This window comes from Leucopleurus acutus (genome assembly GCF_964270905.1).
Source record: "Leucopleurus acutus genome assembly, chromosome: 3".
In the NCBI taxonomy this organism is placed as follows: Eukaryota; Metazoa; Chordata; class Mammalia; order Artiodactyla; family Delphinidae; genus Leucopleurus; species Leucopleurus acutus.
In genome coordinates this window covers 57,767,067-57,837,310 of record NC_139145.1, presented here as the reverse complement: position 1 = coordinate 57,837,310, position 70,244 = coordinate 57,767,067, and the positions used below count along the sequence as shown (strand labels likewise).

The 70,244-nt window shown below is 55.3% G+C and overlaps 1 protein-coding gene across 1 annotated transcript; it reads right to left on the bottom strand.

Moving 5' to 3' along the window:
* Positions 1 to 46,604: 46,604 nt before the first annotated feature.
* On the bottom strand, positions 46,605 to 69,187 carry PCDH1 (protocadherin 1). The gene is made up of 5 exons (XM_082835479.1): positions 69,009 to 69,187; positions 60,061 to 60,923; positions 54,918 to 57,113; positions 49,595 to 49,814; positions 46,605 to 47,399 (listed from the first exon to the last, which is right to left on the bottom strand). Exons 1-5 carry the CDS (start codon positions 69,046 to 69,048, stop codon positions 47,005 to 47,007), a joined length of 3,714 nt encoding a protein of 1,237 aa, XP_082691605.1. The 5' UTR covers positions 69,049 to 69,187; the 3' UTR covers positions 46,605 to 47,004.
* Between the last annotated feature and the right edge of the window lie 1,057 nt (positions 69,188 to 70,244).

Genomic DNA, 70,244 nt, shown 5'->3' with positions numbered 1-70,244 from the left:
CAGGGGTCCCCAATCCCCGGGCCACAGACGGTTACCAGTCCGTGGCCTGTTAGGAACCAAGCTGCACGGCAGGAGGTGAGCGGGGGACAAGGCAGTGAGGCTTCACCTGCCACTCCCCATCGCTCCCCATCGCTGGCATTACCACCTGAACCATCCTCCCCCCGCGCCCCCGTCTGTGGAAAAATTGTCTTCCACAGAACTGGTCCCTGGTGCCAAAAAGACTGGGGACTGCTGCCCTAGATTACCATTTTTTAAATAAAATGATATAACTGAGGAATAACCAGATGAAGAGATGCATGGGGAGAAAGTGTGGAGTGTCCATGCTCTCTACAAGCAAGCCACTCTCCCCAAATCTCCCTGAGTTCTCCAACCCAGAAAGCTCTCTGTACGGTTCCTTTTGGGTTTAAATGGAGGTTTCATAACATAGGCATGATTGATTAAATCATGCCTAGGTACTGTTGGTGATTGAACTCAATTTCCAGCCCCTCTCTCCTCCCTGGAAGTCATGTGGCAGGGTTGGGAGGGCAGTGTTAGTGGGGTGGGACTAAAAGTTCCAACCTTCTAATCACATGTTTAGGTCCCCTGGCAACCAGCCCCATCCTTAGGTGACCTAGAGGTTTTCCAAAAGTCACCTCATTAACGTAACAAAAATATCTTTATGGTTGCCACCAAGGGTTCTAGGAGCTCTGTGCCAGAAACAAGACAAAGACCAAATATATGGTTCTTATTATCAATCACGCTATCACACCATGTCACCAGCATCTGTATTGCCTCCTCGTCATCTTCAAGGCTGACAATGCCAGGCACTTTACACACACACAGTATAGCAGTTATGTCATTGGTCCAAGGTCACCACGTTGTCTGATCTCAGATCCCAGCTCTTAACCACAGCACTATGCTGGATTATAGCCTCGAACCGTCTCACCAATTCCTAATCCCAAAAGGACAGCCTCCTATAAGGTGGGGTCTGCACACCTTCTCCAGAAAATAATGGTGAAACAATTGGGCACTTCCATCGTTTTGATAGTAGATTTCCCTTCCTGCTTAGTGAAGGTGCTACAATTACTGGGGCCACTGGCAAGAGGAAATCTAAAGGAAGACAGAATGATAGGATGTCAGGCTGGCAAAGACCTAATGGCAGCACACCTTTCAGCTCCCAGGTGAAACATAAAAAGAGGTCCGCAGAGGCTTCCCACACCCACCTGAAAGCAGACATCTAAATTTGCGGTTTGGGGTCTTGATCTTTTTGCCCATGTTCTCATGCCGGAGCTGCGTCTTTTGCAACCGGCCTAGTTGCTGCTTTGGTAGATTTCCATTTTGAATTTCAGCTCTCTTACCCGCAAGCCCCTGGGAGCCTTCTCTCCCCTGCCTTCTCTCATTTCTTGTGTCTTTAAAGAAAACTCTCCTTGCCTGGGCTCCTCCCATTGGATTTTGTCCTTTGGAGCTGGGTCTGTCTCCCTCCTTCTCTTCCTTCCCCTCTCCCTTCTCCCACCCAGACATATTCCTCTTCCTTATTCAACAGGGGGAGCAGGACCATTGAAGGCCCTTGGCCCCAAGTGCCCTCAACCCAGCAGTGGCCACACGCTCACCCTCCCTGGTCGCAGGGTCGAGGGATGTGGGATTCTCTGGCTGTACTGCAGTGCCTCTAGCTGCAGCTTCTCCCCCTCTCTCAAGGTTGCTGGAAGATTATTAGATAATTTTTAAATTTGTAAAGCACCTTAAGCTTCTCAGAAGAAAGGTGGTATACGAGTGTAATAACAGTAACAATCCTATCTGTCAAAGCCATTGAGAAAATGAATCTTGTTATCCTCAGGAACCAGCGGTAGGAACCTCAGCAAAAAACAAGAAAATAAAGTGTGGGGCGAGGTCTCCTGACCAATCAGAGGAGGGGAAGTGCCACCCAGGGGCCGGGTGGCATTCGAGACCCCCCCCCCTCCCCGTAGCTCAGCGCTGGCGGGAAGGGGCTCTCAGAAAGTTACCCAAATTGCCTCTGATGCTTCACCAATTAAAATGACTTTAGGACACGTTGAAATCAACTTAGGGAGCAAAGCGTTCTGATTTCTGAAACTCTCTGAAGGCAGTGGGGAAGATAAGTGTCTGAGCAGGTTGTCACTCACTCAGGAGTAATGATGGGAAAATCCATCCTGGTAACGTGATTGAGTTTGGTGAATTAGTGAGGATGTTTACACTGCATGCTGGAAGCTGGAGTGGGGCTGTCCGGGCGGTTGGGTTTTTGACGTGTGTGGCAGCTTCGCTGCTAATGAGGTTCTCGGGCTCATCACTCTCCCTGGCTGGACTCACTGTCGCTGACTTCGAGTCAGTCTGTTTCACTCTTCGAGCAAGTGGCTAAAGGCAGAATGGGCTCTGGAGTCAGACAGGACGGGGTTTAACTCCTGGCTCCGACACCGCCAGCCCTGTGACCTTGGGCAGAGTACTGCACTGCTCTGAGCCTCAGTTTTCCCATGTGTAAAATCTGCCTGCTGGTAGCACCCAATTCATGATGCTGTAAAGGGAAATGAGATGAGCTACCTTTTTAGTTTTTTATCCACCTCCCCAAGCCCAGCATGGTCATGGAAAGAAAAGAAAATAGAAAGTTTCTGTCCTCTTACCTGGAGTATTCATTCCCCTTAGAACCAAGAGGAAACAAGGCAGATAGAGTCACGTGGGCACTTACAATGTGCCGTTCAAGTCCTGACGCAGCATTTTGACGGCTGTGTGGTCTCCACCAAGTCACTTAACCTCTCTGAGCCTTGGTTTTCTCGTCTGTAAAATAGGATCTACAATGTAACCTCTCTGTGGGTTTCTGAACAGCCTTTCTAAAAGTTCTGAGCAGACACTTGTCAATAAGCAAATGGAGTCAAAGTCTAGTGGGGGAGGACAAGAACACGTTGCCTCTCCCGGTCACCATGGCCACCTGATGGAGGAAGGGGATGCAGAGGACCACCAGGGGATATAGTGAGCCTGGAATGGGGAGGCACATGTAGGAAGGGCCCCTGGAATTCATGGGCCAGGCTTGCTGGGAACTCACCAGAGGAAATTACACAGGGCTGCAACATGAAGGACTGAAGCCAGACTGTAAACAGACTTCCAGACAGTCGGACAACAACAAGCCTATTCCTTCCTGGGGTCTTTGGCTCTGCCTGAGCAAAACCTCCCCCGAGAGGAAAGGCCCAGCCTGACCGTGCTGGAAGGAAAGCAGAAGGATGGACAGGGTGACCCTGGAGATGCTCCCGCCGAGCCAGAGAAGGAGGTCACGGTGGTCCAGCGTGGTGGTCCAGCCAGCCCTCCCCCAGGCTCTCTTTGAGCCGAATCCTCTGGAGGGCTGCCTGTGGGAACCTCCCGTGACCTGGAAGGGAAGTCGCTGGGCCTGCTCCAGAGCAGGGGCCATGTCTTCACAGACATGCCCAGGTCAGCTCCAGGCCACAACTCTATTATTTAAAGGTTTCATAAAAGAGTGAACCTCCGGGCCTGGAAGAATGGCCGGGATCCTGACTCTTCCTGCACAGGAAATGCGGCAGCTGTGCCTGAGCCCTGGCTCAGCCTGCTGAGGACTCAAAGCCCCTGCAGACGTTTCCCAGCCTGAGGGGACCCCCGCTGTGGCGGAGCTGGTGACACCTGGGCCCAGACTGGGTCTCTCCTCTCCAGCCTGAGCTGAGACCCACCCACCACCAGGCCGAGGGCTTGTGGACTCTGCAGTGATTTTATTGTAATTTCCTCGTTGTCGCAGTTAATAGCATTAGTTTGTTAATTACTGTATATTTTAAAAGTAAGAGGAAAGGGAATTCCCACTGGAGACTTGTACTTGGCTGAAACGCTGTGATGTGAGGGTAGGGAGCGTGCGCATGGGGTCATGAGCTTGCTATGCCGCTTTCTGCTCCTCCTGACAGGGCCCGGGGCCAGAGATGGGGCTGCCTGGCTGAAGCAAGGCCCCCCCCTCCTCTGCGGCCCTACTTGTCAGCCCCCAAACCTCTGCCTGAGCCCCCTTCCCCTCAGGAGAGTGAGGCGCCAGGCCCAAGGAGGGGAGGGCGGGCAGTGGGTACTGCACAGAGGGCCCTGGGGCTGAGGGAACCAGACCAGAGTGAAATAAGACACTGAGGAAACCACCGGTGACAGGGGCAATTGATTGAGTAGGATGGAGTTTTTCATTAGGAAACAGAGCTGGAATCTGGGGAGAGGCTCTCGCGTTTGAATTCAGAAGGAGGCTACAGCCCTAGAGGGAGAATGCAGGTGTGGGCAGCACAGGTCTAGGGAGAGGCAGGGTTGCTCACAGAGGCCTGGCTGAGGGGGTGAGCAGGGCCTGACACTCGATCCTCACTCTGCTGGCCAAGCCAGGGACCTGGCAGGGCCACATCAGCTCAGAGGAAGGGTGCCTTTTGGTAATTCATCGACAGCGGGGCCCTGCGTGTTCAGGATCCCCCCCATTCTTCCTAGTCCGAGTCATCGGGGACTGAAGCTGGGACCAGCCTGAGGGACCCAGGAGGAGTTAGGGGCAGAAGACGGAGAGCAGATAAGGAGGGAGACGGGGAGGGAGAGAGGGAGACGTAAAGACGGAGAAGGATGGGGGACGGAGCAAGAACTTCGTACCATCTAGGGGAGCAGATTAAAATCCTAGAAGAAAATGTGATGGAAAGACTTTCTGTCTTCCTATTGAGACATTTAACCTAAAAGAAATGAGTTAAATAATTTATACAGAGAACGAGTGAAATTTGCTTTGATCAAATTTAAAAATATGACTCTGGAAATAAAGTGTCCGCCGCGTCCTTTCCAGGCAGCAGAAAGAGCTGCTGAGAAACAAAATGACAAGGACATAAAATAACTAACCCTAACCCTGCGAATATTAGTGCCATATTTTGGGGGGAGATTACACGGCATCACGGTGGGCCACGCGGAGAAATCCTCTCTAAGCACCAACAGGAGAGGTTTTGCTCATTGAGGAAGCCCCATAAAAACCAGAAAATGGATAAAATTTTCCTTTGCAAAAGCCATCTGACTTCACTCAGGGGTTGGCCCAGAAGCCACAAGGGATCAAGTTAAATTTCCCATTCATGCATTTAGAAAAAAGAAGAAAGCTAGCTGCTCACCTCCCCTCTCCAACTCTGTGTTTCCTGAAGCCGACCCCCTGTTCCCCTCCCATTTACCCTTCGCACACACTCACACCCTAAAAAAGCATCACACTCAAGCTCCAAGACTCCTGAACAAGGGGGTAAGCATGGTTCCCTTTAAACTTAACCTCTCTGAGCCTCAGTTTGCCACTCTTAAAATGGGCCTAATACCCCCTGCACAGAGTTGTAGTGGGGAATAAGGGAGATGATAGAGCCCAGCATATAGGGGCAGTCAGTAAGTGCAAGGGACCATCATCTCTTCCTCCTCGACCTGATGAAATGTCCAACAAGTACAGATAGAGCCACCGGAGCCCCCCACCTGATCTACACCTCCAGCAGGCTAGCCCACGCCAGACACGGTTAGTCCAATCCTGGAGAGACAGTTCAGCTTCAGGGACACCAGTCCCTCTGTATTTGGGGGCCCAGGGGACCAAGAAGACACTTTTAGTTCCAAATATCTGGGGAGAAGATCTGAGGTTAGCCTTCTAGGGCTGCAGTCTCCTGCTGAATTTAAATGCTTCAGAGTCAGACAGTACCGGGTTCAAATTCTGACATCACCACTTGCTTAGCTGTGTGACCATGGCCAGGTTAACCCAATCCCCTCCAAGTCTGTCTTTTCATCTGCAAAATGGAAATGATTTTAGAGTGGATCTCATAGGATTGAATGAGATAAAGGATATAGAAGGCATGCTTAGTATGTAGTAAAAGTTCAATAAACGATGACAGATATTATTTTTCACAATGACCTTGGGAGAGATGTTCAAGGTCAGAGTGAATTTTCTTCCCAAGCTCTCAGTTACAGTCTCTGCTCCCCAGACGGGAAGAGGGTCTAGCTGACCTGTTCTGGCCACACCATAGGAAGGGCTGTGGTCAGCTTTAGGGCCACTGTTAATAGTTCTCTGACCCACCCTGGTGGTACAGAGCAGGGGAATCAGGATGAAGAGCGAACTCAACCCACTGACACAGGAGGCCTGGAGGAATGTTCGGCTGGTGAGACTAGAAGCATCAGGGGGCTGGAATGGCGGCCTTCAGATTCCTGAAGGCCTGTAACTTGCCAGAGGGGTGTCTGAAAGTGAATATGGGCTCCTACTAGCTCTTGAATAATAGGAGTTTTGCAGCAGTAGTGATTTCCCGGTCTCTGAGTGGGGATGTGACAGAGCCTGGGGGTAGCACAGAAGGGCACTGAGCATCCCCCAGGGCAGCACTGGACAGTCCCTGTGCAGCTCTCAGAGGATGTCAAGCAGATTCAAGGTCAGAACCCACCCAACCTGTGGGCGGGGTCTCAGGGTTTTCTGTGCTCCTCCTTTTCCTTCTCTAAGGAGTTCTCTTCCCTTCTCCCATCCCAGCCCACAGAGAACCCCTGAGAAAAGCAAATACCATATGGGAATAGAGTCTGTGCATATTGTAGGGCTGTTTGGTTAAATGGTGTGAAGGTAAATGAGGGAGAAGCAGGCGATATATGTGTGTGTGTGTGTGTGTATGAGAAAGGGAGAGAGAGAATGGGAGAGAGGGAGAAGGAGGGATGGGAGAAGACAGAGGAAGAAGCAGAGACAGACAGAGAAAACAAGGAGAGAGAAATATACAAGGAGAGGGAGAAACAAGATAGGAAAGAACGATACACAGAAAAAGAGAAAAGTGCTGAGAGGGAGGAACAAAGTGAGAGACAGGAGATTGAGCCAGAGGCCAGCCGGAGAGTGGAGGCAGCAGCGCTCCTGTCTCCTGTCCATGGCGGGGGGGGGGGGGGGGGGGGGGGGGGGGGGCGGGTCCAGGGCACACGCGTGTGCACACACAGGCCCGGCCACAGAGCCACCGTGTCAGGGCAAGCATGTCAGCACCGGGATGGGGATGAGCCAGCTTTTATCTCCTCCGGCGCAGGATTTACAAGCTTTTGAAATGCAGGATTAATAAGAAGAGGCTGGTGTTTTAATCTATAATGGAACAGAAAGTATCATTATTGTTAAATAATGCACAGCCTGTCGTTTATTAAGAATTAATGGTTTATCGAGTGCTCAGGTTGCTGCGGCCTCCACTGCCCTCCCAGGCCTGGGCTCCTAGCCGCTGGCCTGGCCACCCGACCGTGCCTCCCAGAGCTCGACTAGCCACAGGCAGGCTGGAGGGGCCGCAGCCCATCGGCGTGGGCCTGGAAGGCTCTGTGCTCTTGCGCCCAGGCTCTCTGTGGCCTTCCCAGCGATGCTGAGGGTGGGAGCAGGGCTTTAGAGTAAGGGGAGGTGTGATGGGGAGGAATCCCCCTCATGCCTTCATCCTGGATCCACTTACCTCTTCTGGGGAGACACAAACACATCATTACTGGGGCTTACCGCTCCCCCACCCCCACCCCGGTCCATCCTCTTTTTCCAGGCCCATGAAATTCAATTTCCACCTCTCACACTGAATCCTCTGAGAGTGGTGATGATAGAGACACTGGGATGCAGGAGGTCCCTTCCCCCTTTCTCTCCTCTGGGACCTGGAGGAACGGATCACACATTTCCCAGGAAAAACCTGAGGAGGCAACTTGGCCCCGGGAGCAGGGAACAGCATTTACTGAGAGCTCCCTCTGTGCCAGTCATTTCCCAGACGTCATCTCCTTGTATCTACCTCACCACCCTAGGAGGTATCATTTCTCCTGTTTATAGATGGGAAATATGAGGCTTGGGGAAGTGAAGTCATATGTCCAAGGCCACACCACATATTCTATTTTCTTTCTTTTTTTTTTTTTCTGCGGTACGCGGGCCTCTCACTGTTGTGGCGTCTCCCATTGCGGAGCACAGGCTCCGGACGCGCAGGCTTAGCGGCCATGGCTCACGGGCCCAGCCGCTCCACGGCATGTGGGATCTTCCCGGACCAGGGCACGAACCCGTGTCCACTGCATCGGCAGGCGGACTCTCAACCACTGCGCCACCAGGGAAGCCCCATATATTCTATTTTATTCCAAAGCCATTTCTACTCCAGAGCTGGGCCATCAGTACTGGCCTCCCCTCTCATCTGAAAATGGGTGACCTCAGGGGTCACACTGCAAGAACTGCTATAGGGTCTTTCACAAGGAGGGAGCTGTGACTACAATGCTGCCCCAAGCAACAGCAAAGCCCACAGGAAAAGTGACTCATGGAGCCAGTGAGTGGCTGAGTCAGGGATGGCAACCCAGGAGCCTGACACCCAGCTCAGCATCACAGCCAGACACCATCCTTGAGCCCCTGTGACACAGACTCCCTGTCTTTCCCTGCTACCAATCTGTGTGGATTGGGTCTCTGGCCAGAAGTACCCATGTCCAGACACAGAAGCTGACCATGTGTCCACCACATCTGAGGCTGGGATTAGAGCTTTGTGACGTTGGGCAAGTTACTCAACCTCTCTGAACTTCTGTCAAATGGTAATAGCGCCTGCCTCAAAGGATTATTGAAAGTACTAAATGAGAAGCACTCAATGTTGATACTGGATGGTAAGAGAGGCATTGGTGTCACTGTCATTGATTCCAGCACAAGCATGCTCCCAGCATACACAGCCCACCAGTTTCCACTGCATTCATTCATTCCACAAACACGTGTTGAGCACCACCTATGTGACAAGCGTATACTTACTGAGCACCTACTCTTGCCAGGCTGTGTGCCGGGGATAAGCGGTGAATAAATTGGAGGCCGTGCCTATCCCCAGACGACAGTCCCCATTTCACCCTTCACTCTCCGCTCCATCTCCTCCCCCTGAATTCTTTTCTTTTCTTTTCTTTTCTTTTTGTGGTACGAGGGCCTCTCACTGTGGTGGCCTCTCCCGTTGCGGAGCACAGGCTCCGGACGCGCAGGCTCAGCGGCCATGGTTTACGGGCCCAGCCGCTCCGCGGCATGTGGGATCCTCCCGGACCGGGGCACGAACCCGTGTCCCCTGCATCGGCAGGCGGACTCTCAACCACTGCGCCACCAGGGAAGCCCCCTCCATCCTCTTCCATCTTGCTCAGTCTCAGCTCCCATCCCAGTCTCTCATCTCCACCTGCTACCTTCAACCCCATCCCATCTCCACCTGGCACCCTGCACCAGCTCCCACTCTATCCCCAACCTGGCCTCACCTCTTTCCCCAGTATCTACCATAGTCCACCCTCCATTTCTTCCAATTCATTCCTTCTTCCCCTTAGCCTGGTCCCTAGCTCCATCCTCATTCTCTTCATGTTTTTCTCCATCCCCAACCTTGACTCCCCTCCCACCTCATCCTCATCTCACCCCAATTTCCTTCCTGATTCCCATTCCAATCTTTCACTGCCATTTCTCTCCTTTACACCATCTCCACCTCTCTCCTTTCCCACCCCCAGCCCCAGGACTCCTCCCATTCGAGTTTCAGGGGCCGGTGGTCCTGATGGCGGAGAGGATATGCCTCCAGAGGCCACTGTACAAAGGTGCACACCAGGGGCTGAACTCCCAAGTCCCCAGGGCTAGGACAGCCCCAGAACATGCTGTGGGTAGAGTCCTCTCAATTTGCTGGAGTGTGAAGGGTGCTGACTGGGCAGCAAGCCAGTTCCTTACTCCCCACCCCCATCCTTCCCTCCCTCCTCTGGGCGGGCCACCACGCTGGGACCTCGGCCCACAGCCTGGCTCCTCACACGGCTCCTGTTTTATTAACCTGCCTGTCGCTGCTCTCGCCACTGAATAGGGCCTGTGGAGGGGGCGGGCAAGGGGGGCCTCGGGTTTTGCTGGGGATCACCATGGAAACAGCAGCCTCGGCCAATCAGTGGGCCAGCAGCACCAAGTGCGGCAGGCAGCCCGGTCTCCGAAGCCTCGTGCAGCCTGCAGGCTGACTCCTGCCTGACAGGCCCTTGTGGCACCGGCCGAGGGAGAGGAGGAAAAAAGGGGGGGCACGACCCTGGGGGAAGGAGCATAGGCCAGGGAGTGGTGGGAGTGTGAAGCCAGAGGATGCTGAGGGGATAAGAAGAAGAGAGATGGGGCGAGGGGATCGGAGCCTCCTGGATCGGGATTTGGAGGTGGGACGTCAGAAGCCTGGGGCAGAGGCTGAGTTTCTCCCCAACTGCAGTTCTTGGTCTAAGCCCAGGTTCTCGGCCTCAGCACTATTGACATTTGGGACCAGGTACCTCTTTGTCGTGGGCACTGTCCCGTGCATTCTAAGGTATTTAGCAGTATCCCTGGCCTCTACCCACCAGAAGTTAGTAGCATCCCCTCACCACCCAGTTCTGACAACCAAAGATGCCTCCAGACACTACCAAATGTCCTGGGGGCGGGAGGCGGGCTGGGTATGGCCGCCCTTGGTTGAGAACCACTGGCCTAAGCCTTCACAGGGCAGTGGTCACCGTTTGTGCAACTTGCTCTCTCTGAGCTGACTTCCCAGAGGGGAAGAAGGAAGGAGGAGGAAGAGGAAAGAGTGGGAATGAGAGTGAAAGGAAGAGGACGAGGGGCAGGAGGAGGGAGCCCCGGGGTAGGGTTCCTAGTGGGTGGGAGAGCCTCGGGGAAATAGGGATGTAGGCGAGAGAGATGCCTCGCCTCAGGCTGTCCATTTACATTACAGGGATTAAATAAAGTAAGAGCTCTAAATGCCTTTCCTCATTGAAGTTCCTTCTGCTGGTACACCCTCTCTGTCCTTCCCCCGCCAGAAATCCTATCCTTCCTTCAGGCTCATATTAGGTACTACATCCAGGAAGTCCTCCCTGAGGAGGGCTCTCAGCAGATAGATTTTTCTTTTCTCCAAGACTCCTTGCCACATTGCTTCTACCTCCGTGTTACCGTTCCGCATGGTTCACCCTAATAACAAGAGTTACCTTTACTGAGGGCTTCCTACGTGCCAGACGCTGCGCTAAAGGCTGAAGCGCATTTTCTCCCCACAGCTCCACGGGCTGGGTACTGTTATCACCACTTTACAGACGCAGAAACTGAGGCTCAAGTGAAGTAACTCGCCTAAGGTCACCCAATTAGTAGAAGCGCAGTGAGGACTCAAACCCAGGTTTCCATGACTCCAGTGCCGGCAGTTCCCGCCGCTGGATGCTGGGCAAGCATCTGTCTCTCCTGTTACATTCGGACCCGCTTGCGGTGCCCAGCACAGGGCTGGCGAGGGGTAGGTGCTTGAGAGCTGTTTAGATTGGTTGGTGGTCTCTGGAAAGGTCTGAGTAGGCAGCTGGGCATCAAGCCTGAGGAGGCTGGGGCAGAACTGGCGGCGACGGGGTGCCGGGTGCCTCCTAAAGGCCCTCAGGTCTCGCTGTGGCCTGAATTTGCTGGGTCATCCCCATGAAAGGCAAGTGCCCTGAGGCCGTATCCCAGCCACGCTGCCTCACTGGGCCACCTGACGTCTCGGAACTGACCTGTCCTGCAGTTCCCGGGGATGCTGCACCATGGCGCCCCCTAGCGGCCGGAGGGTCATGGTGGCAGGTGATGGGAGTGAGCGTGCAGTTGGAGGGCTCACAGCCAGCCCAGGCTTCTGCCTGGGCCCCATTCCTAGCCTCCAAGGCCACTCCCTCGGGGAATTGGAGCCAGAGGCCTCAGGTGACCATGTCGTTGTGGAACCTGACCCCTGACTCCAGCCTGGAGGACGAAGCAAATCCCCATTCCCCTCCCCCTCCCCCGCGGAGGAAGAGCCCCTCTCCCTCCTGGCCCATTTGAAGCGAAGAGGGTAGTGTTGACCGAGGACTTCCATCAGAGCCTCCCCCACAGTGCAGATTCCACCCCCGTGCCTGCCTTACACTCAGCAAGGGAGGGTTTGAGGCTGAGACGTGTCTGCCGGGAAGCATCGCGTGATGCTGCTTCACTCCCAGGTTAGGGTTTTGATCTGGGATCCAGGAGCTGCAGTCCCAGGGGACTCACATCAGAACTGCCCCCCACCCCACCCCAGACTTGCATCCGCCATCCGCCTGCCTCCCCCAGGAACCTGCAACACTCGCACCTCAGCTTTGAAGCCAGGGCTCCTGACAGGCTGCTGTTCCCATGGCAACCCCATCTCAGGCTGCCCTACCCAGTGCTTCTCTCCACCCGCCTCCCTCCACCCTGAACCCACATCATCTTCATTCACAGAATGAGAATTGCTTCCCATCGGCAGAGTGGACACTGTTCTGTCTCCCCCACTCCTCTCTTTCTCCTCTCATTCAACCGAGATCCATGAACCAGGGAGCTAAATGGCTGAATGAGGTGAGGGTGGGAGTGAGGCTGGACTCATGTGGGTGGAGGGGTAGGATAGGAATGGAAAGGAGCCATGGCTCAGCGCCCCACAACCTGTGGACCCCCAAGGCTTGGGCCTGTGCTCCTCCTGTTCCCAGCTCTGTCTCAGTTCATGGACCTGTGTCTGTCTCAGCTCTGGTTCCGTGAAGATCCAGGGCCCACACAGGCTCCCTGATGGCCCCAGAGCAACACAGGGCCAGTTCTCAGCCTCCAAGTTCAGGTTTTCTCTCCAGGACCAGCCAAACTGTCGCTCAGAGGCCAGATGCGATGGCTCAGCCCTGGAACTCAGCCCAGGAGCACCAAGGCTGCTCCTGACGGCGGCCCTGGCGCCTCCTCCTGTGTAAGACATTGCCTTGCAGAGGCTGTTGGGGGGTGGAGAGGTTCCAGTTTACAGTGGGATTATAGGAAGGACTAGAGGGGAGCCTCAGAGCCCAGCCCCGGTTAAACAACACGACTCTGGCTTTTGAGCTTTGGCAGGTGCTACTGGAAAGTCAGGCAAGGCCTGCTCAGAGCAGGCAGCAGTCCCACCACTGCAGGAGGCCCTGAGCACGGTCAGCAACTCAGCTTCAGAATCAACCAGCCTGGGTTTGAATTATAATGCCGTCGTTTATTCACTGTGTGACACTTGCCTCTCTGAGCCTTGATTTCCTTATCTAAAAAAGAGGTAGTAATTATATACAGGTATAGTCATCCCTCCGTATCCGTAGGGGATTGGTTCCTGGAACCCCTGTGGATACCAAAATCTGAGGTTGCTCCAGTTCCTTATATAAAATGGCATAGTACAACGAATACATTTGGCTCTCCGTGGGTTTTACTATCCACGGATGTGAAACCCATGGTAGGGAGGGCTGTCTGTACGTGGCAAACATCTATGAGCCCTACCTCCCTTTCAGACAGGGATGCCTTAGGTGCGTTGTCTCATTTAATTCTCATAAAAGCCCAGTGATGTAGATATCCTTATTGTCATGTGTCTTCTACAGAGGAGAAACCGAGGCTCAGAGAGGTGAAGGTGAATCAGCTAGCGAGAGAGCAGAGCTTTTCATCCAGGTAGCGTGAGATAATGGATGCAATAAAAGGGATAGTCTGATTAGTGAGGGTCTGTGACTGAAACTGGGGCTGCGTCTCTTCCTTCCTTCACTCTGAGGATGCACAGCCTCCTCCAGCAAACAAGATTGTGCACTGCTGGGCGAGACTCTGGGGATCGGGGAGGGGCCTAAGCTTTATGAGGCTGGGGATGTGATGGGTATAGGAGGGGAGACTAGCTTTGGTCCAAGGAACATCTGAACTGGCAGAGTTGTGAGACCATCTCTAGGCCAACCCCTCAACTGTGGAAACAGCAAGCATGTGGAGTCTCAAGGAGGAAGTGACTTGTCCAAGGTCACGTAGTAAATGAACGGCTCTACCACCCAACCTCGATCCTTTGTAGCCTTTGGTTAACATATTAAGGTCCAGGTTAGAAGCCTTGGAGGCTTAGAATCCCTTGGGAAGGGTGGGAAGGAGTTGGAAGGGAGCAATTTGTTCTCCTTGGGGAACTGCTCTGTAACTCAAACCCACCCAGCCAGACTTGCAGCTTCCCCACATCCCGCCCACCCCTAGCTCCTCCAGCTTCCATCCTCCCCTGAAAGGGTCCCCCATTCCTGAGCAGCCGCCCGGCCAAGAACCTCCGAAGGCCAGGGCTTAACCATCCCCCCCAGCGCCCCACCTTGAGTGAACGTGCTGAACAAACAGCATTGTTCCCCATACAATGGATACTAAGAACTTGGGAATTCACAGAATGGTCCTGAATTTCAGCTTCCTTCCCCTCCAAGCCCCAGAGAGACCCATTGTCTGTAAACTCCACTTTAAAATATGCGCCTTTGCTCCAGCTGGGGAGCCACTTAAGACGTTCGGAAGAGCCTCCCCCAGCCCCAGCCCCACCCCCTTCCCCTCCAAGGCAGGGAGGAGGGGAAGAGCAGCCACCAAGAAGGGAGCTGGAAACGACCCTGCTTCCGCACAGTACCCCGGGCGCCTGGGGCCCCCATTTCACAGCTGAAAGGACTGACTAGCAGCGGCGTTGAGGGACCTAACCCGCTGGTAGACCCCGATCACAGTACCCTGGCTTCAAGGGAGGCTTCAGGACCCCCTCTCTCTCTTCTCCTATCTGCTTACAATAAACCTCCAAGGACAGGGAACTCACTAGCTTATAAGGCACCTGTTCGACTCCTGAAATTTCTCATTATGATGAGACCTTCCTTAGAAGGAGCCCCACTTACCTCCTGGTTGCAGCCCAGTCCTCCCCTTCCTGGTTCCCATGTTAATGTGGCCTTCCTCTGGTGTGTGACAGGACTCCTGGAATTTGAAGGCTGCCATTGCAGCTCCCTAAGGTCTTCCTTCTGCTGGGCTGAACAACCCACTTTTCCCCCAGGCCCCATTAGTACACGGTTTTGAGTCTCTCCCCCAACCTATTACCGTCTGTGCTGCCCAGTGTGTCATTGAGGACTCCTGGTGGTGGGGCCCAGAGCTGACCCCAGCATCCATAAGTATTTATTCAACAAGTATTTATTAAGTGCCCTCCAGTTACCAGGCACTGTGCTAACAGCTGGGGAGACAGACATGATCCCAGCTCTCCTGGGGTTTGTAATTCTGGTGGGGAACTCAGATACTAATATCAGATAAGCACAAGAATTAATGCATAATTACTGAGATAAGGGATCTGACTAAAGGAACTTGATAATATGAAAGCATCTAACAAAGGAACCTGATTAATTGTGGAAGGAAAAAGGGTGGACCACCCTAGGCTTCCTGACATCCAAAGGAAATAGGCTTTAACTAGAGAAAGAGGTAGGGAAGAGTGTTCAAAGTGGTGGGGACAGATTGTGCAAAGGTCCTGTGGCAAGAGGGAGCTTCTCTTATTCAAGGAACTGAATAAGCTAGTGGGATTGGAGGGTGGGGGCAGGGGCGGGGGACGGGGTGGTGGTGGTTGTAGGCCTCAGTGAGGAGTTGGACTTGATTCTAAGAGCAGTGGAGAGACACAAATGTGTACGTGCAATGAGGGCTGACTGAAATTTGCCTCAGAAAGACACAAATACTTAGAGGGGCTGGTCCCAAAGCAGTGCTTCTGAGCTTTTGCACTTACTGTTCCCTCCGCTCGGGATGCTCTGTTCCCAGATTTTTCTGAGGTTTCAGAACTTGCCCAGCCCACCCAGCCTAAAGGAGCTCCCTCCATATGACCGGTCACGCTCTATCCCTTTAGCTTGTCTTATTTTTATATAGCACTTTCACAATCTGAAATTGAATTCTTTCCTTTTATGTTTACTCTTGCTCTCTCCTCTCACTAGAAAGTAAGCACTGTAGGGTCAGGAATTTTGCCTGTCTTGTCACTACCACATTATAGCATCTGACAGTGCCAGCACATAGTAGGCCCTCAAGAGATAATAAGTGAACAAATAAATGAATTACTGAATGTATTCCAAGATAAAAGGACCAGTGTTTACCCACAGATACACATATATAAATGTATAGGTATTTATGGGCAACTGCATATGGACCTGCCTGGACCGCCTCTCAAGGGGCCTCTTAGACAGTCCAGAGTCATGGCCTGAACAGTTCATTGTCCTGGTTCAGCTGATCAACACCCATCCCCTCTGGCTGGACAAGGACCTGTACAAGCACACGTGCCTCAGGTCAGCTGTTAGGTAATCAAAGATGAGGGTGGAATTTTAAGTGCCCTGTGGAAGGGTCTGGAAAGAGATGGATCCATGGGGCCTGGTTGCAGTAAAGCTCCTCACAGGCTCCATCTCTTTCCACCCCCACTTCCCATTGCTCCCCACGCCCTATTCTACCGGGAGGGACTGAACCAAGCATTGCATACGTGCTAGAACAGAGGAGTTAGAATTGAGTGGGATTTATAGGATGTAGGACTCATTGGGCAACATTTTAAACAAGCATTTATTGACTTACTGAGTACCCACTAAGGGCCAAGCATGGCTAGGGACTGCCACAAGCATAGGTAAAGCTGATACAGGGCAGATTGTGAAAAATTATTTAGGTGGAAATCTTAGAATTTGAAGGTTTTGAATTGAATTTTTAGAATTTGAAGCTTTTGAATTGAATTTTTAGAATTTGAAGCTTAGAATTTGAAGGCTCCCAGAGTACAGATGGGCTGGGGGTGGGGTTAGAGGGGCAGGCACAGTTAATTCCTGGTTGGGGAGCTCTGGGATAGCTTATTGGAGTATTATTTAAAATAATGACCACGTTGATTGAGCACTTACCACATATCGGGCTCTCTTTACGTGGATTTTCTCACTTAATCCTCACTATAAGTCCATGTTGCTGTGTGTGCGCGCGCGCACGTGTACGCAATTGCTATTATTACCCCAATTACAGATGGAGAGACTAAGGCTCAGGGGTTTAAGCAACTTGTCTGACTTTTTAACAGCTATTAGGTGGCAGAGTGGATTTTCAAGCTCAAGAGGAAGGTCTAGAGCTCCTGCTGTGAACCATAATGGTGGTCTTAGCTATGCCTGAAACAAAGGTAGAACATGGGTGGGCAGATAGGAGAAGTCCATTCTAGGAAGGGGACACAGCTTGAGCAAAAGCTGGTAGGCAATGCTGCCAGGTATGTCTGTTTTCTAAAACCTCTGGTGGCCTGAGATCCCAGGAGATTGAAAAAGAAATGAGCTATTCTGACTTGTTCCTCTTCCTGGCCTTTAGCATGTTAGCCCCAGAATGGATTCCTATCATAAGGTGTGCTTTTCTCTAGTCCCCAAACAATTTTGTGCAAGAGTGGACACAGAGGTTGGGGGGGGATGGTGCTACTGATGAACTGATGCTCTCCTACCCTGACTGGGGATGGGGGCCACTTGGGGATACTCTCTGGGCCAGGCTGGTCCTCTACTCATCTGCATCCCTGCCTCCTGACTCATTTCATTCCAACCAATAGATTCGTAGCATGCAAATTTAATGAATAGGCAAAGAAATGATTGGCTCATTTTTCCCCTGATGCAATAATGCCACTATTCAAGTCACTCCTATGTGCCCCACCCCCACCTCAATTCAGGGCATTTGATCATGTTTCTGGCAAGAATCCCCAACTCCTCTATTTCCCCTTTTCCCACTCTGAGTGAGCAAGTCACTTTAAAATGCCCGACTCATCTCCCAAGGGATGGGATGTGTGGAGGACCAGGAAGCCAGCACCCTTAGGCCCAAACCACCGTGGTCCTCCTGGGAGGCCCCATATGCCTCTGCTGGCTGTGAGTAGCATCGAATCCAGGATAACAGAGCCCATTTACTAAGAGATTTTGTGAGAATCCATGTCCAAAGGCTTCCTGAAACCAAACCCCAGCATATCGGCTGTTCCTTTCAGCCCCTAATTTAGTAATTCTATTGAGAAAAAGAGATTGTGGGGTTTTTTATTTTGTGTGATTTATTCTTTATCATATAAATAATAATAATTTACACAAAGCTCTTCCCCAAACAGAAGAGAATCTGTACATAAAAATAAACAAAAATTAAACTGAGCTGGGCCTGGTGCCCAGAAAACCAGCCAATTCCAAACACAACCAGGGGGAAAAACTCCTCTAGGTCCTGGGAGCTCTGGGGCTTTGGCTGGAATTCTGGATGGAGACTCTGGTCCGGGAAGTCACTGCCCTCCCTTCCCTTGATGCTGGGTAGGACTATGGCACCCCTGGCAGCCAACGCTCATGGAGAGCCAACCAGCAGGCTCTTTGGGCTGGGAGCTGGGTGGAATTTGGACCCAAAGGAATAATCAATTTTTAAAACTCCTGGGCAGTGTTGCTCGCTGCTGGCATCCAGGGGCTGTAAGAGCTACTGTGGCTGGGAAGATGGGATATTGGCCAACGCCAAAAGTGGGTGGAAACTGCTGCCTGTGCTTCCGTCTTTCCCTTGTAGCTCATTAGAGGCACGGGTTGGGCAGAATATTTTCTGATCTTCTGTTCCCTTGGAGCTCTGACACCCCGCTCCCTGGAGGCTTGTTATTTCTATAGATATTGAGAGATGACAAGCAATCTCCTTGGCCATTGATTAATTTCCCTCAACAGAAACTCTGGCTGTTTGCAACTTCTCTCCCCCACCTCTTATTTCCAGAAAAGTCTCTAAGAGGGAGACTGCTTTTCCACATTCCGGCTTTGTATCTTTAGTTGAAGGAGTATATATGGCTGGAGGAGACTGTAAGCTCTCTCCTCTTGTCCCATCTCATCTCAAGGCAGGAGTTAGATTCACATTGGTCTATAAGGACACAGTCCTTTGCAGTTATGGATTTTTACATGGCAAAGGTGATGCTGATGCTAATGTGATAATGTTGAAGATGATGTTGGCAAAGACGACAGGGAAGATCGAGGGAAAGGGGAGTGCGTTAGCGATGGGGAACCTGCCCTGTGTCTAGGGCGATTATCTGGCTTAGACTGAAATGAGAAATGAGAAAATGAGAACTGGGAAGGTGGCAGTAATGGCAACAATGATGGTGAAAGGAGGGAACAGGAAAAAGGGAAAGTGAGGGCAAATGTATTGATATGAAGCTCCGGGTGAGGAATGGCAGCATAGGGAAGGGGTGAGGAGCCCAGATCCCAGGGCCAGACATTCTGGTTTTAAATTCCAGCTAACACTTATAACACTGTAACTAACACTTAGAGCTTAGGTTAGTTATTCAACCTCACTGAGTCTCAGCTTCCTCATCTGTCAAATGGGAATCGTTAATAGTACCTGTCTTGGGGCTTCCCTTGTGGCGCAGTGGTTGAGAGTCCAGCTGCCGATGTAGGGAACATGGGTTCGTGCCCCGGTCCGGGAGGATCCCACATGCCGCGGAGCGGCTGGGCCCGTGAGCCGTGGCCACTGGGCCTGAGCATCCGGAGCCTGTGCTCCGCGATGGGAGAGGCCACAACAGTGAGAGGCCCGCGTACCGCAAAAAAAAAAAAAAAAAAAAAAATAGTACCTGTCTTGGAGGGTTGCTGGTACTACATGTAAAGTGGCAGCTCGCCGGTAAACACTGTGTAAGGGTGTGCAATGTAAGGGTAGAGAGGGGTTACAGCTACACCCATAGTCAGCGGCGCAGAGCACATCAGGCAGCCTGGGAAAGTTCCAGAGACCTTGGTCAGGCTCTACCACTTAGTCCATGTGACTCTCCCTGTCTAGGCCTTGGTTGCCTTGTGAGTGAAAGGAGAATTGCAGTGAATAATATTCAGACCTCAAAAGTCCCCTGGAGCAGTAAGACTTTCCGTGTGTGACCCACACATGGGAACATCCAGGCCCAGACAAGACCCTACAGGCTTGCAGGTCCAGGTGTAGACTCAGCAGGCATGCCTATCCATAAGGTCAAACAGAGGCAGATGTTGGGGCAGGTTGCACCAGCCTCCTTTCAGGGGGAAGTGAAAGGTGAGAGGTCAGGTCCTGCCTTGTGGAGGGGATGGCTCCAGCTGCCCCTCACTCCAAGGCAGCTTCGAGGCTCCAAAGTGCTGCTCTGATGCGGCCGTGCTGCAGATTTCAGTTATCCTGTGATGGACGTGAGGTTTCCCTAACAGAAGCAGCCTTTCCCAGTTCTGCCCCTGTTCATATTCTCCACCAGTCTCTTCCTCCCCCCTAGGGCTGGAGGACAGAAATGGGAAGCAAAGGTCACTCATGCACAGCGCCTAATGAAATCTTTACAGACTCCCCTTGTTGGGCCCGCCCTCAGAAGGTCAGAGCCCTCTAACGTCTCCAGAACCAACAGGTGGCTCAGAGACTGCAGGGGAGAATCAGCCGCAGGAAGTCCTCCCTCATTCCTGCCCCAGAGGGAACCCCTACCTCCGGCTCATGGGTCCCTGACAGTCAGGTCTAGGGGAGTGGGCTTGACCTTCCATGTCCAGGAGCCTTCGCCAGTCCCTCCCTCTCCCCACCGTCAGCCACTCACCGTCCTGCAGGAGGGAGAAGAGCCCTGCCATGTCCTGAGTTCCAGTCCTGGCACCGTCACTCATATCATGGTCTATGGTCCTGGCATGAGTTGCATCCAGGAGCCAGGCCTGCGTGGTGGGGACTGCCCTCCAGCCTACCCCTTGGCTCAGTGGCCTTCGGGATGTGTGTATGTCTGCATTGGGTTGGTGCTTAGCAGACAAAGTACAAATACTAATACGAATCCACCTATTGAGCTCCGACTATGCGCCGGGCTTTACACTAGATGTTCCTCATGCATCATCTCACTGACTCCTCACTTACAGATGAGAAAGCAGACTCAGAGAGGTTAGGTCACTTGCTCAAGGTCACACAGAAAGCATCAGAGTCTAGATTCACAGGACTCCTGACGCCAAAGTGTGCTCCTACCTGTAAGCTCTGCACCACCCGCCTGCACGGACATGAGGTCCCCCTCCTGACACTGAGTGAGCAGGGTGCACTGAGGACAGCGTGAAGAGCTGAGGGGTGGCCGCTCTTTGGCCTCAGATCCACCTGTCCACCCGTGATCATGTGCACCTGAGACTGTCCAGGGAGCCTCCCAGGAAAGCTGGAGCAGAGCCCAGGGCTGCCCAGACAGCTCACAGAGGCCACCAAGTCTCTGCTGAATCAGCAAACCCTCCTCAATAGACCCTCACCATGAGAACTCCCCCAGTACCTCTCCCCAACCCCTGCCCATCAAGGTGGCCCTCTGACCTGTCTTGTCCCTGCTCCTCCTCCTATCTCCAGAATGTTCCCTGCACTACCCCCAGGCTCCCTTCCTCCTGTAGCCACGGCCCCGCGTCTGGTTAGACCAGTCCAGCCTGCAAATCTGCCAGTTGGGCTTCTCTTCGGGGGTCACAGCTTCTGAGGCATCTCTGCATCTTGCCTGTCCTTCTATGAATCACACGAGGACCCGCGTCCCCTCGTTGCTTCCCACCCCCCAGCTCCTCCCTGCAACTTCTCCCCACTCCCCAGCTACACAATGCAGGCAGGGGAAGGGGGTGCACTGGCAGAAACCAGCTTGTTTCTGAGGCTGGAAAACAGAACTGTAGGAAATTAAGAGGCTGAGAAATGTCTGCTGGGCTCGCGTTTGTTTTGCACCCTCAGTCTTTCTGCAGCTCCCTCCTCCTGCCCCTGCCACCTCGATCTGGCTCCCCCACTCCCACCACTCAGTACGGGTGCCTGGGGCTTGGGGGTTATGCACCTGGGGCCCTGCAGGAAGGTACATCTTGGTGTGGGTGTGTGTGTTCCTGCATGTGTGTTTCTGTGTGTGTGTTTAGGGATGGCAGACCTGCCCCTCCTTCTCAGGCAGCTTAGCCAGAAACGCCCGCGGCAGAGACAATTGTGCGGGTAGGAATGCTGAGCGCAGACCGGCGGAGCCCGCGGGCAGGCAGAGAAGCACCACACAAGAAATTGATTCCATTAAAAAGTAATCTTAAATTTAATAAAAGTTATGATTTGATTACAGCCACAGAACCTACAGGCGAGAGGGAAGGGGGGTTGGATTCTAGTGATGGATAAACAGAAAGAAAAAACTAAGGAGGGGGGATGGGGAGGAGAGAGAGATGTTTAGGTTTGGATGGATGAGAGGATGGAAAGACCTGGGGGTGGGGAATGAGATGATTTTCTCTCCCTCAGACGGAAGAAAAAAGCCTATGGCTGGTTTCCAAAGAGGAAGCAGAGTGAGGAGTGAATGAAGAGATTCGAGGAGCTCTCAGGAGATGCAGGGGTTGGAGGAGGTTGGGGGCAGGGAGGCCAGGCCTGGGACAGGTGGGTATGCAAGAGGGAGGGCCCTGAGCCCTGGGAAGTAGGCGAGGCACACAGAGCACCAATTTAGCAGTCAGAAAGGCAGTTCTGGGTTTAGATCCCTTGTCAGCCTCTTCCTTGCAGCGTGACTTAACCTTCAGACCCTCAGTTTCCTCCTCTGCTAAATGGGGCCGCAGAGGGAGCACCTACCTCTCAAGGTGGTCATGAGGATGAATAAAATTTTGCAGGTGCAGTATCCAGCAGCTCTGAGGTGCCCAATGAAGGATAGTTCCCTTCCCATCCCTCCCGCACTGGGGGTCCTCACCCCAGCTCTGGCCCCTCCCATTTATTTGACAAGCAGTGTGGTCAACCCTATTCCTCTCTTTTACTGTTCTTGCAGTGGTGGGGACTGAGTGGGCTTCATCTCCCATCTCAATGAGGAGAGTGGGTTTTCCTGGGTGGAGTCTCATACTTTGTCCTTTGCCCATCTCTCTAGAGCACAAATAGGGTATGGGCACCGAGGAAAGCTACTCACTCGAGGATCCACTTCCGCACTGCACTAAGGGATCATCTGAGGACACATTTCCCTGCCTACCCTCACCCCCGACCCTGCCTTTCCACCTGCCCCAATTCAGCCCAGAATCATGCTTAGAGCCAAAAGCCTCCCAACCCCTGAGAAGTGCACCTTGGGTGAGACTGCTCAGGCGCAGCCCTCAGCGACCGTAATCAGTTCCTGTTATGCACAGCACTTGGCTCTCATGCAAGCCTCCTGTTAGTTCCTTCCAACAAGCTTGGGCCCTGTCTCTGGGCCAGGCGGAGGGAGCCAGGGACCTGCAGGGTCAGCACCAGCACTGGTGAGTGGGGCCTGGGCAGAAAGCCACATCATCACCGGGAGATGCTAAGTGAGGTGAGAGCCGGAGACCTCAGCTACCCGGGAATCCAGGAATTGGGAGCCAGGAAATAGACGCACGATCACAGGAGTCTCCAGGGGACACAAGAAATCATTCTGGGGATAAAGGGACCAGTTCTGCTCAGTCGTCTCCTCCCCTTCCAGGCTGTTTTTAGCAAAGTAGCTCCACTTGAATTCACTCTCACCCTTTGGCATAAAGACACCTGCTGGTCAGAGACACCGAGGGAGATAGGACTGATGGTATTAGCGTCTCCATTTTACTGATGAAGAAATTGAGGTCAGAAAGGGTAAGGTATTTCCCCCAGACCACACAGCTTGCAATAGATGGATCTGGGACTGGAAACCAAGTGCTCAGACTCCAGTTACAGAGCATTTCCTTACCAGGTCCCCACAGCCTCCCGGACCAAGCCATCACTCATTCTGGCTACAGCTATAGAGCCGTCATCACCATGGCTGCCACCACACTGCGCAGCTCTACCTCTTTTGGCTCAGTCGCCATCGTGATCCCCACCGCAGCAGCCTCTGGGCTCACACACTCATCCTCTTCCAGGAACGGCAGCCCAGTCTTGGATTCTCATGTCCCATGTGGTCTCCAGGAGGAAGAAACCATAGCCCTGAAAGTCAGGGGAGGGTGCACAGCAACCTGTAGCTGAGGGGCCCTGAGCATTGCCAGGGATCCGACTGGGCCTACAGACACAGTCTGTCTGGCCATTACCCTCAAAGAATGGCCACACCCGCCATCTTTCCGGACCCCTTCACAGGACCACCCTGCCCCTGAACCGTGGCGGACGGGCCAGCTCCTGGGCCGGGGTCTCCAGCAGGGCAGCCCTGCTGCTTTCCTCACCCACCACGCGTCGGCTCTCCAAGACAGAGATCTCACCCTGCTACCCAACCTTAGTCCTGTCTGCTGCACATGTTGTTGTTTCATTCTCTGTACCGAGAGCAATCCAGCCACTCCCTATGATAAAATCCAGCCGTCCCACTCTTTTTTTTTTTTGCGGTACGCAGGCCTCTCACTGTTGTGGCCTCTCCTGTTGCGGAGCACAGGCTCCGGACGCGCAGGCCCAGCGGCCATGGCTCACGGGCCCAGCTGCTCCGCGGCATGTGGGATCCTCCCGGACCGGGGCACGAACCCGTGTCCCCTGCATCGGCAAGCGGACCCTCAACCACTGCGCCACCAGGGAAGCCCCCGTCCCACTCTTTTCCTTCCATGAGAACATGGAGGGCAATGGGTGGGGTGAAGGGATCATTTACTGAAAGGTTCTCCAGGGGAGGGCCCCAGGCTGTGTTCTCCAAAGCAAATCCTTACGCTTTACTTGAAATCGTCCCTAGCTCCCAGAATTGCCTGGGTGATCTTTAGAAGGAGCCACTGTGGAGTCCTCACTCGGTCCTGACACTCCTAATAAATCACCTTCCCCAGCCTCTCCCCAGAGGTGGCCTCCCACGATGAATGCAGAAGGGGGTCCAGGCAGGAAAAAGGTACTAACCTCAGCCAACAGCCTACTCTGTGCCAGCCTCATGCTAGCGGCTTGGCCTATAGGAAGCCCGCTGATCCTTGCAACAGCCTGTGAGGCAGCACTTATGGTCCCCCACTTTGCAGTTAAGGAAGCAGAGCTCAGATAGGTTAAGTGACTTATCCAGGGTCACACAGGAAGAAGATGGGAGAGCCAGGATTTGAACCTGAACACAACAGACTTGAAAGCTCATGCTCTTTCCACCCCAGGTGGCTTTCATCTCTGGTTCAGCCCCAGGGATGGCTCCTTCACAGGAAAAAGGTCTCTGCTCCAACTTGGCAGTATCTTTCAGAATGAAAAATTCATACACACTTTGAGCCAGCAATCTCTCTTCTAGGAATGAAGCCTCAAGAAACGCTCATACGTGTGCCCAAAGTTTATTAGGTGTTCACTGCACAAAATGTATTAGATGTTCTTGTTTGCAACAGTAAAAAAAAAAAAAAAAAAAAAAATCAGATACAACCTCAATGTCGATCAGTAAGGGGGTGGATAAATAAACAGAATTACCATGCTGCTGTAAGAAATGATGGGGCGGACCTTAACTGCAAAGCATGGAAAGTTGTCTAAAACACAGAGTTAACAGGGGGAATGACAACTTCTTGAATATTGTATGTATTTTTATATATTGAATTTTATAGGTACACGTCTACTACATATATGTATTTTGTTTATGTCGTTTTTTTTTTTTTAAGAATTGATTGTTTCCCAGTGACGGGAAGTGGGAGAGGTGGGGAAGAGTAAAGAGAGAAATAACTCCCAGGCACCAGGCACCAGACCCTCCACCCTCTGTGTCTTTCTTTAGGGCCGTGTCCTCCCTCTCACCCCTGAGAGGCAGACATCGGTGTGTCTGGGACAAGGGAAGGGAGTTTCTTATCAGCGCGCCGCATGACTTCCTTCCACCATGCCCATCCCCACCTGGTACCTCCTGCAAGCAGCACAGAGGAGGCCCGAAGTTGGTGGTCCCCAGGAGGTCATCTCACTAGGTTATAATCAGTGGGGTTCCAGCACATTGTGCTGCTACAGCAAGGAAAGTTGTGATCACCTTCCCCAGGTTGCTGCATGTGTGACATGTCGAACTGAGCAACCTGGACTGTGGAGGAGTCAAGCTTGTGACTTAGTTCCTCCTTCAGTCTCTCTTGTTTATCACTAAGTTTAGTATCCTGTAAATCAGATAAAATCTGGGGACGTCTGATAAGGAATGGATTGGGGCGGTGGGTGGGTGGGGGGCAATGCTGAGCTCACGTGATAAGCAGGGATTTGTTGAATGTTTTCATTTGTCTTTAAAGATCTGTCTTGGAATGAGGCTTGCATCATAAGAGCTATTAGTAGGGACGTCCTGTCCATTGCAACTGGCTGTTGACTGTCAAGATAAACTCCAACCGACTATGCCTTCCTCCCCACCCTCTGTTGACCCACACCTTGTGCAGGCTGGGGGCTCGGGTGGACTTCGGTCAGTACACAGATAGACAGCTTATGTAGCAGGAAAAAAACTTTCACCCCACCTCAGATTAATCCACCTGCAGAATCATCTTTGGCTGTGTGTTCCCTCCAATAAATTCTGGTATTCTTGTTTCACTGTTGAATGTCAGTTCAGTGATCCTGATGGACCAGCCCTCCCACTCCCCCACTTTCCTATCAGACCTGGTCCTCATCCCTGCAATTGTCTCTGTCTCTGGGTGGTCTTTCTCTCCATCTGTTTCTCTAAGCTGCTTTAGAGTCCCTTGGATGCAAATCCAATGCAAACTGGCTTACGTCTTTTTTGCTCACATAACTGAAAAGTCTAAGGTTGGTCTTCAGGTATAGCTGGATCCAGGCACTCAGACAATGTCATCTGGCATCTGTCTCTCCTTTGTGTTGGCTTTACTCTCTGGTAGCCACTCCGTATGTGTTTTAAGCAGCTCCAGGCTTAAACCTACCAACGTGACAAACCCAATGGAAAAAAAGCACTCCTTTTCCAGTTGTTCCACAAAAGATCCAGTGCTGACCTTATGGGATCAACTGTTATCGAGACTTGTGATCCAGGGTTGGAAGGCACAGATGGGCCAGCTCCAGTCATATGCCACCCTGAGATCTTGGGTATGCTCAGGTTTATTCAGCACTTTCTAAACCACATGAACAGAGGTGGGGAAGGGGTTGTTCCCTAGGGAAAATATGGGAGTGCTAGCCGCAGAAGGGAGATGGAAAGTGGGATGCAAATCAGCGTGACACTGACTTGGGGGAGGTCTTCACTTCTCTGGGTGTTAGTTTCCTTTTGTGAAAAACTGGGTATGATGTTGGATCTGATTCTCTGCTCTTGGACTCCTTCATAGCCTGGGTTGTTTTCAGAGCCTTGGGAGGTGATCTGCATGAAAGCAGCTCCCTGATCGTTCAGTGTCACCACTATCCTCACCACTCCCTTCCCCATTTCTGCTCCTGGTGGAGACTCTGTTGTACAGAGCAGTACAGGGAAGAAAAAAAGAGAAAGGAAAAGATAGGCTGGGAAAGGAAGAGAAGGGAAAAGCAGCAGAGACAGGGAGGGAGGGAAGAAGTTCAACAGCAAACCTCTGAGGCTATGCTGATGCTGGGCGCCTCAGCCCACCTCCCTGCCCCTCCACGGCCCACATTCCCCAGCCTGGAAGTGGTACGTCATGGCTTAGCTGTGCCAGCACCTTGGCCAGGCTGGGCTCCAAGCCCCCACTGCTTTGTCAGGGTACCATTATCTCCATTCTGCAGCTCTTGTCACCTGGAGGTTCTTTCTTCTCCTCTGGCTCACATACCAAACCTGCACAGGTGCCTGTGTGCTTGCCTCCTAATTGCCATCTTCTCCAGGGCCCTCTCCACCGTGGCATAGTCAGTGCCTGTGCTCCTATGGGAGCCATCCCTGCCTCAAGACCATTTCCCCCTCCTTTTGCCTCCCTCTGACTGCGTTCTCTACTCTTTGTCTAGAGAGAGCCAAGGCCTCTGCTCCAGGGAGCCTCCTTGTCCTCCCTGGGTGGGAGGCCAGAGGTCAGAGGAGGTACAGCCAGGGTACTGGGCATGTCTGGTCAACTGATCACCTAGTGAGAACTGAGCACTCACCCAGTGTCTGGTCTATGATGCATCCACAGTCTTCTTCACAGCTTCAAGTTGCCTGCTCCTTTACTAGTTATTCCATACTGAGGACCCTCTTTCCCTGGGTCCCTTGTCTTTGGCTAGGATGTGTGTGCAACCTTCACTTGGGTTTTAGGAGACAGCAAGGGCCCTGAGATTTCCTCCAATCTATAAACCTTGGACAAGTCTCTTCCCCTCTGGGCTTCTCAGTTGCTCCAGAAAGAAGAGGTCGAAACTAGATCAGGGATGTAAATTCTGGCCCGCATGCTACCATGTCTAATTCAGTGCCCATGGCAGACATTGCTAATCAATAACGACACTTTCTTCTCAGGACACACTCCAGGCAGCTGCTATTCATCACTCAGCATTAGCTCATGACTTGAAACTCCTTTGCCACTCCTGGACTGGTTGATCTCTAAGGGCTTTTCCAACACTGACAGTCAAGGATTCTTTTGGCCTGGTTGAATCAATATCACTTCCCTCATTTCCCATTTCTCCCTCCAGCTCATTCTTTTGATCATCCCATCCCTCTCTCTCCCGTCTTGCTCATGCCTAAGTTCCTGCTGCTGAGGCCATGTACACCCTAGATGATGTCTGGGTCTCCAAGGTTCTGTTTACTGTCATTCAACTTCAGGCTTTTTGAAAGTTACATTTTCCAGGCAGTCACACTTACACATGTTGGGCGGTTCAGTGCCATTGGCTCGGGGGAGGGAGGCAATGATAGGGACACCACAGACAGTCAGAGGAGGAGCAGGAATGATGTGACCAGAGAAGTATTAAGAAAGAGATAACAGGGTGGGCAAATGGAGGGGCTAGAGTTAAACGCATGTCTTAAGGCCATACCGGTGGTAGGAGTGGGGAGGGGGAGTTTGCATGGAATGTATCCTGGACCCCCAGGATCACAGTAGGAGGGAGGATCAGGTAGGACCTAAAAGCGAAGGACAAACAGGACGTATAAATTAGCAGCTCAGCTGACAAACAGGAGAAGGGAAAGGGGATTCTTTGGTGGGGAGGAGCTATCAAGAATTACAATAATGAGGTGGTATTTTAGTGGGTGCTTTATGAGCATAAAAGCATCCCCTAGTTATTGATCAGAAGAGTTTGACACAGGAAGGTGAGTGCTGGCCAGCAGCCAACTAGAGGGTTAAAGCAAAGCCTGACCCAAGTCGCAGGACATTGCCGTTAGAACTGCTTGGAGCATTTTTGGAATTTCAGGAAACGCTGCCAACTTTACCCAAGGGGCCTGTGTACTTGTGGGACATGCATAAGGGCCAATCAGCCAGGAGCAGAGTGACTACAAGAAAGCCACTTATCTGTAGGCCTGGGTTCAAATCCCACCTCAAGCACTTACTATGAGATTTTCGCCTCAGTTTTCTCATCCGTAAGATGAGGAGGAGTAGCGTGTAACTTATAGGTCGTTGCAAATATTAAATGTCTGTGAAGTGCTCAGCACAGGGTCAGCCTTGCGACTGATAATAACTGGTAGCTGGTAATGCTAGCATTATTATTACCATGGGTGATGCATCTCAGGGGTTCCACGAGTGACCCCCTAATCTACTCACTGTACATATGCCGGGTGCTGGCCTAAGTGTTTACCTGTGTCACCAACTTTAATGGTGGGATTCTCCCAGGCACAGGCACACCATCGAGTTTCCATGTGACAGATACATTTTGTCTAAACCCAAAAGGCTGCAATTCAAAATGCCTGCTCTCGGGTGGGGATCGTGTGCTGTATAGGAAGAGCTGGACAGCTCCCTTTGGGCCTGAGAGGAGGGGCTGATTCTTTTTAGGATGCAAAAGCCAGATGTGGGGAAGAGCACCAAGGCCAGGCAACAGGCTGGGAAAGGGCCCCAAGATGCTGAGCAGAGAGGGCAGCTTCTCTAGTCAGTCTTTGTCTCTTTCACTGTGGCGCTGTGGGCGGGCCCTGCTGAGGCTGCCAGCCCCGCCCAGCCTCCCGCCGAAGGAGATGGTAAGGCCAGCGGGGCTTGTGAGGCTGCTGCAGGAGTCTGCCAGGCTGGGGTTAGCGAGGGTCAGTCGGCTGTCGGGATGCCATTTACTAGTGTGACCTGGGGCTAGGGTCAGCTCTGTGAGCAGTCCGTGCCTCAGTTTCCTCACCAATAAGTTAGGGGTGGGGAGTTCCCTTGTGGTCCGGTGGTTAAGAATCCGCACTTCGGGGCTTCCCTGGTGGCGCAGTGGTTGGGAGTCCGCCTGCCGATGCAGGGGACACGGGTTCGTGCCCCGGTCCGGGAAGATCCCACATGCCGCGGAGCGGCTGGGCCCGTGAGCCATGGCCGCTGAGCCTGCGCGTCCGGAGCCTGTGCTCCGCGACGGGAGAGGCCACAGCAGTGAGAGGCCCGCGTGCTGCAAAAAAAAAAAAAAAAAAAAAAAAAGAATCCGCACTTCTACTGCAGTGGACATGGGTTCCATCCTTGGTCTAAGATCCCACGTGCCACGTGGTGAGGCCGAAAATTTTTTAAAATTAAAAAAAATTAAAGTTGCAAAAAAATAAAAACTAAGCAAATTAGGGATGATAAAAATGGGCTCCTGAGAGGACTGAGAATGAAGCACGTGTAGTATTTGGCCCAAGTCCGATACACAGTACGTGCTTAAAAAAATGTTAGCTATCACTTTTCCAATTATTACTATCGTTCATGAGGTCCCCAAACGTACCAGGATTGGGCAGTTACACAAATTCCAGCCAGAAAGTCCATCAGGCCCAGTGCGGGAGTGAATCTTATCAAAGTCCAGCATGACTTGGCCCCAGTCCTTCTGCCACCCTGTGGAAGCAGCCTGGGTCAGCCACAGAGGGTCTGGAGTGTCCCTTCCGGCCAGTGAGGAGCCCCCTTTCCCATGGCCGTCTGATCACACGGCTGGGAAAGACAAGGGGATCTTAGATGGTGCCACTCCTGAACCTCTTTGGCCTCTGTCATGGCCAGGGTCCAGGAGGAGGCAGAGGGATGGGGAACAGATGTCTCTGAACAGCGCCGCCCAAAGTGGCCATCCTGCCCATTCCTGGGAAGCAGAGCAGGGGATAGGGCCCGAACCTGCTGGGATTTCCCTGGATTTCAGTCCTGACTCCGGATGTACAGGGCTGGCCATGGGGGAAAGGAGCCCCCCACCTCGCCCAGCAGTTGCTGAGGAAGTAGGAGAGGACATGACGTTCATGATGACAGACAGGGGAGGCCACAGGGGGACCCAGACCCTCTCTGTTAGGGACCTTAGCTCAAGAGCCCCGCCCAGGAGAGCGTTCTCCCTCTTCCTGTGCCCATCCTCCACTCCTGCCTTTTTTCTCATCAGGAACAGGCTGCGTTCCTGTGTTTACCTGGGAGGGTGGAGGCCGCTCTGTCTAGGTATTTCTCTGGACACGGTCCTTTCTTGTCCCCACCCGGCGGATGCCTGGGCTGGATTGTATATTTCCGGAGTTGCCTACTTGAAACACAGGCTTTTATTTTTAGAAGATTACAAATGCAGGGGGCTGGGAAGAAAGGCCTGGGGGCCCAGAGCTGGGGTGGGGGAGAAACTCAGGGGTCTGAATATGGTGACTGTGGAACGGGAGTGGAGGGAGGCACAAAGGGGAATAAGTGAGATGGTGGGAAAAGCGAGGTGAGGAAGTAGGGGGGATCCCACTCTCCCAGCACCCTGAGCAGGGATCAGAGTCTTTACCCAGTTAGGCTGGGGAGGGCGGGAGGGTGGAGGGGGAAGGGTCAAGGGTCACCTCTCTGGCATGTAGCTGAATCCCCAGGGAGGCTGAGGAGCCTGGGAAAGAGGCTGAGCAAGCTGCTCCCCTCCCCACTCCCCGAGGCCTTGGGGACTGGGAGAGCAGCTTCCTGCACAGACAGCTCCTCAGTCCCCTGGGGCTGGGGACGTCTTAACCCTTCTGGTGCCGGTATCAGGGGAGGCAGAGAGTAGCACAGACGTGCACCCATGTTCTCCTAGGCGTGGCTCAAATGCTGTGCCCCGCACTGGTGTGTGCTTTCCTCATGCTGTCCTTCTTAATACACATCCCCATCCCCGGGTCCCAACCCCAAAGCCCCAGATGGCCTGAAGTGGCAAGAATTCAGCTGATTCCCTCCTCCCAGAGCACAGAGAGGGAAATGGGGACACTTCCCCCCAAGGGATGGTTGGCACAGCATCTGTTCCTTCCCTGGTGGGTGTGAGGGGATGTCAGACAGGACTTAGAGCTCAGAAGGTTAGGAAGTCCCCATCCTGCTAGGAATGGGAGGCCCCGGCCTGAGGGGAAACTCACCGTAGAGTCAGGAGCCCTGGTTTGCATGCCCATATCTCTGTGACCTTGGGGAGTTACTTAACTCCCTGGGCTTCGGATGCAGCCTCCGAAAAACAGGATATCAGACCAAAGATGATCTGGTGCCCTAAGGGCAGACCCTTCTCTTGGCCCTTCATTCTTGGAGTCCCCTGGCCAATGCGGCCCCATGTCCCCGGACACTGAACCTCAGGGCTTTCCTCTCCACCTGCTCCATGGAGGCAGGAAAACATTCGCTTTCTCCCCCTGCCCCCAATAAGCGTGCCCAGCACAGTGCCTTTCGTAATCCTTCCAGCAAGCTTGTGACCCATAAGTAAATAGATGAACCACCCACCCTTCACTTAGGGATGGGATGTCTTTTTCTCTTTCCATTGTCTCCTCAAGAGCACAAGACTAGGGGCAGAAGGTCCTGGCCTGGGTTCAAGTTCTGACTGTTACACACCAGCTGAGGCTTCAGGCAAGTCACATTGCCCCTCCAAACCCCAATTTCTTTTCTCTGCAAAGTAGGGATTAGAAATAAAACATCTACCTTATGGGCTTGTCAGGATAAATCCAAAGAGCCTTTGTAAATTCTAAAGCAAAAGTATTACATACAGAAAAGCCAAGAAGTATGACTATCAGTTACATTATTATTAATCCTAGACCGGGTTCAGGGATAGTATTGTGTGGTGGTTTTAGCCTGAGGAGTCTTGATAGTCACGTGACTTGGGGCAAGTTTCTTAACCTCTCTGAGCCTTAGTTTTCTCATCTGCAAAATGGGGATTCTAATAGTACCTAGAGCAAAGGGTTGCTGTGGGCGTAAAAGAGAGAGTACACATACATGGTCTGCACAGTGCCTGGCGCATAGCAAACTCCACAAATAGCGACGGTTATTATTTTAACACCCCTCCCCAATAATTCCTCCAGCTGCTTCACCCCCGCCCTCCCACCTGGAGGAGGTGGTGGTCTCACCTCACCCCCACCTTCCTTCCCTGAGGCAGACATCCCAGCCTCATTTGGATGAAAATGTATCCCGAGGAAGCCCTCAGAGGAGGCAGGGCGGGAGCGAGTGCAGCTGAGGGGAGGTCGGAGGAGGAGGGCACTGTGAAGGGCTGTGTGGCAGTCGGGGGGTGGGGATCAGAGGCTGTCCCCGCACCCCAACCAGCCGCCCGGGATTGAGGCCACTCCGCCTGCCAGGCTGGGCCTCATCGATGCTGGGAGCTGCTGCTTATCAGGTTAGCGTGGAGCCGCTGTCTCTGCACATTACTCGACCCATCCGTCGCCGCTCTCCTGCGCTCTCTGCCTGCCCCCAGCTCTGCCTGTGCTAACTAGCTAATTGGATCTTGGCTAACCTGGTTATGGGCCAAGTCAGCCTAGCTCCTCTGCCTCCAGAAGCATGGGTGGGGGCAGGGCAGAGCGGCTGTGCATGTGTGTGAGCATGTTTGTCCTTGTGGAGGAGCCTGTCTCGAGCCCTTGTTCCAATCTTCCCGGGATCCCCTGGGCCCACGGAGACTGGACCTTGGCGCCCGAGTTGAGCCCAGAGTACCCCATCCGCCGTGAGTGGTTGAGGGCATGAGGGCATACCCCCATTCCAAAACTCAGCTCTGCCACCAGCATCATCTAGTTGACTTCGGGGAGGCAGAGCCTCAGCTTCCTCCTTTGTAAGTTGTATTATGGAATAATAAGATGTGTCACCTTGGGTGGCTGTGTAAATGGAAGACGCACTCCAGTGCCGGGCACTTAGTAGGCACTCTGGGAGTGATAACTGTGATCTGTGATCACGTCGTCGTCGTCGTCGTCGTCGTCGTCGTCATCATCATTAGGCATGCTGGGTTCCTGCCACGTCCCCCATCCTGTGGTTGGGGGTGGGAGGGATCTCAGAGTGGGGGGCAGGAGAGGCTTCCATTCACAGTTCCTTGCAGGTGTTTCCTCTGGGGCAAGACTCCAATCTCTTCAATTGTTCCTTATGCAAATATTATGCTAATGATCACGTCAGCACACTCCAGAGCTCCGGGAAGGTGAAGGGTGGGCTGATTCCCCAGGTTTCAGTTCGGCCTGGTCCATCCCCTTCCTCCCACAAAGAGAAGCAAGTGCCGGTCCCCTGACAACACCAGTCCTCAGGGCAGAGAGAGCAAGAGAGACCCCGGTTGAGAGAGAAACAAAGAAAGGCCCCAGTCTTGGTAGGAGATGGACAGCCTCATCATTGCCATAATCACCGACATCAAAAAGGCCTTTGGAAACGTCAGATTCTTCCCCGCCCTGTGCAGGCTACTCTACAATTACAGAGGCGCAGCCCCTGGCCCTGGGGAGCTGGCGTGGGGGTGGGGAGGAGTCGGGGGGAAGGGAGGGGAAGGAGGGGAGAGGGCTAGGGTTTGCTAGAAGGCAAGCGGCCGCTCTCTCATGGTCCTTGAGGGCAGGGGCCTTGCTCAGGCCCCTCCCAGCGTCCCAGCTCCTGGCCGAGGCTGGGCTCACCATCCAGTGGGGAGACCGAGATTAGGAAAGTGATCCTGAGAAGGCCACAGTGGGGCTTGTCCTGCTCTGCTTTCACTTTCTTTTTTTTTTTTTTTGCGGTACGCGGGCCTCTCACTGCTGTGGCCTCTCCCGTTGCGGAGCACAGGCTCCGGACGCGCAGGCTCAGCGGCCACGGCCCACGGGTCCAGCCGCTCCGCGGCATGTGGGATCCTCCCGGACCAGGGCACGAACCCGTGTCCCCTGCATCGGCAGGCGGACTCTCAACCACTGCGCCACCAGGGAAGCCCCTGCTTTCACTTTCTGACCACCCGTGTGACCGGTCACCTCTGTCATGTTTTGTGAGCTGTTAAATGGGCATGAGAATCCCTGCTTCTTTATGTTCCTGTGAGGATTCAGTGAGATGCTGTAGGCCTCACCCAAAGATGATCATAACTGGCAAGCAGAGTGAGAGCAAAAGAAAAACAGATGCCCATTCCCGCTCCGTGGCCCACAGTAGGGCGCTCAGACAAAACTGGTACCATTTTGCACCTGGCGACATGACACGGGGTCTCCACTGAACATCTAACCTGCCCTCTGGGTTAATGTTGGACAAGATTTGCAGTTGAACCTTAGCCTTCTGGCACTGTCCTCTGTTAGAACAGAGGTGGGAGGGGACGTGTACTTGTGTGGGCACAAGTATAGGTGAGGAGTGCTGATGAGGCCCATGTGGAACCAGCCTGTTCCCTGGGGGAACCCCCTGAACATACCGCCTTTGTTTTGCTGAGATGTCAGGCCTCTAGGCAGCTCAACCGACTGTGACCCCTCCACACTCTGTGAGAGGAGCCCCAGCCCTTGGAGCCTACTCCAGGGAGGTAGTAGGTGCTCAATAAATACAAATTGACTGGAATGGGGAGACAGCCACGAGGACACTGCCAACTAGATAACCAATTGTGCAAGCAGCAGGCCGCTGTAATTAGACCAAGGAGAACAGTCAGTTATGAATATCAGACGCCTGGTGGGGTTAGCAGCCATTGAGGGTGGCTGTAATGATGAGAGTGGCAACTCCTGTGCCCTCAGGGCCTGCCCTCCCTGATGGCCTTCTGAAGAGGGCTGAACAGCACCGAGTGCCCTCACTGCCTCAGGATCCCTCTGCCTTTGTCTGGGCGCCCCACCATTAGGGGCCCTGCTTCTCCCTTTCCCCTCCTCCCTCCTGGAACCCACCCCACCCCCAGCCTTCTATCTGCACCTCCATTATGATGCCTGTTAGGATGGAGCCCAATTACAGTTCTTTATGCCCAAGGCTTATCGCCTCTGTGGGATTCGAAACTCCCCAGGGCAGGGTTTATCCGGTGGTGTCCACTGCTGCATCCCCAGTGGTGGAAGCCAGCCCCTGGCCTGTAAAGGATGCTTAATAAATTCATGTGGAAATGGAAAATTAGGGTGAGGAGGAGAAGGGGAGTTGGAGAGAAGGGAGAGAAAGACCTCAGAGAAGGAGAAGAAGGGAGAGCGAGAGGAGAGGGGAGAAGGAAGGAAGACGGGGAAGAAGGAAGAGGGGACAGTGAGGCAGCCATGTTGTTCTCTGATGGGGAACACAGCCTAGTCCTCCTTTGGTGCTTATAGTCTACTTGGAAACATAAGGTGGCCACACAAAGAGCCCTGCCCCTGTCCTTCTGCCCTGTGGCTGGCTCCTGCATCCGTGACCTGGACCTGCTCTCTCTGCCCTGGCAGTCCAGGCTCCCCTTGGCAACCTGGCTCTGAGGAAGTGCTCCTGGGTACCATCCAGGCAGTGGGGGCCGGGCAGGAACCATGCCAAGCTAGGGCGCATGGCCAGGAAGGAGTCAGCAAGGCGGATGCCGCCCCTCTCTTGCTGTCTTGATTAGAGAAATTGAGATGTTAATAATATTCCGAGATGCAAGGTGCTAATTAAAGTTAATTACTGTTTCCTTGTGAAGTAACCTCTCCTCATGTTTACCGGGAGCAAGGCTGCCAGCCGCTCCCCTGGCTCGTGCCAATCACAATGCCCGCTGCTGTGTCCCTACACCCTCACAGGTGCCCTCAGCTGCCCCAGTTCAGCCCAGGCAGGCACTGAGACTTCCCGGGCCCTGCCTCTTGGCGCGGCACCAGACCAGCACTGTTGAGGTGCATGGGGCACACGGGTGGTGGGAGGGAGTATCCCGTGGGCCTGGCGACAGGACAAGTGGCCTTAGACGTTGGCACTGCTGTCCTCTGCCTCCTCCTGCAGAGTCTTGCCCTGTCTCTTTCCAGTTCCTGGACCTGGAGCAAATTACTTTACCTCTTAGCATCTCAGTTTTCATATCTGTAAATGGGGCTAATAATTCCTACCTTGTACAGTTGTTGTGAGGATCAAATGAGACACTGCCTGTCAAATGCTCGCCACAATCACATGGCTGGGATTTAATAAGCTCTCAATTAAGGTTAACTGTGATTGTTGTTGTCTTTGTTAATAATCGTCTCCCTCCCAAATCCCTCTCTTGTGTGGTCTGACTGCAGGCCTGGCAGTGGGTGAGCTGAGTAGGCACTTGTTCTCTACGCATACTGGGGACACCACCCCAGGCACACTGCACACGCCCCCACACCAACACCCTGCCTTGTGGAGGGCCTCCCCATCCTTAGCCCCCCCCCCCCCCACACACACACACATACAGCCTCTTCTCATGGCCCTGTCCCTGGTCTCAGCCTCACCCGGGGAAGTAGAGAGAAGAGGGAGGAAGCTGATAGGGCTCTCTCAGGGGTACAGTTCTGCAAAGCTGCATGTGTGTGTGTGTGTGTGTGTGTGTGTGTGTGTGTGTGTGTGTGTGTGTCCACGCTTGTGTTCCAGGCTTCATAGGGCTTTGAGGGAGAGGCCACCCTCTTGGGATGCAAGTCAGGTTGCCATGACAACCACTGCAGGTGCACAGCACCTCCAATCTTTTCTGCTTCCCCCTCCACAGCCACTCTGACCAATTCTGGGGGAGACACCATCTCTCTGATGGGAGTCTCCCCAACCGCACCCCAGGCTACCACCCCTGTCCCTTGCCTGCCTTCTCAGGAAGCCCCAGGGCTCAGGAGGGGGCCAGGGACAAGGAAGAGCCCTGGGAAAGGATTCCTCTTTCAAGCCCAGGTTCCTCTAGGGGCTTAGTGCTAATGAGTTGATATTGCCTGTCACCTTTGATTTGGGCAGATGGAGGTTTCTGAAGCTTGGGTAATCAGAGAGTCAGGACCCCCTGCTGGCTTTGTGTACCTCCCTCCTGCCCTGGGAAGATCCCTGGCTCCTTCTCTGAGGGTGGCACTGGTCAGCGCAGCCTGGGGCATTTCCTGTTTATGAGCTTAGAAGGGCAAGTGGAGGGGACCTCAGTCTGGGCATCTGGCCCAGATTTGGGGGTGAGGGTGAGTTGGAGGGACACTGATGGTACCAGCAGGCCCTGGGAAACTCCCATGGCTCAGGTATTCCTGGTGGGTTTCTGCATTCCACCCACTCTGGCCCCAAACCCAAATTCCAAGTGTAGACTTGCTCAGGGTAGAGCCTGTCCTTGGCTTTCTATTCCAGGCTTGACCTCCTTCTGCTCAAAGGCACCTGCCTCTAGCCCCTCTGGGGGCCTGGATCCTTTCCCCCAAAGCCCATGCCTCATGGCTCCAGCTCCATCTACCTCCATCTCGGCTCCCTCCTCACATCCCCCTCTTCCCCAGTCTCCCTCTCATCCCCATCCCACCCACGCCCCTCACTTTCCACAACTCCTTCCTCCTCCCCACCACAACCCTTCCCACCTGTATCCCTACTCACCTGTGGCTGCCCTCCCTCTGCCTCCCTTTTCTTGCTCTGGCTGCAGACTCCCCAGGCAGATTTCCTCCCATTCATTCATTCATTCATTCAGGGATGGTAAATAAGTTGAACAAGATTCTTGCCTCCTGCAAGCTTTTATTCTAGTGGGAAGAGACAGAAATTGAACAAGTAAACAAATAAATGAAATAATGATAGACTGGCCAAGGTCAAGGAAAAGGATAAAGGGGAATCTGTGACAGAGATCACAAGGGCACTTTCTAATCCCCCAAATAGATGTGGAGTCAGGAAAAGGACCATGGAGAGCAGCCGACAGGGGCCACCTGGAGGCAGAGGTTTGGCAGAGGCCGTCCCCCAGGTCATCTGTAAGCGGTGGACACGGAAGCTACTGGACCCTGCTGCTCTCCGCCCATTCACCCCCTGCTCAGATAGATGCCTGGCTCTTCAGTCAACCATGATGGACAGAGACAGAAAATCGGAGAGACCTCCTTCCCGCCAGCCCCGCCTCTGCCCCCACCCCATCAGCTCTTGCCAACTAGTGGCTCTCCTGATAACACTGAGATGAGGGCCAAGAGTACCAGTCCCGGGGCATCTAAAGCGGGAGACTGAGTACACGGGCAAGAAAAACATGACCATGTCAAAATACAGCCTCAAACCTGAACAACCTACCACAGCTGTTAAGAAATTAAATATGCAAGTGCTGAGAGAACTTGGGAAGGCTCCTGGCCAGGAAAGGGGTCACTGCAGGCAGTTTTCCGGGGGTGCAGGGGGAATGAGCACGTGGAACGGCTCCAAGCCACGTGGTGTCCAGAGCACGTTCACAGACACAGCTCGGGGACTTTGCCCTTCCCGGTGCTGCAGCCCCATGAAATATTTAGGCTTCTGGACTCTGCTCATCCCATCTTGTCCTCCTCAGCAAGTGCACTTCCCCTACATGATTTATGGCTGTCCCCTTTCGTCTTCTTCCAGGCCTGCAGAGGAGGGAAAACCCAGTCCCCAGACTGGAGAAGGGTATGTCCCGAACCCCTACCCCCGTGGGCAGGGGCAGGATCCAAGTCTAACCTCCTATTCCATACTCATCCCCCACAACGGGGACACCCACCCATAGAGGGGAGCCTGGAGAGAAAGGTCATGGGGCTGAGTCTAGGAACTGAGAGGTAATTTAGGGGCCGCAATACTGGGGAAGCAGAAGAAGGAGAAGGGAAAGATGCACACGTCCTGGTTCCCAAAGGGCCTGGGAAAGGAAAGGAGCTGGGGACTGAGGATAAAAGCTGCGTTCATTGAGCACTTATAACTTACCGTGCTAAGCAGTTCACATGCATCATCCTCTTAAATCCACACTACAAAGTTAGGATCTATTATTCCCATCTCATAGCTAGAGAAACTGCTGCTCAGAGAGGTTAAGTTACTTGTCCAAGGCAATCGAGACACTCCAGTTCCAGAGGCCAAGCTCCACATACTCCAGAGATGTGATGACACTTGGTTAGGGGAGGGAGGTGGGAACAGAGGTGGGTGTGTGTCTGTTGGGGGGAAGTCATGCCTGGGCAGTGTCTGCCCCCTTCCCTCTTACTCCCAAAAGATGAGGCAGCTCTCAGTACAATCCGGCCCCCCTGCCTCTCCTCCACTCCAAAGTGGATCAGCCCCAGCCAGCACTCCAAAATCTTCAGCTGTTTATGAGGCAAACATTGTTGGCCAGAGATGGGGAGACCCTGAAGAAGGGGGAAACGAAAGGTGAAGAGACAGAGAAGGAGACAAGGAGAGAGAGTAAGAGAGAGCTAGAGGAAGAGACAGACACTGAGCACAAAGCAGGTGTGTGTGACGGAACACGAGTGACAGCTGGGCGGGGGTATTAGAGTGACCCACAGCCTGGACAGTTATAGCCCAGCCCATCCACTGGATGGTGACAGAAAGGATGGAAGGTGATAGAAGGAACTCCCCACCCCCACTCAGCTCCCTTTCCTCCCGCCCTTCCCCCTTCACACCCCAGCTTCTCCTTCCCCTCCCCCACTGTCTTCTCCAGAACAATCCTAATTAGACTAAGTGACTAAGAGCCGGTTTCGGCCTGAACAGCCAATTAGGCCAGGAAGAAGGGAAAGTCGCCCCCCTCGGTCTCGCATCCCCACCCACACACCTCCTCTGCCTTTTACCCAGACCAAGTCTTCTTAGTCCAAAACTCCAGACTCACTCAAGTTCTCCTGGTCCTGCTCCTCCCTCACTGCCCACTGGGCCCCTATGACCTGTGTCCAGACAGCCCTCAGCCCACTGCTTAGTGCCCACCTTGAGGTCCTCCATTCTTGAGGCCCTGAGTCCATTCGAGTCTTCCTGGCAGAGGGTGCAAGGAAAGAGAGGGGGCCTCCTTGGGAGGCTAGCTTTCTGAGTCTCTTTATTTCTGATGCTGCTCCTCTCTCTCTCTTTCCCTTCCTCTGGCACTTATTTCTAACATCCATGGACCAGGCCTTCTGGTTGCCATGGAGACATAATGTGCAGCTGGATGTGAGCGGGTGAGAGGAGCTGTGTGCGCTGTGCAGCACGGGTGGCTGTGTGTGAAACGTATCCACGTGTAAGGAAGCTTTCCTCAAGGTCTCCCTGAAGTGAGATCCCAGCCGAGGGGGAGACTCCAGAGGGCCCCAGTAACCCTCAACCACTGCAGGTCAGATACTAAATCATGTTCAATCCAGGCTCTTAATCAGCAGATTCTGGGCGGGGGCCCAAGCCGCCCCTCCTGTCCAAGGAGAGGATTGGGAACCCCAGGAAAGGAACAGAAGTGGGCAGAGACCTTTCCTGTATAGAACAGCTGGAGGGAAGATTAAGCTGTGCAGATGGGCAGGCTGAGAAGAGGCCAAAAGCACCTCCCTCACAACACACTCCAGGGGATGGGGGTGGGGAGGTTGACCCAGCAAGCCGGAAATTCCCCTCCATTTGTTTACTTCCCCCAGTATTTATCCAGGAGGTGGTGAGAAGTCAAGAGACCTAGGTTCCTGCCCTCAGGAAGCCTAGCATCTTAGAGGAATCGTGCTAACTTCCTATTGTCTCCCATCTCGGGGCATTGGCAGCTGCAGTTTTCTGTACCTGGAATACTCTGTCCTGAGCTCTAAATCTTCAGGTTCCCTTAGAGAAGCTGCCTGGGCCACACTGAGTAAGGCAGCCCCCTTCTCTCCCCCACCTCCAGTTATCCTCCTTTGTGTCCCACTGTTTGTTTCCTTCACAGTGCTTTAACACAACCTATAATTACCTCATTTGTTTGTTTATTGTCTGTCTTCTCCACTGGAATGGAAGTTCTAAGAGACAGTAGGGACCATGCCTGTCTAATTCAGTGCTGTAACGCCAACAGCTGGCACAGAGCCTGCCCCACAGTAGGTGTTAAATATGTGTTAAATAAAAGAGTGGACACACGATTTCAGTGAAGCCCCACGATGATCCTCTGTGATGGTAAGCGTTATTAGCTCCATTTTACAGATGAAGAAACCAAGGCACAGTCACCTGCCCAAGCTCATACCAGTAGGAAGTGCTACAGATTTCTAATGTAGGTCTCTCTAACTCCAGGTGTGATGGAAGGATGTGGGGACCGAATTTCCTAATATACACTGTACCCTGGTTCCTCTTCCTTGCTGTCTGTGGGTATATGCCTCCACCTCCAACCCAGGCTCTCCAGAGAAACCTCGGCAGAGAAGGCAAGAGGACAGTTAGAATCCGTAAAGAACATAAATCTGACCTTTTCTTTTAGAGGCTTAGAATCCCTCAGTGGCTCCCTTTCCTTCCTTACGTTGATCAGCAGGCCCTGCTAGCTCTGGCCCCTGCCTTCCTCTTCAACTTCTCCTGCCCTCCTGAACTACCTCACCTTCTCCTTCTGTACCTCCAGGCCCTTACACACACTGCTCCATCAGCCTGGGATGCAGACCCCTTCCTCAGTGGGCTCTTCCCCATCTGCCCTTTAGAACTCAGCTCTGGGACCACCTCTTCCAGGAAGCCTGCTGGACAGTGCTGGAGGAGACACCTCCTTTGGCCCTCTAGCCTGAATTTACGGCTCAGGGCAGGGCTGAACGCGACGTGGTCATTGTTTACCTGTCTGCCTCTCCCATAGAGACCGTGAAATGTTTGTGGTATGAATGAACCAACCAGGGACAGGATTCTAGTACCCTAGTCCCTTGACCCCTGATATCATTGCCAGGGCTTGGCCTCAACAGGAGGAGCTCCTCACCCCTCACTCTCTGGCCAAGTCAGGGGTGGAGATGACATGGGGCCCTCCTGCTGACTCAGCGCCTCCTGTGATGAGGAGGTGAGGCCTCAAGGTTAGGGGCAGGTCACCCTTGCCACAAGTAGAGGGAGGGCTGGAGATTCTGTAACTGGAGGATCGGTGGGGAGCACGGAGTTGCACACAGGGCCAGGGAGCTGACCTCACCCCTTGTGGATTCAGAGGCTGTCAGAGGGGCTTCTGCCCTTCTTTTCAGGTGCCCACCCCCCCCCCCCACCCACCCACCGCCAGGCTCTCTGGAGCGCGACTGATCCAGGCCTGATCGTGGCAGTGTCTTCACGCTGCCCGCCCCCGCCGGCCCCCACCTCTTCCGCACAGCAGATCCAACCAACTTGTCTCCGACTGTAGCGAGGGGGCGTGGGGAGGGTCCAGGCCCTAAGAAGCCCGGAGTATGGGAATGGATAAAGGGGCCCCCACGACCCCCGCCGTACCGGCGGTCGATCGGGGTTTACACGGAGGCTCATCCAGGATTAGTCCCTGCTCTCGACTAATCCCAGCAGCTGAACCAACCCCGGGGTCCGGGAGCCAGGCCCACGCTGCGCGAGCGGGGGTAGACGGCGCGCGGGCTGAGCGGAAGCGCGCGCGGAGGGAGGGGCGCCCCGGGAGGCGGGGCCGGGAAACCGGCTGATCCGGTCTCTGTTCTACGACCTCTCCGGAGCCGGTGTTTACCCGGGAGCCGGACTGAGGAGGCCGGGGCCGCTCGGGCCCGGAAGCAGGGGAGGGGGGCGCAGTCGTGGACGGGGGCTGAGACCTTTTCGGGTCCCCGTACATCGACTTCCAACCCTCGTTCCTGAGCGTGAGAGGGAGCGACAGACAGATGTCTCCCGTCCCTTCTCCTATCCAGTTCCACGATTCAAACTCGTTGCTAAATGAGGGGTGCGTGAACGGATACATGCCCCCTGGAAGAAGGCAGCACAGCTTAACCCTCCGCAGCGCGGCGCGCCCCCCAAGCCTAACCCCTAGCCTGCATGTCAGCTCCGGTGGGAATGGGGTTGCCGGGAGCGGATCGGGCCCAGCGGATGGCATGGGGGCCACTTTGAGGCGTATGAAGTAGATGTCTGTCCTCAGTGTCCGTCCTCTTGCCCCCATCCCTGCGTGGAACCGATTAATCCCAGTATGGGTTTCGATCCCTCTTCTCCCGTCCGCGTCCCCCGGCCCCCCTCCAAGGTCTCTACCCCAGACTTAGCCTCCACTCTCCCCGGGACGCCGGCCCGAGGGCCCAAAAGAAGCCAAGTGGGGTCCGGTTTTCACACTTTTATTGTAAAGCTCGGGAATAATTACACGGGTCTTTCATTGACAGCTCAGCAAACAAACCGGAAACGAACCGAACCGGAGGGGTAGGGGAGGTGCCTGCGCATGCTCGCGGCGGGGTGGGGGGGGGGGCGGGGGTGGTCAGAGAAAGAGAAAGACAGAGACAGAAATCATTACAAATCGACGGGATTGTGCTCGCAGCGCCAGGGACGGGGGTGGAGTGGGGGCGGGACGGGAGCCCTTCCCGGGAGGAGCGAGGCGGTGGGAAGTGGCACGAACCAAGAGAAACACGACCCCAGTGTGGGCATCCGATGCGCCCAAAACCCCCCTCCCCGACCCCCGACCCCCAACACACGAGAGAGACACGGCCCCCCTCCCCACTCAGATAACCCGAGGAGACACAGTCTCCCCCTCCCCACGGGCAGACACACCGCCCGGGAACCCCATGGGCGAGACACAGTCCCCCCTCCCAGAGAAGTCCCGCGTGGAGACGCCCCCTAAGAGGCTTTCTCTTGGCCAACACAAGCCAACCAAACACCAGGAGACGGCCCCACACAGGGAAGAAATGGCTCCGGAGGCCGGGCCCTCAGGAGAGAGAGGTATCCCAGAGCCCCTGCGAGAAAAGACAGCTCAGAGCTGCCCAGTCTCATCCGAAGTGCTGCAGGTCAGAGACACCCCTGGGGGAGAGGTGCAGGGAGGGCCAGAAACATCTCTTCCCAGACATGCTTCAGAGATAGCCCCCTTCCCTGGGAAGAGAGATGGCCCAAGACTGACATGCCTTAAGTACTCCGAGAAACCATGGGAGGACAACAGGCTCCCCAGAGAGCCTGGGTAGCGGGGGAGACATGCTCCCATGGTCCCCAGCGGGAATACATGTCCCCCCCACCCAGAGACTCCCAAGGGGAGAGATAGGGCCTAGGGAGCCCCCAGAGGTGAGGGATGCCCCAGAGACCCTCCCCCGAGGATGTGAGACGCGCTTCAGGGACCCTAGGAGAGAAGTATGTCCCCATATACCCTCCCCCTACCAAGAGACATGCTCTGAAGTAGGAGGTAGGGACAGACTAGGTCCCCTCTAGGAAGACACTGACTGGGTCAGGCTGGGTTTGAGCGGGGTCTCCTCTGGCCAAATGTCGCCTATTTGTACATAAAACTGTACGCGACACAAGGCACTGGGGAAGGGCTTCACAGACCTAGGACCAACAGGCATGGTCCCCAGTGCTGTCACCCATCCCCTGCCCACCTTTGGTTTCACCTCTCAAGTGCCCAGGTGGTGACAGACTCAGTGCCCCAACCCCAACCAGGGGTCTAGGGGCTCTGCCTTTGCCTGTGGGAAGGGCTCCTCCTCTGTGCTTCTCAGCCCTCCCAGCCACCTGGGCCACCCCCTTCCTTCTGGCTTCTCCACTGTGCAAAATGCTCCTCTGCCCTTCCACCTAGTGCGCAGGGGTCTCCGAGACCAGGCCAGGGTGCCCAGGCCACCAGGGGCTTCCAGGGGAAGTCCACTGACCCCAGGAATGCCTCCTGTCTGGACCACCCTCTCCACCAAGCAAATGGGCCTCGTACAATCCTCTTGCCAGAATCTTGACCCCCAGGACCCAGGACAGCCCTCGAGGCCACTGACCCACCAGCGGGGCACCTCACGTTACCAACTGCACCACTATTGCACCTGCCCCGTTTGTGCAGGGGGAAGGGGCTGTCTCTTTAACAAGCCCCAGCCCACTTCCTGGGCCTCCCCCAGGGAAAGGAGCCTTTGGCCAATCCCTAGACCTGGTTGCTGCCACCCCAGGCCACTCTACACCGCCCCCCCCCCCCAGCCTCCACTGAAGGGCTGTGTATGCTGGGGCCACGAGCCTAACAAGGCTCTCCTTCCCAGCACTGTTACCCCAAGCCAAGCTAGGGGCACGGAGCAGAGAACAAGGTGATTCTTCAGCCCCCTGGCTTTCAGGGGTGGAGGTGGGGTCTCTGGGGTTACAGGAGTCAAGACTCCAGCAGCACAGCTCCCAAAGGCACCAGACGACCCAGCAGCCTGTACCCACCCCTCCCACCCTCGGGCCACACCCCCAGGCTTAGACTAAGTCAAGCAAGGGCCATACCCTGAGTCTCCAGCCTCCCAGCCTGGGCCCCTGGGGAGCCGGAGAGGTATGGGCCAAGGCAGTGGGGGTTTGTGGAAGGAAGAGGGGCTGAGGCTTTGAGATGGCCACAGTGGGAGATGGGGCCTCTGCAGGATGCCCCTCACACCCTGGCCCCCTGAGGTGAAGGAAAGAATCCCACCTCATCATGGCTGACTGGGCTTCTCTGCCCCCCGATCCCCCCACGCCACGGGACCCCTGACCCTGGCAAAGGGAAGCCCAACTGGAAGAAGGGGGCCTGGAGCCCAGGGTGCCCTGAGGCAGCCCTTCCCACCCCCTGAGATCAAGGCAATGGTGGTTTTACAGGCTGACGGGTCAGTCATGGCAGGGGCTTGGGGGGGGTGCAGAGCAGAGAGGGGGCAGGGTGCAGGTACCCCCTGTTGGGGGCAGCAACCAGCCACCCCCTGAGCAAACCTTCCTGCTCCCAACTCACCCAACCAGGCCAGAGGCACAGTCTCCCCACCCCCGGCCAGCTGCCCCCCACAGCCTCAGGGCCCCTCCGTGATGCTCGTCTGGATGTGGGGGCCAGCCTGAGCGGGGATCCCCCCCACCCCAGGGCACAGCGCAACAGTTCCAAAAAAATAGAGATTTGTATTCTTAAAAAAAATTAAATAAAAGCCCAGCTCTGCTGATAGGCGAGTGTTCCCCCATCCCCACCCCCACCCCCCTTGTTTCCCTGGCCTGCACCCCCATCCTGCCACAGCCCCAGGGGTATTTACAACATGGAACAATAGAGGCCTGGGGTGGGGGGCACTGCGGCAGGGAAGAGGGGGAGCAGGGCAGGTCTCCCCCCAGAGGGGCCCCCCCAAGACAACACAACATCAACAAGAAAAGTTGCAAATCAGGCAGAAATGGGGACGTCATTCCAAGGTCCTTATATACAGACACTGCATGACCAGTGGGAAGGGGGGGTGCCCGGATGGGACCAGGCATGGGCATGCGGCAGGCAGGTGGGCCAGCCCAGGAGCAGTATAGGAAGACAAGGCCTCCTCCCCACTCCCACCGCCATCCCACCCCACCTTTGGTAACAAAAGCCCTTCAGGGAGCCCCTGGCGGTCAAGAGTTTCCTCTGGGAGTTCCCAGGGAGAGGGGCTCCCCAGTTCAGCCCTGCTGCAGGGCTGGAATGCGGGCGTCCTATGCCCGCCCTGGTTGGCCATGCGGGGCACAACGAGTTAAAAGTGTGCTGCCCACCCTTGACTCTGCCATCTGCCCAAAGTGAGGGGGTGATCCCTGGAAGTCGAGGAACCGGAGCCTAGTCATTGTAGAGGAGCCCTCTTGGGCATCAGCTGGGGGGAGCCCCATAAAGGGGAAGAGGGGGCTCCCTAGGGTTTGGGGGCTGAAGTGAGGGAAGAAGACCTGGACCCTGCATGGGGGAAGGGCCAGTGTGGTCATGAGGCCAGTAACCCCCCCACTCAGGGCCCTGGCCAGGAAGTCCACGCTGGAGGGGTCAGGAGCAGGGGCCCTGGCATGGGCCCACCTGGGAGCTGGCCGGTGGCTGGGGAAGGGATGGCCGGCCGGCCAGAAGGGGGCTCACAGGTAGATCTCGCGCTTGGCCGTCTGGGCAGATGCCGGTGTGGCTGCAGGTGGGAAGTCCGAGGTCTGGGTCAGGGGGATTTCCTCCAAGGTGGCCGAGTCCTTGCAGGAATCATGGCTACTGTGGGAGAAGGCACTGTAGGAGGGCAGGAGGCGCACGGGGGCCGTTTTGGTGTTCCGGTCTTCCGGGGGGCTGGGGCTGCCGGCGCCCGCAGGCTCCTGCCCTCCTCGGTCCTGGTAAGGCACGAAGGTGGAGAGTTTGAGGGCGCTGCTCTTGGTCCGGCGGCTGGGAGACGACTGGCCAGGCATCCAGCACGTGTCGGAGTGGCCAAACTCGCTGCACTCCCGGGTACATGTGCCCGTCATGGCGACGTCAGGCAAAGGGCGCAGGTCTGCAGGGGAGAGCGGGGAGGATGGTCCTCAGGCAGGGCAGCCTCGCAGAGCTCTGCTCCACAGCATCCCACCAGCGCCTCCATGCCGCCTTGGAACGGGGGTGCACGCCCCTTCCTGCCCACTGAGCTCACAGGCACACACACCCTCAAATAGACACACACCCTCCCACCATCCACCGCAATAGACACACACCCTCCCACCATCCACCGCATGCGTGCTCTCTCACACACACACACAATCTGTCCTTAAATAGACACATTCTTTCCATCCTCACCCACCCTCCAGCTCTCCTCTCACACATCCACCATATCTGCCCTCAGACAGGTGCACAAACACACACCCCATCTACATACTCCGTCATCTATCTCCAGACGGGCTGAAACATGCCCATTTACCCTCAGATAGGGGTGAGGAAACCCCCATCCTCATTAAAGACACAATCTCTCTCTCTCTCTCTACTGCTCTCTCTCTCCTCTCTCTCTCGCTCGCTCTCTCTCTCTCTCTCTCTCTCTCTCACACACACACACACACACACACACACTCCTACCCTCAGATAGGTGTGGACACACAAATCTACACCAGGCATCTCTATCCTCAGACAAACGTGGGCACATGCCTCCCTTCTGAGCCCCCTCCAGCCTCACCATGCTCCCAGTTGCCCTGGGACCCCACCCCACACCAGCATAGCAAGGCCCTGCTACAAAGCCAGGGGTTTGCGTAGAAGCACACACTCACATATCCACAAGCACACTCATGCAGCCCCTCCCCGCCTCACTCCGGCCCCTACGCCACCCACCACCCCCCTGGCCTTGCCCCGCTCCCTGCCCAGAACACCCATGGGAACAGAAGTTGGCTGTCTGACATCAGCAGTAGCCAGTGTGGTTGCTGGGCAGCGGGGGTCTCCATGGGAACGTCTGGGCCTTGAGTACTTCCTGTCACAGTTGCCCCTGTCCCGCCCTCGCTTGGGGACAGTACCAGGCAGTGCCCCCCCGTCCAGGGATGTGACTGAGCGGCACCACCCTCCCTGGCTTGGCCTCCTGCCAGTGCAAGGTGAGGAGGGGACAGCTCTGTTGTTAACCCCTCCGGGGCTCTTCAGTTCAGGGCAGAGTGGGGGGACCCAACGTGGCACGGAGCAGAGCACGGGCACTGGGTGGGCGGGGCTGGGTGCTGGGCCGAGTCCCACAGACCCCAGACCCCAGAGCAGCTCCCACATACCTGGCAGTCCACCTCAGGGCCTGCTCCGGCCAGCCGGCTCTGCGCGGGCACAAAAAGGACGAGACGGGCGTGAGATCGCACAATGATGGGCAGGGTGGGGATGGAGGGCACTCTGAGACCTGGGGCCTGGGAGGTTAGACAAGAGCCCTGGGCCCGAGGGGTGAGGTGTGGAACTTTTCATCTTGTGGCGGGCTGGGGGAGTTTGGACTGAGGGAGGGGACGAGATCTGAGGAAAGCTCTAAGCTGGAGAGTCTTTCTATCCCAAGGGGAAGCTGATTTAGTCTCCCCACCACGGGCCACCAGAGGTGCCTTCACGCACACACACGCACTACACACACACATTCTGACAACACGCCCCCCATCCATTCCCATGCTGACCTCTGCTCCAGCCCAGATCCCTCCTCTGCCATCACCCTCCAAGCCCCTCCCACACAAGCCTTTCCCCTCCCCGGGCCTCCCCACTCCTTCTCCTCAGCCACACCCTCTCCTGCTCCTCCGGACAGGGGATCATCACACCCTTCTCTGGGCTCCTCATAGCATCCAGGGTCCCTTCCCTTTTCTCAAGGCGCTCTGAGCTCTCATTATCTCAGGATCCCCTCAAAGTTCCCTCACCACTACCTGAGCCTTCTGGCCCCCATTCTCAGGGTCTCTGTTCCCAGGAAGCAGAATAAAGTAGTGCTGAATTCAAAGTCTTTGGAGTCAGAGGTGCCTGGGTTTGAATCCCTCCCAGCTCTGTCACTTCCTGTATATGACTTTGGGTAAGTGACTCAACCTCTCTGAGCCTCCGTTTCCCCCACTGTAAAGGGGGCACAATAAATTTCTCAGATCCGAGAGCGGTTGTGAAGGTTAAATGAATATATACCAGAAAGCACTCAGCACAGTGTTTACTGCTGAATACACGAGAGCTCGAGAGATGGAGGCTACCTCTAAGGTCTCGTCATCACTCACAGGCTTCTACGCATTCCTGGGGTCCCCTCACCGTTCTCGGGGTGCTCCATCTCTCCTATGCTGCCATCGGGGGTGGTGCGCTCATAGTGATCCTCAGGCAGAGCCAGGGGACCGAGTCGGGGCCCCGAGGATGACTTGCTGGACGGCGTCTCAGACTCCTCCAGGCCACTGTCGTAGTAACTGTGCTGGGACGGGTCCTGCAGCTCCTGCGCCTGGCTGGTGGCGGAGAAGGTGACTCGGCGGTGAGGTAACTGCAGGGAGAGGGAGTGTCACTGCCGGCCGGCCAGCCTGCGCCACGGGGCCACCACCGCACCGGGCTACAGCCCCAGCCAAGCCCACCCCCAGAGCTCCTAGCCCTCTAGGCCTCAACAGCAACCAGGAAGAGGCCCAGCCCCCTAGCACAGCAGAACCCGCCAGAAAGCAGAGACCTTAATAGAGGACTGCCCCTTGATTCTAGGTCAGCTCCCCGGACAGCCAGGACCACGCACTGGAAGTCCCAACACAGCACAGGCCCCAGTGTTATGATAGCTCCCAGGCCAGCACAATAAGCTTAATCCAGTACAACCACTTGTTAGAGCACAGCTTCCCAGTACTGGCACGGCCTCTGTTTAATTCCAGACAGCCAACACCAAAACAGCACAACACCAGCCAACTCCCCTAATTCCAGCATAGCCTCTAAACACCAGCAAGCCTCCAGTTTTTACAACAGCTCCCTAAAAGCAGGACAGACTCCTAATTCCACAACAGCTCACCAATACCAGAACAGTTCCCTGATTTCCAAATAGCACCCTCCAGACTCCAGCTCCTCACCTGTCTCATTGCTCTGTTAACTTCTCATTGCGTCCAGCCAGTGGGGTGCTAACCTCTTTCTGATCTTCTGTTCCTCACCCCTGGTCTGTAATGCCATAGGCAGGACTCCCTGCTGAGTCCCCACCCACCCAGGTGCCCACCGCGTTCCCCTTCAGAGAGGCCTGGGAGTGGAAAAAGGTGGGAGGGAAGAGGGAAAGGGAGCCTGATGACAAACCAGGGCACCTTGGGGGTGGGGTAGCAGAACAGTGGGAACTCCCCAGTCCTCCAGATCAGGAAACAGTATTAACTGGAGCGGGCAGGGCCCAGGAGGACCTGGGCATAGGGGGAGGGGCCCAGCAGACATCAGGGATTCGGAAGTCTGGCTTCTTCGAACGGAGACTCCTTCTAGGAAAGAGGAAGGAGCTTCTGGGAGGGGCCGCTGGCTTGGTAGAGCCAGGATTTAGGAGCTTGGAGCGGGGACGGGGGTGGAGGGAGGGCAACAGGGACAGGCTGCTCCCAGACAGCAGCCCTGCCTGCCTGCCATGGGTTGACGATCTGGCAACCTCAGCCTGGCACTCGGTACAACCAACCCATCCCCCAAACACCCACCTGGGACCACCACTGGTTCTCCTGCCAACTGGAAATTAGAAGTTGTGGAGGGCACAGACCCGGGGCCCTGTGGGCCAGGGGTGGGAGCAGCCCGGGCCCAGGGCCCTGCTGACGAGTCTCCAGGCTCCTTCTAATCCTCTAAGACCTTGTGGTGCTTTGTCTTTAAAACTCTCAATAGGAGGTTCTCGAGATGGCCAGACGAGGGTGTCCCGGGTCTGCAGACCCACCCTCCTGATGCCCTACACAATTTCCGTGCCATCCAAGGCAGCTGGGGTAAGGGAGGTTGTCGGCACAGGGAGCTTTGGAGCCGCCTTCCCACCTTGGCTCCCACCCCACCTTCAGGCATAGGCAACCCTTCTCGAGATCCACGTTGGGATCCAAAACACTGAAAGGTCTGGGTGATGACAGACAAGATCCCCAAAACTGACCTGATACTTGGGGCTGGGAGGATGTAAAGGAGCACGTCCACCTGGTGATGGAGTGAATAGGTTCCAGGAGGGTCTGGGAGGCACAGGGCAGTCTGGCTGTTGGGTGTTTTTCTTTCCAGTTTTCTTTTAAGACATTAGCCAGCAGCCCTCCCTCCCTGCAGAACCTGTGCCTGGTAATCCAAGGCTTCAGTCCTGCCTCCTAGGCACATCACTTGGTCTTTTTCCTATGATTCTTTTCTGTAAAATGGAGGGTTGGGTCATACTCAACACTAAATATTCCCTATCATTCTATGACTATCAAATCTTAAAAAGCCTAGATCCAAAATCTCTCTCAGACCCTAGTCCAGAAGTTCTAGACCCTTGCTGGTTATTTCCAATCGGCCGTCCCTATGGACCCTTCAGATTCAACATGCCTGAAACCAAATTCTTTTTCTTTACTCAGCGTCTGCATGGGCAAAGATCTCATCATCCTACCTCCCAGATTCAGAAGGATGATATCTATCTGGGGATCCTGGTAGCTCTCCACTCACTCGCCATCCCTATCCCATATCCAATTATCCCTTGAGTCCTGTGGGTCGTTTCTCCAGAAGGTCAGCCTGATCCATCCATCCAACATGCCCTTTTCCACCATCCTTGCTCAGACCTTAGAGGTGCAGTCCTGTACCTTCACCTCTACCCACCTTAAACCCACCATATACTCCAGTAAACTCTCAAAAACTCAGTTCATCCAAAACTCATGAGCTTTCGGGGCCTCCCACTTCTTCTTAAGGAACTTTTGGCAAAGCATCTATGTCCTCTACAACCTACAGTCTTCCAGTCTCCTGTCTCAGCTCCCTCCTATACCCTCCACTCCAGCCAGAGTCCCCTTTCTGCCCTCCCCCTGCCTCCAACTTGGTCACGCTCGCGAGCTCCCGCCTCACCTCGGGATTGGCTCAGCCTCCCGTCCAACTCCAGCTCCTCACCTTATGAAGAGCCAGCTCAGGGTTCTCATTCCCCTCCCAGAAGCCCACCCCCATGTCCTATGCACGTTTTCTCATACTATGTGCCTCAAAGAAAGGGAGGGGGCACCATGGTCAAATAAATTTGGAAAACCCAGAGTTACACAAAGTTTAACAGGTTTTCCCTTCTTGCAGGCTTTGCAGAGCCTTTAACAGGTTAATGTGAACTTAGTCTTGGAACCCCTTTTTTATAGCGTAACGGAAAACAGCAGACTCTGGCAATCAGATTTCCTGATGATTTGTGTTTGAATTTGACTCCGTCGCTAACTAGTTTTCACTTCTGTAAAATGACCTGCATCACAAAGAGTTATGAGCAGTGGATGAGCTAATTCACATAAAATGCTCAGCGTGGTACGTTGCACCTGGTAAGGACTCAAAAAAATGGAAGCAAGTCGTGGCAGAAGTGGTAGAACAAGTTGGGAAGAGCTTTAATATGTGGCAGTTCTCACTGGTGAGAATCGACACCACGATTCTCAACTGCCTCATCTTGTTACTTGTATGTCTTGTAGAAATGTGACCATTTTTCCCTCAAGGTCTAACACTATGCTGAGCACACAGTAGGGATTCAGCCTATGTGTCTTAATGATGACACTGGTGTTGTGGTTTTGTTGTGTTTGAATGTTCAGTGTGGCTCCACGGATGGGTTGGACTGGAGCCGAGTAAGGGATAATCCCTCAGACCTTGAGAAAGAAAAAGAGATTAAGGAGCTAAAGGAACAGAAGAAAGAGAGAGGCGGTGGCAGCAAGGAGAGGAACAAAAGAGAGAGAATGATTGGTCAGGAGCTGCTGGAGGTGACCCTAGAGATGCTTATTTGTCCAAGGGAAACGCGATGAAACCAGATTTCACTTCCCCATGCACCACTCCTCCAAAGCCCCTAGGAGTTTTTACTTTGGGGGTACCCCGGGGCATTGGGGAGTTTGTGGACGGAATCAGAGTAGAGAGCTGGCACCCTGGACCTCCTGGGAGTGTCTCAAGCCTCTTCAGTTGCCATGGAGACAGGTTGCCTCTGGCCTCAGAGACTCCCCCAGGACCTGAGGCCCCTCACCCAGAGTTTAGCCTCCTCCTCAGGCACAGCCAGAGACAGGGCAGACCCAGGAGAGCAGGAAGTGAGAGACGGAGAGAGAGAGAGAGAGTGAGAGCTAGCAGCTCAGGGAGGCCAGAGCAAGGAGCTGAAGGAGGGGAAGGGAGGGGGCCGGATAGGGCGCCTCAGCCCTGGTCAGCAGCGGGGATACAGAGCAGGTCAGTCCATAGCACTGGGGGATATCCTCCCCTCTCCCTGGGCCCTCCCTCCCGGCAGCCCAGACTGGTGACATGGTGGGAAGACACAGGGCGGAGCAGGCCAATTGCTGGGTGTTGAGCGGTATTGGGATGAAGAGGCTGGGAAAAGGACTTGGGACGATCTTACCTGGAGGGAAGGTGCCTGGTATAATTAAGAGGTTCTCTGCCTTCACCTGAGGCAGCCAGGCTGCACTCCACCCCCACCAGCTGCTCTGGCCTGAGCTCTGTTGGGAGATGCTCCGATGTGCACAAATGGGAAAGGTCAAGTCTCAGCCAGCAGATAAAGGGCAGGACTTGGGTGCATCTCCATCCGCTTTCTTGGTAAAGGGTGCCATTCCCAGGGAGGTCTCACAAACGTGAGGGAAGGGGACACTGCTGGACAGCTCCATTTGAAGCCTGCTCAGAAAGCACTTCCCCCAATCATGGACATGGTCATGGTGGGGCGGCAGGGGGACCTGGTCAATTAAGATAGGGTTGGGGCAGAGGGGCAGGTCTGGGACGGGGGAAGGGACAAAGAGCAGGGATGGGGAAAGTGAGGCAGGACATCGGACAAAGGGCTGTTTCCAGTCTCTCTCGCTCCTTCTCTCAGTTCCAGGAAAATAAGAAGCCAAAACTCCAAAAATAGAGAACTTTATTATCAGGGTGAAGTGTTTGGGGCTGGGGGAGGGGAACTGGGGCCCAGCCCCAGGAGTCTGGGGTGGGGAAGAGGGTGACAAACAGTACACAGAGAAGGCACAAGTGGGGAGGCCCCTTCCCTGACAGAGCGTCCACCTGGTTACCCACCAGGACCCCAGGTCTCCCCCTTTCCCCTCTAGAGAAGCACCCATGGCTGGTCTCGGACAGAGACCCACGTTTGTAGGAGACTTCTTCTCCATTTCCCTCCCCGCTTCTGCCTCCAAACCCTTCTGCTCACCTACCCATCAGTCCCCACCTGCAGGACCCAGCGGGTGGTCCAGTGTCCCAGGATGTGACAAGCCACAGGCCTCTCCCAGTGCGGAGCGAGGCGGGGGGGACACGGAGCACACCCTCAGTTTGCATTCGGCCCGACCCTCCAAGCCTGGGTGAGGCAGCAGGGTCATCAGTGGTCCCAGCATCCCCCGATCTTTGGCTCCACCTCCCACCACTGACTTGGGCTGGTGAGCACGGCAGGCCCGAGACACCAGCTCTGTTACTCCCACACCTCGGTCCAGATGGCCCCGTGGTAGGGGTGGGGTGGGGGCCGGGGTATGCTGAGCTTCAAGGGCTGGCCTACCTGCTTGCTGGGGTATTTGGGGGGGTTGGTGCGGTAGCTGTAGTCGGAGTACTGCTCAGAGCCCGTGGACGTCGTGTCCCCAGTGCCCACGAAAGTGTTGGCTGGTGGCAGGTCCTGCACCACCTGGTGCTTCTTGGAGGCGGAGGGTGACTGGGGCTGCAGCTGGATGGAAGGCAGTGGGGAATTAGAGCGATAGTGGCGGCCGAGGTCAGGGCTGCCTGGTGGGTAGTTGAGGGGCAGGTGGATGCGGGGGCTGTCCCCAGGGGCATCGCTCATCAGGTTGAACTTGAGGGATTTCTGCAGCCCGGCCTCATCCTCGTCCTCCACCGGCTTCACGGGCTTGGGAGACTTGCTCTTCTTGCCCTTGCTTTTGTTTCCCTTGGAAACTTTGCTGCTGGGCTTGGGGGCATACAGGTCCTTGGTCTCCTTCTTGCCAGCCTGGTAGCCACTCTTGGCCTCCCGTTGCCGGCAGTAGCGCACGAGCACGGCCAGGGCGATGAGCAAGGCCACGGCCACGACACCCGCCACCACGCCAAACAGGATGTTGCCGCGCTGCTTGGAGCGCTCGTATTCCGGATCCCCAGCAATGTCGATGTCCAGCGGCGTGTCCAGGCTGTGGCCCAGCAGGGTCTCCAGCAGGGTGCGGTTGGCCAGGGTGTCATTGACATACAGGTGGACCAAGGCTGTGCCAGAGCGAGGGGGCTTGCCGCGGTCAGTGACCTTCACCACTAAGCGGTGCAGCCCGTGGTGGCGCCGCTCAAGCTCCTTTTCCAGGGTGATGGCGCCGGAATGCGACCCAATCTGGAAGAGTCCGTAAGGGTTGCCACCGGCGATGCTATAGGTCAGCTCAGCGTTGACCCCAGAGTCAATGTCCTCAGCTGTCACCTGGCTGACCGTCTCGCCCAGACGGGTCTGGGGGGTCAGCAGCCGGTGGGAGGTGTTGGAAGGGGCGGTGATAAAGGGCGCGTTGTCATTCTCATCCAGCACGTTGATGGTGACACCAACGTAAGCCGAGCGAGGTGGGACGCCGCCGTCCACCGCCTTCAGCTGGAAGGTATAGGTGCTTTGCTGCTCCCGATCGAAGCTCAGGCTGGAGAGGATGGTGCCCGTGCCGTTCTGGATGACAAAATCACCATTGTCCTGCTCCACCGTGAGCTGCACCCGGGCGTTCTCCCCCTTGTCCCCATCAATGACCGTCACCATGCCCACTGGACTCAGCGCCGGCATGTTCTCCATCACTGAGAAGTTGTAGCCACTCAGCATGAACTTGGGGTCATTGTCATTGCAGTCCAGCACGTTGACAAGGACGGTGGCTGTGCCTTGGAGGCTGGGGCTGCCCCGGTCGGCTGCCACCACCTTCAACTCGTAGCTTTCCCTCTGTTCCCTATCAAGGGATGTCTTCACCCGGATCTCTCCAGTCTCAGGTGAGATGGTGAAGAGGCCCTTGGCAGCCGGCTCAGGCTCCAGCGAGTAAACCAGCTCAGCATTGGAGCCCGAGTCGGCATCGCTGGCAGTGACCTCAGCGACCACTTCACCTGGCTTGTTGTTTTCTGGGAAGGCGACCTCAGTGACGCTCTGGGTGAAGACAGGAGCATTGTCATTGACATCCACCACCTGCACCTTGAGGGAGTTGGTGCTCGAGAGTGGGGGGTTGCCAGAGTCCACGGCCACAATCTCAATGGTGTAGTCTTTGACCTTCTCGTAGTCGAGCGGGGTGGTGGTCTGCAGGAAGTACTTCTTCTTGCTGTCACTTCCCGTCTCACTGGCCTGGCGGAGCTGGAAGGGCACGTCACCTGCCACCACACAGGTGACAGCTGCGTTTTCTCCCTCATCTCGGTCAGATACCTGCACCAGGGCCACAGCTGTCTCTTCTGCCACGTCCTCTGAGATGTTAGCCATCCCATCTTGGTGAGTCACCAGCCCTATGCCCCGGATCTCAATGGTGGGGGCATTGTCGTTCACGTCCTTCACGGTCACCACCACTTGGGCTCGGGCACTCTTGGGGTTGGTGCCCCGGTCCTTGGCAAGCACCGAGAAGCGCAGGGTGCTTAGGTCCTCACGGTCCACGGGGCCCTGCACGGTGATAAGTCCCGTGTTCCTGTCCAGTCTCAGAAGACGCCTCACAACCTCGGGCACCTGGTGGAACGTGTAGTCGATCTCTGCGTTGGCACCTTGGTCAGAGTCATTGGCCTTCACCTACAGGGCAGGGGGAAGAAACAAGGAAAACGGGGCTGGGTTAGTTTGGCGATAAATTAAGCGACACATTTCTGCCTTTCCAATGAGCACGGCAGACGCAACTAATCTAACAAGGCACCCTTTCCAAAAGCAGCACACGCATGCCCTGCCCTTTTCCCAATCCTGACACCTTGGCATATATTACGGATCTCTTTCCCCGAAGAGCACAGATACAGCCCACAAATCCTCAGTGGTGCTACAAGCTACTACTAGAGATGGGACAGGGCAGAACTGAACTCTACTTATCACTCCTATACTAGTCCACCCAAATATGGGAATGAGGATCCAATTAGCAGCTAGGGCAGCCCTTCCACCCAATTAAACTGGCCTTCAAACCCTTCTGAAGAGCTGGAAAGGTGTGAGTAGTAGAGATGGTGTGTATGCGTGACATACGTGTGCAACATGCATGCATGCACACACACGTGTTGTGATTATGTGAGAAGGTATGTTTATGCACGTGTCTACTGGCACACGAATGGAGACCCACGTGCCCCTCTGGAGGCCACAGGTGAGGGGATTTCTTTTTTGAAAGGAGCCAGGTAGGGATGTGGGTCAGAGGGAGCCCGCCAGGCCAGGTCACTACACTCTGTCAAAACCGGGGAAACCTGTTTCATCTCTCTTCCCCTCCCATGGCTGGCGCTGGCTAGGCATCAACTTGAGGAATCCAGCCGAGCCTGCGGCCAGGAGGGAGGGGCTGGTGCAGCCCACAGAGCCTGCTGGCAGCGGGCTGGGCTCCCAGCATCACACAATGAACTGTCTGTCCCTTTGCAGTGGGCGCATCCTTCCACGCCAAGGCCGACACACACTCGGCCCAAGTCTATACAAACATGGGTGGTAATGGGGCAACAGGAGCCAGGTGGGAATGGTCATGAGGTAGCACTGGTCAGGGAGCAACAAGAGGGATGGAGTTAGGTCACAGCCCAACAGAATGTGATGGCAGTACGGGCGGGGGCGGGGGAGGAGGGGGTAGGGGGTAGACAGGATAGGCGCCACTTGGCAGAGTCTCTGGGGAGCAGAGCAAGAGTCCTAGGTTCAAATCCCAGCTCTGCCACTTCCCAACTATGAGGCCTTGGGCCAATTATTTAACATCCTCAAGCCTCAGTCTACAAATGTGTAAAATGGGGATAATAATAGAACCTACTTAATGGGGGTGTGGTGAGGATTAAATGAGATGATAAGTGTAAAAATGCCTAACACTGCCTGGCACGTGGCAAGTGCTCCCTAAATAGCATTTATCCCTCTTTTTGTCCATCCAGCTCTGAAAATCGGTGCTGACACAGTACTGGGCATCGCACCTAGCAGGCCCTCAGGCCACTGCTAGTCTCCTTTCCTTCCCATCAGGATTTTTTTTGACAGTGAAAACACTGGTGAGCTACCTGGTCTCTGCTCACCCCTCTAATGGTTTCTCCTCGCCCCTCCACCCCCCTGTTCCCCCAGTCTGTCACCAACTTTTCATTATGATCCCCACTGTCTCCCTGTCTCTAGACTGGTCACCCACCTCCTTGTCTGCCTCTCTTGCCATCTCACCTCTCTGTCTCTGTCTCTGAGTCTTGACTTCTGTCTCTCTTTCCCTCCCATCTTGCTCAGTTCTCCTTCTGCCTCTTTCCCACTGCTGGCTCTCTCCCATCCTCTCTTTTCTGCTCTGTCTACCCGTAGCCTCGTCTCTGCCCCATTCTCCTGCGTCATCCCACTTCCCAGCTCTTACACACATGGGCTCTGAAGCCAAACTGTTGGATGTGGCCAAGGTGGAATCTGAACACATCAGGTGGGGGTTACCAGGCAAGTTTCCTAATCTCTGTGGGCTCAGTTCCCCATCTGCAAAATGGGGATAATGCTTACATTGTACTGTGGAGATTAAATGATATAATACACATAATGTATTCAGAACAGTACCTGGCACCTAGGCTATGAGTATTCGCCATCCCCGACTGTCTGTCTCCCTTTTCTTTCTCAGTCTCTCTTCTACAGGTTCCAGTCCACCAGCCTCTAAAAAAAGGCCCAAACTCCTCCCCGTGCCCTGCTTCAGCTTGAGGACTTGGGATGAAGGGTTTCCCAGGACGGGTAATGGTGAGCCCTCCTCAGCTTCCTCATACCAGAGACAGACAGCTTCAGCCCAAGGGGAAGGAGAAAGGAGCTGGGGCTGGCAGGAGGCCAGGGCTGAGATGACAGTGGGAGATACGCCCACCTGTCTGCAGGGACACTTTCTTTGCTCTCTCCCAGGCCCTGACCCCACCGAGCTGCCCAGCCCCTGGGGCAGTTCCCATCGAGAGGGGTGTTGAGAGCTTCAGCAGAGGCCACCGACCCCCCCTACTGTGCCCAGCACCCCACACCCATGGGTACCCTGTGCCTAGGGGAGGAGGTGGGTGTACAGACATCTGTGTACAGTTTTCTAGAATTCTGAGGACTCACCTGGCTAAAGTGATCTCTTGTGACTGTCAGGGATGGGCAAAGCAAGGCTCTGTCCTCCAGCCTCAGGAAACTCGCATGTGGCTAAAGGGCCCCTGGTTGGGAAGACATTCTCATCTCTGGAGAGATTCTACTTGGACAAAAGGCGGTTCACTTGTTCCAGCTCAGCTCACTTGGCTGGGGAGAAGGATATCGTTTGACTTGGGAGGGGGTTTCACTTTGCAGAGGTTTCTCCAGCTCGAGTCTGCCTCGGGGATGGGGGGATCACTGTTCATATGCTATGTCACTGTCACCTGAATAGCTTGACAGAGGAAAGTAAATCCCCTGCTGGGGTGTGGTGGACTTGTGGGAAGGTCTCACCAGGCGGGGGCTGGGGAAAAGAGATCTCACCACAACATCTTGGCCATCTTGCCCTTAAGTGAAGGGAACTCTCACGAGGTTGGGGTAGGCTCCCATTTCTAAATGTGGGTCACCCTGACAGTTAGATGGAGGGGCCTCTCACCTGGATGACTGAGTGTCCTATGGGGCTGTTCTCAGACAGCTCAGCCTCGTAGGACGGCCGCTCGAACTTGGGGGCATTGTCATTGGTGTCGAGCACAGTGACCCGCAGCAGGGCGCTGCTGGCGCGTGGGGGGTTGCCACCATCCTGCACCTTGATAGTGAGGTCGTAAGAGTCCAAGCGCTCCCGGTCCAGGTTGCCCATCACGATGAGCTGCGGCTGCTTTCCGTCCTGGTCCTCTGCCACCTGCAGCTTAAATAGCCCCTGGGCCTCGGGCCCCACCTGCAGCTCATAGGATGCCACACCGTTGGGCCCAGCATCGCGGTCCGAAGCCACTGGGATGGAGAAGAGTGAGCCATTGTTGGTGTTCTCGGGGATGGGCAGCGTGATGACTGGTGAGGCGAAGTTGGGCGTGTTGTCATTGATGTCCTGGACCTCTATCTGGCCCTCTAGCAGCCGGGGGCTGCCATTCTGCACGAGGTCCGTGATAGACACCTCAAACTCCAGGATGCAGGGCTCACCCGGGAGCTGGTTCTGGCATTCTCGGAGCCCCTCGCGGTCGATAGAGGTCTCCGTGGTAAAGATGTCGCCTGTCTTGCCATCCACCCGCAGGTATGGGGCGCCTACTTCTAGTTTGTATAGGTGGCCCACATCTGGAAAACCGTAATCGGCTGCGAGGCTCCCAATGAGGGTGTTGGGCGGTTGCTCCTCTGGCACCTTGTACACCACCCGAGTGGCGTGGCCTGGGGACGGAGCCAGCAGCAGCAGAAGGGCCAGCAGCAAGGCAGGCGGCAGCAACCGTTGCCCCCCAGGGCCTGGGCTGCGCCTCAGGGACCCCATCCGGGCAGGCTCCAGAATCAGGAGGGCTGTACGCGAGGGAGACAAAACAGGGGGTCAGCTGGGAGGAGGGCCCAGGCCCTGGGGGCTGCCCAGAGCCAGCCCCCGACTCCCCCTCTGACACCTACACACTGATCTCCCAGGAGAGATCTGCCCTAGTACAGAGCCCAGAACCCTGAGTCTCACCCACAGCTGGTGTAGCAGCGGTGTCTGCCCCAGCTGGAGGAGCAGGTCTAGAGCAGTTCCTGCCCAAGGAACGCCCTGACCCACCTGACACTCCCTCCCTCCCTCCCTGCTCTCTACTCTGTGCTTTGCCCAACACCTCCTTCTCAGCAGCATCCTGCCATAGTCACCCATGCTAATTACCCTGATACTGAGATAGGGAGAGACAGCAAGTGGAAGGGCGAGACCAGGAGCAACCCCCCCCCACCCCACCCCCACATACAAGGTAGGAGAGAGACGCAGGTACCCTCACATTCCCCAGACCCCGGATCGTCAGCCGCCCACGCTGAGGGCCACTCACGTTGGCTGCAGGGAGAAGGGATGATGTCACGTTCCTCTCCCTTCTGAGATGCCAAGTCAGTGTACGCACAGGAGGTAGGACATCTCAGATCCCTTTCTCCTGGCAGTAATACCCTAGTGCCCAATGTCCCCGCCCTCGTGAAGGGCCAGCTTGGACTGGGCACCAGTCAAGGCTTGAAAACGGTTAGGGCTGTGGAGTAGGTGTTAGCCCTCCCCGGGCCCCTTCCAAACAAACATGCCCCTGGGCACTCACACCTGTGTGTACACACACAGTTCCCGGGGCTCCTCTACCCTCCCTCTCCACCAGGGTGGGGGACGGCGGGGAGGAGAGACACGGGCAGGTAAGTGGAAGAAGAGAGTAGACGCCAAGACTGGGGTCAGGACTGTGGTCAGAGCTGACTAGCCCTGGAATTGGCATTGGGAGCTGCCCCAGCCTATCCTTAGCAACTAGGAGCCCAGCAGGTCTAACTGGGACAGAGCTGCCAATAACACCAGCAGCCTTGCCCTGACCGCTCACTCCCCATACCCCTGGCTCAGTCTCTCAGTGAACATCTGGCCCCTCCCCCGCTTAATCGGTCCAGTCCCATCTCATACCTGCCTCTCCCCGCCCACCCCCAAATCCTTCCAGTTAGAGCCCTGTATGCCCCAGCCAACCACAAGCTGCACCGCCATCACCACGAGAGCCTGCTTCTTCTGCCCATCTCCCCCAGCTTTGAGCTGTGCATCAGCAGACCCCAGCCAGACCCTCCAGCTAAGTCCCAGTCTTGACTCCCTCCTCCTCTCCAGCACTACCACGACCACGGCCAGCCCTTCTATTCAAATCCAAAATCTTCAGCCCAGTATTTTCAGCAGAGGCTCAGGCTCAATCTTCCTTCCCTAGCTCCTGGAGTACGTGCCCCATACCTGGAAATCCCACCCCAGGCCCTGTCACAGGCCACACCCACCCCACTGAAGGCAGGTTCTGGTCACCCAGGAAGCCTTCCCAGGCCTCCTCAGCCCTCGGTGACCTCTCCTTCCTCCAACTCACAGCCACTTATTGTGTGTCTCAATCCCATGGCAATGAATCACTGTGCAGCCTGGGACACCGCCCGCCCGTGTTGTTCAATCCCAGTTATTGTGCGCTTATTCCTGTGTTCTCTGCACTTATTCCTCTCCAAGCATCCCGAAGGAAGGGACAGGGCTCCCTACACTCATCCCCCAGCCCCCACCCACTCACCTTCACAGAGCTGGGCATACTATAGGTGCTCATTCATGCATTCAGTGAGCGTTTATTGGGCACTTACAACGTTCCAGGCGCTATCCTGGGCAGTGGGACACAGCGGCGAACAAGACAGATGCAATCTGTCATTGTGGAGCTGACAGTGGTTCTAACTCAAGGACTATTTGTCACTTTTGTTGGGCTGTACCCATTTGACAGATGTAAGGCAGCAGGGTGGAGAAGAGCAGGGAATGTGACATCAGACAGCCTGAGGCAAACCCCAGCTGCCCACTTTCTGACTGCGTGAGCTGGAGCAATTGACTTAGAGCCTCAGTTTCCTTATCCGTAAAATGGGGATAATACTACCTCTTTCCTAGGGAGTTTGAGATCATGTGGGCTAAATGCCTAGCACAGTGAGTATTCAACAAATGCTCCCGCAAAGCACTCACAATTGTAGTTAGGTAGCTGTTTGGGAAATAACCTGTGAATTGTTTCTCTTTCCTATGAGACGGTGAGTGGAGACTGGGAGAGCCTCTGCTCTGTTTACTCCTACATCCTCAGGGCCTTGCCCTGGACCCTGTACACTGTAGGTACTCAGCAACAGCTCATGAATGACTGTGACTATTTCACCTCTCAGGCTTAGCCTATCCTGGAACTTTCTGTATGGTCACTGCTTGTTTTCTTGCCCAATTTCCCTACTCCACTGAGAACTCCCTGGGGTCTGATTTAATCCTTCTCTGTGTAGGTCCCTAGCAGACTCTCAGCAAATGGTCATTGAATGCAGATTCCTTACACAAGCACAGCCCCTCCCTGGTCACTCCTCGCACTAATAGGCTCAACGCCTGTGAGGCTGTTATCAGATTAGTGTGTGTGTTTGCTCTCAGCTGCAATCTTAATCTCTTTAAAGGAGGGAGGAATCTATCTGATGCTCTATTTGGATCCACCCTCCAGCCATTTCCCCTCTCTCTGCGTGGACCTGCCACTGGGCTCATCTTACCAACAAGCCTCAACCCAAACACACCTGTCTCCAAAGAACCTCATTCCCTTCTGGGCGCCTTATCCTGCCCCCCCTTGCACAGCACACACACAACATGGGATCACTGTGAGCACCGATTCCGTGCGGAAGTCTTGGCAGGGTGGGGGTTACTTGGGAGTTACCCTAAACATGACAAAGAGGAGAAATAAAGCAGTGCCGGCCTGCCTACGCTCACTCCCTCCAGATCAACGGTTTGTAACCTTTTTGGGTCACATTCCCCTTTACGTATTTTATGAAACCACACTGCAGATTTTTCCAAGAAAAATGAACACTCAGAAATTTTGGCTACAAATTCAGAGGTCCGTGGTCTGGCACCGTCAGGGTGACTTTCATTTGTAGCCGCTCTAAGAGCTACAGATTAAGCACTGACCTTGGGGGCTTCCTTCCCCATCTTGGGTCACAACCAGGGGCTCTAACCCCTCAGGCCTTCCAGGCAGCACAAACGTAGCATGCTTGTGACACACTCCCCCCCTCCCCCCTCCCCACGCCTGCCCCCTAACTCTCATACACATTCTCTCACTCACCCTGTCACCCTTAGGGGTCAGGAAAGGATTGTGGCATCTAACTTCTGAGTTGGGAAGAAAACCAAAAGGGAATATCCAAGGCAAGCAAGGTTGGGGGCGGGGAGGGGGCGCGGTTTCCTGGGAGGAAGGTGGAATTTGGGGGAGAAATGGGGTTGGGGGAGGGCTGCCCAGAGTAGGTTGCCCAATAAGAGCTGAAGAGAGTTTAAGCTCTTTTAAGCACCTGGAGAGTTCCTTTAAAATGAGTATTATCTGGCTCCACCCTTAGGAATTCTGATTCTGGAAGAGGGACCTGGAGAAACCCCCAGGCAGCAAGGTGGAGGCAGCAAGGGTCAGGAACCTTTTGGGAACAACTCTGAGGTACTCTAGGTCTTTGGAGTTAAGAAAGAAGCATAGATTCTATTATCATCACCTTTATTACCATCATCACTCTCCTCACTATCACCATCGACCCAACTAACACTCCCCGAGAGATTTTGCTACATTTACATCCATTTCCCGTCTAATCCTCCCAACCCACTGAAATGGGTACTATTTATTATTAATTTATGGCTCCCCATAACACAGATGATAAAACTGAGGCTCAAAAATTATAATTGCCTTAGGTCACAGAAGTAGTAAGCAGAAGAGTTGGGATGTGAGAAATAAGAATGCCTCCTCACTGAGTTGGGAAAAGGCTGGATGGGGGAAGGCAAATCAGTGGTTGTTATGTACCACCCCTGCCACTCCCCCTCCCCACCCCCCGCCAACACACACACACACACACACACACACACACACACACACACACACACACACAATCCCTGGGCTGCCAAACCTGCAGGGCAAGGAGTGAAAGAGAAAGAGAGAGCCTAGGGTTCAAGGTCCAAAGGAACCCAGGCCTCCCAGGATGCAGAGAGAGAGACAGAACAGCCAGGGGTGGCAGTGCAGCAGCCTTTCCTACCCCCTGCTCCCACCCACCATCCCTGAACTTTGTCCTGGTGGTTGGTTGCTGGGAGTCCTTAGTCCCAGACAGCAGCCTTCGAAACGATTAGTGCCTTATCTGCCCTTCCCTAGGCATTGGCTGCCTTCCCAGCAGGGGTGTCCCCACCTCCACCTAACGACACTGGGCACCCAGGACCCTGAGAAGCCAGAGCCTCAGTAGGGGCAGTGACTCATTCTTCTCAGGCCAGAGGAGCACAGTGAGGTGTGAGGGGGCAGAGTCCAGGGAAGGGCAAGGAAAACGCCATCTGTGTCAACATCTGGGGAGGAAGGAGAACAGTGCTGAGGGTTCACCTGGAACCTTCATTGACAGTCCACCTCGGGGACCAGGGGCCATTTCCTGCTGAATGCTGTGGCCAGAGAGGAAACACACAGGGGCAGACATCCCAGAGGCCAGGTCAGCCCTGACCCTCACTCCTGCACTGTTACACAACAGTCATCACCACTGTGGGCACAGATCACCAAGGGACACAGCAAACATCTGGGAGAGGAGAGTAAGCAAGCTGGGCTGTGTGGGGTGGAGCTGTTCAGAGGCTTCCCACAGTGAATAAGTGCACAGCCCTCAGCTCCTCTCCCTTCTTTTTCACAACCCTCTGTTAGCCTCTGCAGGGTTTCCAGGCACCTGCATTCTTGAGTCAGACTATCGGGGTTCAAACCCTGGTTCCACCACTTCCTAGCTGTGTGACCTTGGCCAAATGACTTTACCTCTCTGAACATATTTCCATATTGTGAAATGGAAATAATCCTGCCTCTTGAAGTTATTTGGGAGGATTAAATGAGAGCCGATGCATTAAGGTCTATTACGTTGTAAAGGACAGATAGCTTTCCATCACCGAAGACAGCACTTGATTTCCAACATCAGGCAAACAGCAGGTGCTCATTGGTTCAATAAATAAATGAGCCAATCCCCTGCCAGTTGGGAAGACCTATGAAGGCAAGGATGGTGTCTGTCTTACTACAGTACTGCATCCTCATCACCCACCATGGGCCCTAGCAGACAGTAGGTGCTCAATACATGGTTGAAAGAATCTCTCTCTGCAGCACCAACTATCCTCTCTCACGGTAGGGGCAGACCTCACCCGTATTGGAAGGGCCTCCTCCTTTCCCATCTCCTCTCCCCCCCAGCCTTGACTCCTGCTCAGCTCCTCCCCCCACCCTTGCAGACCTTCTCCTGACCCTTCCACCCACACTCCGCGGCAGTTAGCTCACCATCTCTACCTAGCCCAGCTCCCCTGACCAAGTAGCCACAGCAGCAGCCCGTCTTCCAGGAGGACGCCTTACCAGCAAGACCCCCCCTTTCCAGCTGAAATCCCTTTTGGAATTGGGGATTGGGTGGGAGGGAAGGGAAGAAACTAAATGCAGCCAGAACTGAAACCGGACCTGCTCCCCTACCACCCCGCCCCTGGCAGTCTCTGGAGGCCCCTCTCATCCCTCTCTCCTCGATTCCACTCCATCCCCTGGTCTCGTCGTAATTACACATTTCAATCCTCCCAGACCGCCACGTCAAGAAAGTAACACCCCTCCACCCCACACACACCTAGACCTCTGGGCTGTCACAAACACCTTCTGCGCGCTCTCCTTCCTGGCAGCTACCAAGGGTTGGCCCAGAGCAGGTAATGGAAGGCTCTCGGCGTTTTCCGGCACGACGTCCTGGACTCTGCCGGCCGGGGCAGACCTCAGCCTACACCGCCGCGGTCAGCGGGCGCTCCCCGTACACCTCCTGCGCGCGGGGTATCTCCTCCCAGAGGACGCGGGAGAGTGTGTCGGGGGAGGTGGGACGGCGGCTGTTCTCCGCCAGCCTCCGGCTCGGCCGGCCCCACCCCACCCCCACCCTCAGCAGGGAGACGCCGGGCCTTCCCGAGCTCAGAGCGAGGCGCGAGCGCGGCGCGGTGAGAACGCGCCTCACCGGCGTGTCCCTGGTGCCCCCAGCCCCAGGGGCCGCCGCGGGGACTCCCTCCTCCTCCGCCTCTCGGGCCTCAGCCTAGGGACCCCCGCAAGCCGGCGGGGGTCTAGAGCCGTCTAGAGCCGCGCAGCGGGCGCAGTGAGGGGGCGGGGAGGGAGCCAGCGCCGGAATCACAAAGCAGCGAGCCCGGCCCGGAGGAGAAATTCTCGTAAAACGGACCCTCTAGCGGAAAAAGGGGGCTTTGCCCCACTCTCAATCGTCAAAGACCTCAAAGCAGCCCCGAATATTTCCTGCTAGAAGGAATGGTCTCCGACCACTGCTGAAAAACTGAGGCCAGAAGTCTGGGCTCCCGAGGGTAGCTGGGGGGGAAGGGGTGCGAGTCGTTCTCGCCTGCCGGTTGTGCTCCTGCGCGTGCCGCGCGCGTGCCCTCCTGGTCCCAGGGCCTTGCCCGCACACACGACTCTGGCCTGCAGCCGGGACCCGGCGGAGAGGACGCCCAGGTGTGAGAAGAACACAGGTGTGTGGGCCCCAGGTGTGCTGGGGATCCAGGTGGTTTGGAGAACGAAGCTAAATGGTCCGAAGAGGGTCGCAAACACCGCCCAAGGCTTGCACCCTCTGCAAAGGGACCTAGGGCCCTGGAGCTCCGGGGAGGAGGGGTTGGCGCGGCCTGCCAGGTCCAGCTCGTTCCGGGAATTCCCGGCCGGCCGGCCCCGGAGTGGGGGTGGGGAGGCGCCAAGCGGGGAAGCAGGTCCGGCCAGCCCCTAGGGTTCCCGCTGGGCCGAAATTTACACTCACTGTACGGCGCTAAGGGGAAACGGGCTCTAGGGGCTCTCCGGGTGGCCCGGCGGCTTCCCCTGACGGAATCTGGCCTCCGAGGGTGAGGGACAGAGCGTGTATGCTTGTGTGTATACGCTGCAAGGTGTAATGTGACACTGTTGGTGGAAGGTGTGTGTGACACCCAGTGTTAAGATGTGTGAAGCAGTAGATTCCGTGTTTGTGACCGTGAGGCGCTGCTGTGGGTGCCACTTGCTGTGTTAGGGCGTGTGCCGTCAAGGAGTGTGCTGAAACACTGGGTTCTGTGTTTATGGGTGCAGTCGAGGGGTGCAAGCGAGACATGTGTTGTGTACCTGTGTTCTGGCCAAGGAGTGTAACATAATTTATGTTAGGGTGTGTGCCTTAAAGGAATATGTGTGTGCGGGGCTGGGTTTTGAGTGTTCATCTGGCGAACTGTGGTCGTGACACTCGTATGTGCGGGCATGAGATTGCTTTTGTGTGTCCATGTCGCCGAATGTCACACCCGGTTGTGTTTTGTTGCTTTGTATGGCCACGGGTTGTGTGTCTGTGCTGCTGAGCGTGCAGAAGCTGAAGCAGATTCTAAGCTACTGACGGTGCCCCAGTGGGCGCTGGTGTGCGGGAGGTATGCCTGTGTGCACATATGTATGTATGTGTGTACATATGTCCGTGGTCTGGCCCTCCGGGTGCCCGCGGGGAGCTGGAAGCGCCTGAGTGATCCGAGCTGGTCGCCCAACAAGTGTGTGTGTGTGTGTGTGTGTGTGCGCGCGCGCGCGCGTTGTGAACGAGGGTCCTTGCTGGCTACATCCTCGGGGACGGCCCCCCTTCCAACTGGGGGCTGCGGGCTTGCCCCAGGCCATCTCCATCCCTCGCGCGGCTGGAGCCCCCCTATCCCCGCAGCTCCAAGCGCTCCAGGGTGCAGGGCGCCCAGGCTGGAGCCCAGTCCAGCACCCGCTCTCCTCGCTCGGCTTTTTGCGGCGGACCTTGGAGGCCAGGGTGCCCCAGCCGCAACCCCAACCGCCCCCACCTCAGCCCCGGCGCGCTGAGCACCGACCGGGCCCCCGTGGCCGCGCTCGGCCGAGCGCCCCTCCCTCGGCTCCCGCCGGCCATGGCCGCTCCCGGCCGGGAGCCACCACCGCCTCCACCGCCACCGATCCTTACCCGCCTGTGGGCAGCGCAGGCCGCGGGCCCTGCAGTCCATGAGCCGCCACCGGCCCCGGCCCGGGCTGCGGCTCGGCACGGCACGGCTCTGGCTGGCGCTGCGGTTCAGGCTCGGCTCCGGCTGGCTTTGGGCACAGCAGCCCCGGCGGCTTCGCGTCCGCGCCGCGCTCCCGCTCCCCGAGTGTGTGAGGCGGCGGTGGTGGCGGCAGCGGTGGCGGAGCCAACGGCGAACGGAGAGCACAGCCGGGCCCGCCCCCTCCCTCCCGCCCCCTCCCTCCCCCTCCCTCCTGGCCCGCCCGCCTGCCTCCCTCCCGCCTCCCTGCCCCCTCCCCCGCCCAACACGGCCGGGAGGTGGAGCTCGGGACCGCTCTGGTCCTGCTGGGAGGGGACCCCAGCACCGCTCCCCAAAGCCAGGACCCCTTTGGCTATCTCTCCCCTACCCGAGGCCCGTATACACAGACCGTCCCCCTCCCTGGCTCTTCAGTTTACACTTATCCCACCCGTGCCCCCATCTGGGACCCCTCCCGAATTCCTTTCCTAACCTCACTCAAACACCTGTCCCCTACCCTGCCCCCCTGGGAAGTGGAGGCACGGGAAATATCTCCCCCGGTGCCTTCTTTTCTGGGCATCTGCTCCTCCAGATCCACCTTCTTCCCGCCCAGACCCCCAGATCACCCCGAACGGCCCTCCCTTCTCACTGCGCTCAGGGGAAGTCCACCCCTCCCCCTCTGGCCGAAGCCGCAGAGCGGTCAGCGTCGGTGGCCGCAGCAAGTCTTGGGGGTGGGGCTATGGAGGGGACCGTGCGAGGGAGAGGGTAACGGGCCCCGGGGGGCTCCTCTAGAATGAGTACTGGGGAGATGTACAAGTGTGAGGATGAGGTAACGCGCCTAAGCTCGGGCTATTAGAGGGTCCCTCAATCACCTGCCCTCTGGGCGGCATGGAGCTGTGACCCCGACACATTTACCAGTGACATACACACATTCACACAGTCACATGGGTCCCTACCCCGCGAAGCCAAGAAGTGTCGCGGCCTGTGTCACACGCCCTCGCAGTGCCACACGCTCCCTGTCACAATCACACCGAGTCGCACACTGTGTCACACGCAGTGTCTCACACACTCAATACTCAGTTTCTCCCGCTCAGTTTTGGCTCTCTGGCGCCATCTAGAGGTGTCTGAGCAGCCTGGGAACTCCTTTTCCTTCGCTCAGGGTTTGGTACCCCAGGCTTTCAAGTGCC

Bases quoted from the DNA above. Each gene is read 5' to 3' on its own strand.
- PCDH1 (XM_082835479.1), bottom strand. From the start codon at position 69,048: ATGGACTGCAGGGCCCGCGGCCTGCGCTGCCCACAGGCGG. The intron at 60,924-69,008 runs GTAAGGATCGGT...CCTCGCGTACAG, and splicing joins CCTGCGCTGCCCACAGGCGG to CCCTCCTGATTCTGGAGCCT. The intron at 49,815-54,917 runs GTAGGCCAGCCC...CTCTCCCTGCAG, and splicing joins CCAAATACCCCAGCAAGCAG to TTACCTCACCGCCGAGTCAC.